At 47.5% G+C, this 71777-nt stretch overlaps 1 protein-coding gene and 1 pseudogene across 2 annotated transcripts; both read right to left on the reverse strand.

Annotated features, from left to right (window-relative positions):
• Positions 1-5666: 5666 nt before the first annotated feature.
• ARPC2 (actin related protein 2/3 complex subunit 2) lies at positions 5667-38969 on the reverse strand. Of its 2 annotated transcripts, XM_075530205.1 has the most exons (11): positions 38849-38969; positions 38552-38633; positions 30257-30291; positions 28667-28779; positions 20658-20703; positions 17655-17841; positions 16974-17067; positions 10092-10218; positions 8387-8487; positions 8008-8108; positions 5667-6123 (listed from the first exon to the last, which is right to left on the reverse strand). In XM_075530205.1, the coding sequence occupies exons 2-11, from the start codon at positions 38623-38625 to the stop codon at positions 6099-6101; spliced, it is 903 nt and encodes a 300-aa protein (XP_075386320.1). In that variant the 5' UTR covers positions 38626-38633; positions 38849-38969; the 3' UTR covers positions 5667-6098. The 2 variants fall into 2 exon arrangements, with proteins under 2 accessions (XP_075386320.1, XP_075386321.1); XM_075530206.1 differs by lacking the exon at positions 38849-38969 and having other exon boundaries at positions 38552-38767.
• A 4212-nt stretch (positions 38970-43181) lies between these two features.
• On the reverse strand, positions 43182-43739 carry LOC142423848 (NHP2-like protein 1 pseudogene; annotated as a pseudogene).
• Between the last annotated feature and the right edge of the window lie 28038 nt (positions 43740-71777).

Below are 71777 nucleotides of genomic sequence, written 5' to 3' on the forward strand. Positions count from 1 at the left end.
CAGAGGTACTGTGGCAGAAAGGCCTGGCATCTACTTCTGAAGAGTCCCCGCCACTGAAAGCCCCAAAGAACAGAGTTCTCCTTGGACACACAGAGGGTCACCAGGAGCTGGGAGTCACTCGACAGCAACAACCTTTGTTCTGCTTGTTTTTTTAGTTTGGGTTTTGTGGTGAGGTTGAATGAGTTAAGACAGCGTAAGGATAGGATCAGACTTTGGTATTGGATGAACCCCAAACCAAACTCACTGCCATTGAGTTGATGCCGACTCATAATGACCCTTACCCCTCGGGGTTTCCCAGACTGTAACTCTATGGGAGTCGAAAGCTTCATCTTCCTCCCTTGGAGTGGCTGGTGGTTTCAAACTGCTGACCTTGGGGTTAGCAGCCCTATTAGCAGCCCAACACCATGAGAAGCACTCAGTAAAAGTCAGTGATGATCATTCACATTGCGAGATGGACCGGCCTTTTCTGTCAGGCCCCTTCCTTCTGGGCACATGTGCCCTCCGAGAGAACTCTGGAGAAAGGCAGGGAGCCAGGGAAAAGCATGGGAGAGGGATGCTCCCGATCCACAGGGAGCTGGAGGGCAGGGCTGCAGGTGATAGGGAGCCAAGAGCTATGGCGCCCCCATCTCCACCTTATATCTCTCAGTCTTGGTGGCCTGGGCAGCAGGTAGGAAAGGAAGAGCTGACATGGGAGGAGACAGGCTGCTGACATGTGTGGAAGCTGGAGGTGAGCCCCTGGATGTCCTCACTGGGGAGCACATGCAAGCGGAGGAAGGGGACTTGTGTGCTGGCTGGGGGGAGCTGGGCCTGAAGGGACGGAGGCATGAGACTGGCTCTGCCGTCCCTGCAGTCGTCAGGAGGCCCCAGGAGACTGGAAAGCGGGACGCAGCCAGAGTAAACCCATCCTCCAGGGAGCGGGTGGGTGGGGCGAGCCCTGGCCACTCCAGGGACCCTTAGACCCACGCAATCTGGTCAGACCGAAGTCAGAGGCTCTGGGAGAGTTCAGGTCAAGGTCTGGACAGAAGTGGGCGTGGGGTCCCGTGGAGCGTGGGCTGCCGGGAATAAACAGACCTCGTTCTGTTCCCAGCCCAGGGCCTCTCCCCTGTAAGGATTCAGGATGTCTGTCTTTCTTCTGGGCTGCGCTGTTTAAACAGTGTGTGGGATGACACACGGCGCGGAGGGGGACAACTGAGACAGTGGAGCTGGAAATCTTGCCCCTTTCCCCCCCAGCCCAGCCTTGCTCCTTCCAGATCAGATAAGCCCGTCTCTCTCTGCTTCCCAGCATGCCCCAGCCTTCTTCCCGTCATCTGTGGGCAGGGTGTGGGACAGCAGTTTCCAGAGGCCCTAGATTCGGCATGCAAGTCCCTTCAGCCCCCACCTTGGACCCCAAGCTGGAGGCTCCGGCCTGTATCTAGGCGCCCAATCAAGGCTCTGGCAAGGAAGCTTCCTTTACCTCCTCCATTCTCTTAAAGGTGTGCCTTAACGTCAGGCACTGGGTGTGACAGGTGAGGGCTGGGTGTATGAATCCTGAAAGCGGGGGTCAGAGGGACAGGGGGCTTCCTGTGCCTGGTGGACCTCCTCGTGGTCACTGCAGTGCTTCGCTTTCTAAAGGCAAGCAGACAAGCCTTTAGGGCTTCTGGGGATGCGGCTGAGACTGGCCAGGATCCTGGCTTCAGGAAGAATAAACTCTGATCTATCTTGTTAGGTCTAAACAGCCAGTCTCCAGACCTGGGCGGGCAGGCTGGCTGGCTGGCTGGCTGGCTGATTGGGTCACAAACCCCCAAACCAAACGCACTGCCCTGGAGGCAGTTTTGACTCAGTGCTCGTACAGAGCAGGGTAGAACTGCCCCTGTGTTTCTGAGACTGTAATGCTTCGCCGGAGTAGAAAGTCTTTCTCTTCCGGAGTGGTTGGTAGGTTTTGAACTACTGACCCTGTAGTTGGCAGTTCAACAAATATGCAGGATGCCACCAGGGAGCCTTGGACATACAGCCATCTTTAGCTATCTAAAATGATAGGGGCAGGATGGATTGAACCCCCCAATCTGCACATTAAAGACCCAGGCTGGGTGTTAACTCTGTGGAGTCTGGAGCCTGATGGGGGTGGGGGTGGGGTGACTAGGTCATCTGACTTGCTCTCAGAGATAGAAGCTTGAGCTCCCCACACGACTTCTGACCCAGCAGCTAGGACATTTCCTTCCCCTGGTTTTAAGGCCCCTCCTGCCCTGACCCCACACCACACCCTTCCTTCCCACTGTAATCTTTCCTCCTTTCCTCCCAAGCTCCTACTCCTTGGCTGGCCTGCGTGTCACCATATCAAGGCACGGAGACCCCAACCCTGCTGCAGTAAGGCCATGCTGGAGTATCACTTAAGGATGACCTGGAAGCCCCCAAGATTGACTAGTGACATGATGCTTGGTTTCGCTGGACTTGCTTTTCCTGCTACTTCAAATCTCCTCGTAGAGGAAAGGAACTGAGGTTTATGAAGTGCTAACACACGCCTGCCGCTATTCGTAAGGCTGCCAACTCTTGTGAAGGGGAGATGGTCAGGTCCGCCTTTCTGGTTTGCAAACCTGTCCACTGTGGGTGATTCCGCTGGCTTCTGAAATGCGGGTGGCTTCCAGCCTCCCAGGCACACACCAGCGACCTCTAGGATGAACTGGCATGAGTGGTGGGAGTCACGTTGAAGACTAACATGCACCTGACCCAAGCCTGGTATTTCCCATTGCCTCACATGCGTGTGAAAATTGGATAGGGAGTAACTGAAGTCTGAATTGTGGTCTTGGCAAAGAATGCCGAACGCTGAGAATGAACACGTCTGTCTTGGAAGTACAGCCAGGGTGCTCCTTAGCAGTGAGTGTGAAGGGCAAGACTTCATCCTATGCACTCGGGACACCAGATGAGAGAAGGGACCAGTCGCTGGAGGGCATCGTGCGTGGTCAAATAGAGGGCCAGCCAAGAAGCTGAAGAGCCTTAAAGAGCTGGCTTGGTAGTGGCCACAACTGTGGGGCCAGGCATATGGCCTGCTAGAGTGACACTGCCCCATGGGGATTTCCGTGCTGCACACGGGAGAGCTCGGAGCCAGGACCGACCGGACTCGGAGGCCCCGAACGAGGCCTCGGTGTGGCCAGCACTGTCTGCGCTTTCCCTTTTGTGAGGTAGACTGAACATCTGTTGTTAGTTACGGAACCTGGACTCAACCCAGGCTTGTCTCTTGAGTTCGATGCCTCCACAGCCCAGAACCCAGGACAACCGCACTTCTCATGCGGGACAGCCCTTCCCCGCCCCTGACCTGGCCCGGGCAGGTGACCAGTTACAGGGATTCAAACTGCATCACTTTAATCCCCAGCTCACACTCAGTGTTGTTCACCCTAACCACCAAAGGGCCTCCTCCCGTTATCATCCTGTGGGGGCTGGCGGCCACCGGGCCTGTGTGTACACACAGGGCAAGGCGGCCTCTCAGGGCAGATCTCCCGTTATGGGCATCCTGGAAACAAGTCAAGAGGAGGGAGTGTGTCTGGAGAGGGGCTTTCACCAGCATTGGTTTGAAGTTTCTTTTAAATACTTCCTAAGGATTTAGTACACTAACAAAAATGTAATGTTTTTCTCCCCTGTGTTTTCTAAGCTAGCTTGATTTTGCTATCTATAGGCGTCGTGGCTCGGCATTGGACTTTGGTCAGCAAGGTCAGCGGTCTGAAACCGTGACTCGGCTATTCCCGTAGAGCTGTCTTGGAAACCCAGGGGCAGTCCTACCCGGTCATGTGGGGTCACTTGAGCCGGCACCAGCTCAATGGCAGGGAGTTGTTTTTAATAGTACTTTTCAAAAATCTGAATCCCATGATCGGTTAGGGAGCACAATGGCATTCCAAGCCCTGAGCAGTTCGGACCTGAAGTCAGCAAGAAAACCAAAGCCCATTCTGGCCCCGCTCATTCTCGGAACAGGCATGGGGTGCAGGATGAACACACTGTGCTGCCATCTTTTGAGATACCTAGTTCAGGCTTTCCTCCACCACTGGAACAGGTCATCTGACACCCAGAGCTCAGAAAGCCACCATGGAGGCCCCCAAAGACCTCCCGCCACAGGGTGGTGAGGGGCGGGGGCAAAGTCAGTCTCCCTCAGGGCCAGCATTCCCACGGCAGTTTTGAAAGGATGGATGGACATGTAACTATCTTCAGGCTACTTTACCACATAACAAACTCATTTTATATAAACGATACTTGTATTTACAGGTATCCCACCTTGACTCAAAGGCCACACCACAGCCACCTTAGGAGAACTGCGTGAAGGAGACATTAAGGTGTGCTGGGAAAGCCGAGTTCTACAGCATCATCAGATGAATGAAATGAAGGCCAGGCGACGTCTGACCATGGATTTTGAACTCCTTGATGGTGAGACACCTCCCCAAACCTGCAAGTTTACAATCCAGCCAAGATGTGCGCATGTTATTGAAACACACTCCAAGAAGTCAGCAATGGCTGTGGGAGGAAGAGGCTCTCTGAGCAAGTGCAGGTTTGGTCTCGGAAAGCCTCGACAGGGCTCCTGGGAGTGAGAACTGACCTGGGGGCAGCAGGTCTGGTGTTTCCCGTCGGTCCCTGACTAGGGATGACTACTTGATGGACTTAGGCTATCAATCTGTTAGAAACTACAGGTGTTACGTGAAGCTATATGTTGGTCAAGTGCAGAAAATACACAGCACATGCATAGCCCAGTGTGTGTAAACTTGGGGGAGTTTGAACGAGGGGCCGTGTCAAGGCCAAGGTCCTGGTTGTGGTCTTACACTAGTTATGCAACATGTCACCCCCAAGGGAAATGGGGGTGGGGGTGGTTACACAGGCTGGTCCTATGATCTCTTTGGCACGTGAATGGTTAGCTGTGAAGAGTGTAGAAAATACTATAGTCAAGCAATTTCACAATTCATTAAACGGGCCTCCGTCTGACTTGAAACCCACGGCCTCAGACAGATTAATTCAAAGGGCAAGCCTGCAAGAGGGCAGAGACCATCAGAATGGCCCCCAGAAAACTGGAAGCTGCCCCGGGCTCTTCTGAAAAAGGGAAGTCTGGCCAGTTAGTTTCACAAGATACACAGTTCAACACCCACCAGGCTCACAGGCCATGGGCCACATTTCAGGAAAGCCCAAACCCAAACCAAACGAAGTGCCATCGAGTTGATTTTGAGCCAGAGACCTATGGGGCAGAACGGCCCTTGTGAGTTTCCAAACTTATAGCTCTCCATGGGAGTAGAACACCTCATCTTTCTCCCGAGGACAGGCTGGAGGTCTCACACGGCGGCACTGACCTTCTGGTTAGCGGCCCGACGTACAGCTCACTGAGCCAGCAGGGCTGTTTAAGGAAGGAAGGAGCAACTCTCAGAAAACACTCAGGATCGCCTGGCACTGTCTAGGGAGCCTCTGTCACATAGGATTCGTCAAGCGGTCACCAGACGTAAGTGACAAGCAGTCTGTTCGCATGTTCAAGTTTAACACCGGCGAGAGCTCAAGAGCAAGACACTCTCTCCCGCCAGGGGGTGCTGAGGCTCGAGCCCCGAGGGCTCCTGGACCCAACGTTTCTAGCCCAGCTTGGCCAGTTCAGGGGCAGAGCAGGCTGCGTCCCCTCCTCTCGCCGCCGTTCTCCTTTGGCCTCATCTCCAGAAACCCACCCGATTCTCAAGAACGATAGAAAGATTTTCTTTATTAATGACCCCAAACCGTCTTTCTTTAGATACAGGAGTTTTGAACTCAAATACTTAAAAGAGAAAACAAGTTAAGATTGCGTTATCCTGCAACTCCTTATCAGTAACATATTGCAAAGCGAAACAGCTTGGAAAAGAAAGGGAGGAGGCGTTGAGGAGGGGGCCGAAGGAGAGAGATAAAGAAAAGGAATTAAGTTGATCAAGTGGAATTATTCTTTTGTTGTTGTTGTTTTGAATTCTCGGGAAATATGGAGTCCTTGCAAGCACAGCTCGTTTCTGCAGATTATTTTCCAGAAGTGTACAAAAGGGAACGCAGAGAGACTCCCTCAAGGACCTGACGGTACGCCGGAGAAGCTACAACGGTCCAGTAGCAAGTGGTCCAGCTCCAGCCGCGTCCACCTCCTGGGCGAGCTAGCGGGATGAAAACGTCTTCCCCCTTCAAGAAGAGAGAGCAGATGTAAAGGCTCGATCCAGGCGGACATCTGCACCCCCAACCCTGGGACCAGGAACTCTTCCGGCAGATCATGTGGGGGCTCTAGGGCAGGTATAGAGCCCCCAAGTCTCAGAATTTGGGGGCAGAATGCTTAACACCCATTTCAGACTGGGCCCCAGCCAAGTCAGGATCCCCCACACCACTAGCCTTTAGGCTGACTGTCGGCAGGGCAGTGGGCGGGTAGCACACTGACTGCGTCACACATACAGACCTGCCCCACCTAACAAACGGGCTGCGGCAGCAGGCACATCAGGCCGGAGAGCAGTGTTACACCCTGGGCTGGAAGGACTGCCTCACTCCAGGTTCCTGGTCAGAGGGCCTGCTCTACCCACTGCTTCCAGACAAAGGCAGCTATAGGAACAAACTGCAGCCAAAGGGCAGAGGTCACAACTGGCACCCAAGGGCATTTGGTAAAGCAGCCTGGAAGGTGGAACTGAGAACTATGAGAAGTAAGAGCAAAAACATGGGCTCTCCGTGGTTTCTGGCCCCAATGTCTCACCTGCCCGCAAACCCTTCTTTAAGTATCCTCCCCCGAGACAGAATGCTCCCTCCTTTCACCAGGGTCAGGGGGCCACAGACAGTAGTCTCTGCCCAGGTGGCATCCTGGCCCCTCCTGCCTGCAGCTAGCCACTTCCCACCCGGCCTCCACTAGGTCAGTGTCTGGTGTTCTGAGTAGACACAGAAGCCTGCCCCGTCCGGGGTTGCTAGTTTCAAGGACTCATCCTTTCTTAGGAGAGGGATTAACCTGCTTCCATTACAACTGCTCTTACTTTGCAGCCCCCCAAGACCGCCTGCTGGCAGGGCCCCTGGGAGGGGGTGGAGCCCAGAGGAGGTGAGGCTGGCAAGCCTGTGACCTATTCTGCTTTGGACCAGTTGTCCAGGCCACGCTGTCCTGCTACCACTGAATTGCCTGAAAGAGGCACAAGACTGGCCATCTCACCCCTGAGGTTACCAGAGTGGTGCCGGGCTCGAGCAGAGCCCCAGTGAAAGGCCATATGGGCACCTCCAGGATGGAGAGAATAGTCCAGGGGGAGCAGGTGGGAGTCATAGCAGGGGAGAAGCAACAACCAGGATGCGATCTCGCTGCCGCTGTACTGGAAGCAGAGGCTCCACTTAGAGGCCGAGCCATTTCTCAGGGACAGCAGGCAGAGGGCAGGAGCAGAGCAAGGCCACCCTTGGTGCTTGTTTCCTAATGGACGGACAGGCTCTCGACCCTCTGCACGAGTAAGCCAAGGGTAAATCCCGCCCCTTGAGGGCGGCTCTCCCCTCACGCAGGTGGCAGCAGATGGCCTCCCACGTCAGGGAAGAGGCTTAATGGACTCCCCTATCAACCGGCACTAACGACGGCTGATGCACACCTGTGACCGTCTCTCGAGAAGGAGGGCGGGGGCCCCAGATCTGGCACCGAGCACAGGAACCACAGCGTAGGCCTTCGGTCACACTAGCCTCTCCTGATATAGCTACCCCGCTCGTCTGAGAAGCAGACCAGGCAAAGAACGCTGGTGGTTTCGGGACTATTTATTTAACAAAAGGCCCTTAAACAAATGATTCCCTTTCTCCAGGAAGACTTGAGAAGGATGGGAGTGACCTCTGTGAGTGACTCAGGCTCAGACCGAACCCTCCTATCTCCTGTCCTCCTGGCTCACAAGCAAGCGGAGACAAGGACTTCGGGCCTGGCCCGCTCAGCAATGGGACTCCCAGTCCCATTTTCAGCCTGCTCCGAGCTCCAGCCGAGCCTGGCTGGCCGGCCTCCGGGCCAGGCCACCGGAGCTCCTTGGCGTGGCAGCATGCTCAGGAGGGGTCTTGCTGCGGCCCCGCCCTACTCACGTGATTGTTTTCATTTCCTTCTTCTCGGCATCTGGGCGCGCCCGGTTCAGCACCTTGAGGAAGTCTGATGTTTTCGCCCGCATGCGCGTGTGAATGTAGGCCTGTGAACAAGCAGCAGACACTGAGGCAGGCATGCTGGAGGGGCGGCTCGGCTCTGCTCTCCTCTCCTGAGAAGCTAGGGGCTAGTCGGGTAGACTTGGGGCCTACTGCCAGGGGCAGGGATTCGGGAAGCAGAGCCTTAGCCATTTCTCTGGGACGGGAGAGAAGCCTCCAGAAACAGCCACCTCAAGCCCGTGTCCAAAGCTAGACTACAGGAAGGGCTCTTTGGGAGGGGAGGAATGGCGCCCAGGAAGGCGCTGAGCTCTGGGGCGACTCTCACCTTGGAGCACTTGATGTGGTAGTGCAGGTAGTCCCGGAACGTGTGGATCAGGTTGATGGTGTTGTCTCGGGCACTGGTGTTGGTGTGGCGCGGGAACAGCACTGGAGAGCAAGCAAGGGCACAGAGAACCCTTCAGTGGGCTGCGACTCCCAGCGGGGTGGGCAGTCGGCTTTAGGACAACGCGGCTCACATGTGGGGCGGCTAACAGCAAGGCTGGTGACCAGTGCTCCTTGGGAGAAAATGAGGTTTTCTACTCCCAGAAAGAGCGAGTCTTGGAAAAGTCAGAGGGGCAGTTCTGCCCTGTCCTATAAGGTCACTCTGAGTAGGAATCGAGTGGACGGCACTGAGTTTGTTCTGGCGTAAGGACAGCCCACTGGCTCCCCTGCGCACAGGCATCCTGCAGGCTTCCTCCTTGTGACGAGGAAGGCAGAAGTGAGGTGATCTGAGGGCCCAAGGGCAGCCTGCTGGGCACAGGGCTGCTGAGGGGCAGGGCTCATCCTGGGACTGGGCTCTGAGACATGACTGAAATCCTTGCCAGACGGCCATCCATCTAGTTCTGCTTCAGCATCAAAGTCCCCTGGCAAGGGCTATTGGGATGGGCTGTGGAGAAAACCATTTCTCTTAAGGAAGCAGGAACAGGACCAGGCTTATTGGTTTGATGAAGGCTGGTGGCACCTTGGAGACCAGGACCCCCAGTTCCTCTTTAACGCGCCTGTGACTCAAATTTCAACCAGCCAGACTGGGTTAGAAGATGTCTGATGGAGAGGCCTAAGGCCTTCCTGAGGACAATTGGCCCACCGAGTGCCCAGGGCAGCTCATGCTCAGAAGGCAGGAAGGAACAGGTAGGAAGAAGGAGTGGAAATGGTAAACACAGGGAGGAAGTGGGACAGAGTGCATGGTGGGAACTGCAATCACTGCCACAGATCCAAGCATGTATGAACTCAAATGCAAGAGCACTTTGCTCGGCAAACTTGCACCCACATCACTGCAAATTGTGAGGGCTAGAGGGAGGAGCTGCTCTGGCTGGGGGCTAGGAAAAGCTGGAAGACTGAGTGTGACCCCTCCCTGCTGACCAGCCCCTCCTACCCTTCTCCACCTACCCACCTCATTGGCCTAGCAACTCAAACTCCGGCCAAATCCAAAGGAATGTCCCTGTGTCAATCCTCACTGGCCGGAAAAGACATGACCACCAGGAGGCTCACAGACTCTGTGACATCCTGATGGGACCTGGACCGTCAATCACTGAGGGCACGCCTCCAGTTCTAGGACACGCCTCACGGGGACAGGAACAACAGACAGGGAAAAGTAAGTATTTTAAAGACAACAAAGAACCAAAAATCAACTCACGGGATCACCACCGGTGAACAGTTCTGAGGTGAGTGAAACACAGGTGAAAGCAGCCGGCTCAGGCTGCCGTGATCAAAGGCAATGAAGACGTGTCGGTGGGAGCTCAGAATTAAACACGGGCGACAACAACGGGCTCATTGTGGTGATCTGGCTAGAACCCCTGACTAGACACCGAAATCACCCTGCTCCTCCCTCAGTGTTTAGGAAGAAATGAAGGAAAAAGAAAGGGCGGACGGAAACAAAGGCTGCACACAAACAGTACCGGGCTTGCCCTGTAATCAAGGTCCAGGAGACCCCGAGACGGTGTGTTAAGACAACAGCTTTCAGTGTGAACCCAGTGGCGACGCAGGCCACGTACCAAAGGTGATGTAGCCAATGTTGTCGCCCACAGCGGCATCCGTGTCTTTCAGCTCCAGCGGCGGCTCCCTGTGGCTGAAGAGGACCTGTGGGGCTGTGTGGCTGGCTCTGCGGCCTTCTTTGAATTCCTTCCAGGACGAAGCGGAAACAAGCAGGAGAGAATAAGGTGTCAAATTAGTGGGCAGCATCGTATGCTACGCGGTGTGACCTTTGTAACCCCTGGGCCAGCAGATGGCTGAAAGGAGACCTCACTGAGCCGGGACCATTTCAAGGGCTGCGTGCTACGTGTGTGTCAGCACATTTCCGATTCAAAAAGGAGAGGTGAAGGACTCTTTAGACTGCCGAGCCCTTTCCTCTCACTTGGGATCAACAGAGGTGATAACTTCCATCTGAAAATCCACGTGGTGAAAATGAACCTCACATCGGAAGCACTTGGAGAAGCGAGGAGGAGTCAACTTAAATGACAGTTAGAAAAAGATGACCGCTCACTCTGTGAGTTACTGTGACAAGAGGTCATTATGCTTTTCAGGAAATCTTCGTAATTTCAGGTGAAGGGAAGCCACGCTGGCAGAGGAAACTTTCCAGCCTCTCACATTGAAGGGATGGGTCCATTTTAGCATGGTCAAGGCTTCACAGTGCTGCTTGAAGTCTTCCCTACTTTACATATAAAGCAAAGCCTTACAACCCCCCCACCCTCCAAATCTTGGTCTGCTACAAGCTACAACTTTCCAGGGGATTCTGGTGCAGAACCATGGCCCCCATTCCCTGATGTGTGAGCGTGCGCTTCATGCCTAACAGGCAGCCAGCCTGCTTTTGTCCCACAAACATGCTAGCTCGGGGTGGAGTCACTGCCAGGGCAGAGCTCTGCTCCAAGGCGCAAAGCAACAGCCTCCAATCCTGCTCTGGCCCGATTTTCAAGGTTCACGCCAGCACTCAAACACTGGACTACTCAGTCAGCATTAAGCCTCAGTTCTCCTACTCGGAGAGCATCGTGAGAACTTGTCGACTTTTGAGAAGTGCTAACAACTGCACACTGAGTTCTTACAAAAGCTAACCAACAAAGCCTCCAATGATCTGATCCAGTTTTCATTTCCACTCCTTGAGTTTCACGAACACTGAGCTTTCTCCTGGCCCAGCGTCTTCACAGAGGCATTTAGACCACATTACTATTGGGAGTCATCAGAACTCTAGACCAAACGGAAGCCCTTCCTGGGGCAGAAGCTCTCAGAGCCAAACTGCTGTAGTGATCAGAAAGACGTTGAGATTGGGTGACCTGAGAACTACTGGAAGCCTGATGTTCAATGCTGGCTACTGGCTGCCTCTGGAGCTGCCACTCTGCCTTGAGCTATCTATCCCTCCATCAAAGTACGGAGGAAGGTCTGAAGAGTGTAAACCAACTCATTCCTCTGGGTCCTCACCTCCACACCACCTGCTCTTCCAAAGGCGGCACATTCCTATGTAGAGACAACAATGTACTGCCCCGCTCTCTCAACCCAGCCCACAGAACCAGAACTAGACTTTCCAGCAAGGCCAGTAAAACCAGATGATTCAGATCCATGGGTGGGTCTCTTCCCACATGATGGCAGAAGGATGGAAACAAGAACTTCCCGAGGTCCCTAATAAGGTATTCTCCTTACACAACTGCTCTCTGCGGAATGTTCAACTGATGCTCACATAGTCTCTCTTCTGGGACACCATTTCTTATAGCTGGGGGCAGCAGGTGGGCTTTCACGTCCTTTTTATACACCTCAACCGAGACATCCTTTGCAGGAAGGAGGACTATACAATCAATCCTGCAACCAAGAAGGGCAACACTAGGGAAGGTCTAATGACTCGCTAGGCCCCTGCCTGTTTTACCGGACGACCTGGCTTCCGAGGCTGGAAGGGTTTGGCTTTTAATGGCTGAGGATGCTCAGTTACCCTAAGATGGGTTTGTTTGGCTCCCTCTGAAATACATTTTGTACCCAGCAGGAAAAACATCTGAAGAGGCCAGGAGGGAGACAGGGCGATTCAAAATGGAATTCCTACATAAGGGTTCCCTAGCTGTCTTCTTGGAAAACAGCGTTCATTCTGCAAGGACGTCAGGAAGTCTTCTAAATCTTACTGGGTTTTATCCTTCAGTCTTACCAAATCAACACTATCTCTCAAACGTCTCCTCAGGCCCCTTCTGAAAACACAACCTATGAAACACAAGGTTCTGTGCGGGACTTTGGCGTTCCGTGCACCTCAACATCCATGTCAGCACTGCTACCATCTACCTGCCACACGCCAGGGCAGAGGCACACCGCGATGATCACACGTGTGCATTTCCCTGCCAACAGGGTCCAGTCAGTCAGATTCTCAAGGGGTTGGTGATCCAAGAGTTAAAAGTTCCTTTAGAATTTTTTTTTGGGGGAGGGGGCAGGGGAGGTGGTGGTGGTGGTGGTGAGGAAAGTTTGAGGAAAGAAGTCAGTCTAGTTTCCTCTCTGTTAATTTTGAAGTAAAAAAGGAGAGATGGGGGGGAAAAGAGTCTAGTAGGAAAATACAATTCTTCAGACAGAGATTTACCCTCTCCCCTCAATTGTGTATGCTTGGTATTAGTGAGAAAGAGGGAGGGGGAGCTAGGCAATGCGAATACGGGCAGACAGCATTCACAACATATACACCAGCAGACCAGTCATTATTTTTCCAAGTGTCAAGTAGGAAATGCATACAGAATACAGTTTTGTAGTAAGGATCACTAAGAAGAGACTCTGGCTAACCAGATCAGTAACAAATGCGTCATTACCTTCACCGGCCCGCAGGTGACAACTTGTACATAAAGCACACCGTGCAGATCAAACTCCGTGCTGGACGGTTTTCTGTGTAGCCAAGCTCAAGCAACACAAAGCACAAGGAGTGCTTGCTGTCTCCCAGCACAGCTGGCCACGTGGATTTGCCCCGCCTATGGCTGGCTAGTGCTTTCTTGAGTTTGTGAAGCGTCTCTAAGGCGCAATTTCCCAATACATGTAAAGCGTGTGTGTTTACAACCAGGGGCGCTACCTGTAACCCTGGGGTGGCTCATTAACACGGCATCAGTTCTGTACATGGAAAAGCATACATTTACAACAACTGGTCAGGAATACAGGAGACCCGATGGCATAGTGGTTGCACCTTGGGCTGCTAACTACAAGGTCAGCAGTTTGAAACGGCCAGCTGCTCAGCAGGAGAAAGGTGAGTCTTTCTACTCATGTAAAGAGTGAGTCTTGGAAACCCACACGTGCAGTTCTTCTCTGTCCTAGAGGGTCAATGCGTCAGTTGGCCTGCCAGAGGGAAAGCCCATGAGTCCAGCTCTGATCGGGCGTGGGTTTGCAGGCTGGCACGGGGAAGGGCACCTGGGCTACAGCAAGCCGAGGGGTGGCCACGCAGAGCTCCACACAGCAGCACCTTTCTGTGCTAGGCTCGCAGGGCTTCTATGCTAGACATGTGTCACAGCTAGCCCAGGCCAAACCTCAGAGGGGTTTCCTGTAGCAAATTCAGCAAAGTCGGTCCAGTGCTGTATGGTCCTCCACAGGAAGTCATGCACTGCCGAGTCTGCAGAGGACGGCAGGGCAGAAGGCTTCCAGAGCTCGGCCCTTTTCCTAGTGCTGGACCCCACAGCGCAGGCTCTAGCTGAAGGAAGGCTAGTGTAAAGACTGAGGGGCTTTGCTGTCTTTCAGACAAGCGCCTTGTACTTTGAGGCCTAGAGTTTAAATTCAGATGCTAAAAAATACAAAATCTAAGGAACAAATTCCCAGTAAGTTCTCTGAGATAAGATCTGTTTCAAGTATAAATCAGTTGTCTCCTGAGACAGAATGGAACAGGACTGGTGAAAAAAAACCCAGCCAAATCTAAATATATATCTCATAGCTTTTAAAATTAGCCAGTCAGTCTGAATTTAGCACAGCTTCTGAGCTACTGCATTTAATGCCTGTCAGATCTGCATAAAACACAGAATGTTTGTCTAGAGGCCGAGTCAGTGGACACAAGAGGCGGAGGCTCTTGTAAAAAACTGTACTCCACAACATTCACCTTGTAAAGTTCCTGTACGGAGACACCAAACTACAGTTTACGACTGACTCGCCCAAACAGAAAGGCAGGAGAAAGGGCTCAAATCGGGGCATCACTAGCCACGTGGAAGACGACACCTGAGGGGACCGTAGTTTATGGAAACACCGCACTGTCTTCTCACTCCATTTTCCCACACACTTTCTGAGGCCCCTGAAAAGTACACTGCTAGATTAAGCACAGATGCCTTCCAGCTTGTCTTGGCAAAAAATATCCTGTCTCAGAACTCTTAAATCTCACCATCGTGCCAACGAACAGAAGGGACAGGCCCGTTTCTTTCTGTGAGCACGCAAGCAGCGTGCTCCATCTTGAAGAAGGACCTATCTCAGAAGAAACTAGTGTGGACACCACTTGACCAATGAGCTCTCAGGGCCTGGAGCCAACAACTGCCCGGCTGACAAGATGACGAAGCTCCACGGGGCTGTTAACGGCCGGGTTCAGTCGTACCCAGAACCTAATTACATAATGTTCTGTTAAATCCATTACTGTTCTTATTAATAAGCTTCCTCTGAGAGATGCATCCGAGGGTGACCTCTACCACTAAAGAATCTTCTAGTCTCTTCATTCTGGAAAGATCTTAGGGCTAAACAAAGTCAAGTGGAGACCATGAACTGAGGGAAATGAAGCAGGTGAGAAACCTGACCGGAGCTTTGGACCAAAGACACCGGGCAGGAAAGCTACGTAATATGCACACACGGGAAGGGTCATAGTATAGAAAATGCATACAGTGAAAAACTACGTAAAGATTAGAACTCTTTTGGGGGATAAAAATAAACTCAGTAACTTGTTACATGTCAAGTCTGATCAGGATTCTCATTTGCGGCACCAAGGTGACCAGTTTGAACAGAGCCCCGAATCAGGAGAGTAACATGGGCTTAGCTAAAATTAAAGAACAAAACATCACACAGGGGATGCTTGGATGGAGGGATGGTGAAATTCCTGATGCTAATGATGAGTTTAGGGGACAACGCCCCCCCTCATCCCCCACCAAATCGGTAATTTACTAATGGGTAACTTGTTTTTAAAAAAATCATTTTATTGGGGACTTGTACAACTCTTATCACCATCCATCCATTGTGTCAAGCACATTTGTACATTGGTTGCCATCATCATTTTCAAAACATGTGCTTTGTACTTGAACCCTTGGTATCAGCTCATCCTCCCCTCTCCGCTCCCCCCTGGGTAACTTGTTTTAAGAAGGGATAAGAAAGGTGGGGTAGAAAGGGGGAACCGATACAAGTATCTACATATAACCTTCTCCCTGGGGGACAGACAACAGAAAAGTGGGTGAAGGGAGATGTCAGACAGTGTAAGACATGAAAAAAATTATTTTTTATAAATTATCAAGGGTTCATGACAGAGGGAGGGTGGGGAAGGAGGGGAAAAAGAGGAGCTGACATCAATGGCTCAAGTAAAAAGCAAATGTTTTGTGAATGATGAGGGCAACAAATGTATAAATGTGCTCGACACAATGGGTGTATGTATGGATTGTGATGAGTTGTATAAGCCCCCAATAAAATGATTTTTAAAAAAGGGGGGATAAGATTTTTTTTTTTTGAGGGGACGAGATGCCAGGAGAAAGCAGCTTTATTTTCAGGGTCAGGCTGGGGAGTGGCCGGGCCCCGGGCAACTAAAGATTTTTTTTAAAAGATGTTAACGAAGAAGCCTTCAGGGGCACAACCTTCTCCTATCTTTGGGAGGCAAAAATTAACCTTGTCTCTGCCCTAACTGAAGACGGCCAACACCATAGACATCTCAGTGGGTTCTGCTGACATTCTGCGTGAGAAATTAAAGTTAAGCAACCTTTCTACTTGATGGGGTACTCAATCTGTGGTACTCAGTGGTAGACAGCAAGAGCTTTCAACAGACATTTTAAATAGGATCCTGAAGCATTTCCGTGAAGGACTGTACCAGGAAATGAAGCATCTTTACCCCTAATGCTAAGCACATCACAGCAATGGCTGATGAGTGGTGGAAGTGGTCCAGTCACGAGCAGAGGCCATGGCAACAGCGCTTTGGGATGCTCAAGGGCTTTTGCCCGCTGACTCCTCAGAGGGCCAGACAATGTGAACATCTGATTATGGCTGTTGAGCAATTTTTAATAAAAACGCTCAGGAAAGCTTCACCCGAGTCCTCCCCCTCAGCTCATTCTCCTCAGGCAATTTTGCGTGAGTTTTGGGTGGGAGTCGATAGTCTTTAGGACGTTACAGTTTTGACTTTGGCTCCTGACTTCTTCGTGTTTCCTAACCTTGGTGCAGCTGGTAACAAGGTGGCAGTGCAAACGCACCAGCTGGTCTTAGGTGAGAGAGACGAGGCGGATGGCTCCCAGAAAGGTTTACAGCCTTGGGAACCCGTTAAGGGCCCCTGAGCTGGAGTCAACTCACTGAAATGGGCAGCAATCGTCACTTCAGAATCTTTAAAAAGGCGCCCTTTGAACTTCAGTAATGCTAAAGACAGCATCGGCATGGCTACCCCCAGAACCTGCAGTTCTTTAGGAAGCAGCAAATGGTGGTCTCCTCATTTGCAAGTGCCCCGACTTGATGGCATTGATGGTGTGAGAAATAAGTTTATGACTTTTATTTCTAACTTTTCATTCCATTTTTACATCAAGCCCTGCTGTTCCAGCCCTCCTCTGGTCTTGTCTTGCCAGGGCAGAACAAGCACGGAGAACAACGAAAACCTCCCAGTGAGTCCGTGGGAGCCGTTGAACAGCATCGCCAACACACTCCAGTCTCAACTGAGAGCGGTTATGGGCTTCCTGCAAAGGACCCAACACCATGCCACGGCCCCCCGCCCTCCACCAGAGCGCCTTCCATACCTGCATAAACACCTTCCCAATGACTACATCGTCGTCGTCTTTAAACACTGTGCTGAAGACTACCGTGACTCTGTCTTTTTTGGATTCAACATACCTGAAGGGAACAAACCCACGAGAGTCAGTCTAGAGCAGCTTGGGTTGTTACGAAGTAGCAGGCTAACGGCGCAAATCAGCAAAACAAGGCATGCCAGGGAGAGTAGGCACTTGGGGCCAAGAAAAAGGCGGACAAGTGCATGCCTAAGAGGGGACAGAAGTGGAAATGACCCAAAGTGGATGCTATGGACATGGAATCTTGAGTTAGGGTTCTCAGGTCTCTGCTTCACATCTCTTAGGAGGCTTCGGTATGAAGATAACCTCTGAGTTACAACAATGGAACCAAGGACCACCCTCTGGCTCCCAGTGGTTTGCTCAGATGACCTCTTGGAGAGGGCTCAGAGTAGTGGAGAGTACTGGATTCTCGTCACCCTTTTGCCAAGTCTCTATCTGGAGCCTAAGAGAACTTGCCTAACTTTCGCTTACTTTTTCTTCATTGTCTACATCCCAACTTAAGGCATTTTATGAGAATAATGCTTCAGTGGGACTAACACAATCCAGAAAGGGGGTCTGACCTGGCCATGTCCCCCCAGCAGCCATCTGATGAGAGCCAGTCCAGCAGGCTCCAGGCCCAGCTCAGCTACTCACATGGTCTCATCGTCCCTGTAATGGATAACTGCCCGGTTCTCGCCTTCCTTGCCCTCTTCTTGGAATTGGAAGTATTTCTCAAAGACAGAGGCAAAACAATTCCGTTTCAACATGCCAGCCTGATGCACGATGGAATCCTTGGAAGCGGGCAGATTTTCAAGGTCATATAGCAAAGAGACATTGTATCCTGGAGGGGAACAAAACAAAAGCAAAACAAAAGCCTGAAGCTATACTTACAATCTCCATAAACAGAGATCGAATTAGCAATGCTAAGGAAAACAAATAGGACGAGCCGCAGCGGGTGGGTGTGGGGGCAGGGTTTCTTTCTGTTGGCCAAGGGGTTGCTAGGACCTGCAAGGCCTCTGCAGCACTGCACAGCCACCACAGCAGAAATCGGAATCAATCACAAAGATGACGGATTAAAGCCGGGAATGGAAGGAAGTCATAATCTGGGAAATTTGATTAGCAATCTAGTGTCCTCAAGATAATTGGGAGGGGGAGATTTAAGAGGACTTCAAAATGTTCCTGGAAAAATCTTTCAATTCCATCTCTCACCAACCCCATCCGTGAAGCCTTCCCTGTCCTGTTGGAGGCGGTGACATTTCATGTGTTCAGTGTTGGCGCGGTCAGCAGTGGTGTGGTCAGTAGTTGGGAGCTTTGACAACAGGGCACAGCAAGGCTCTAAGTTGTGAAGGTCCGACTTCCAGACAGCTAGCTCCCTGATCTATTTGCCCCCGCCTGGGAGGGCCAGTACCAAGTCCTACTCACAAGCACCTTCTCTGGCTGTTCGTGAGGCTTCAATTCCGAAAAGGGCTGCTAAATATGAGCCGCCCACCCCTGCTCTGACTTCCTCACAGATACGACCTTGAGATGCTCTTAGGACGGGTTCTCGCTCATTAGCCTGGAAACTGCCTACCCCTTGACAGGCCATCAAACAAGGTGCCTGTGCGGCAAGAGGAGGCAAGGTTTAGAGGGGGTGCTGGGGGGGGGGGTGCTAAAAAATTCCACTACCTCTTAATGCCATTTTCTCACTAACTTTTTGAAGTCCCAATGGCTTTCATTTGTATACCGTGATCAGGTTCGACCATAACACCCTACCATTGGTTCTCTTTTGACTCATTTTAATTTGTTCTAGGTTTTATTTTCTGTTTTCTTTTCTATCGAGGCTCTTCTCCGTCTCATTTTGGTATTTATTATTTTTGGGGTAGGGCATGCTCTTCTGTATGAAATGCAGGGTGGTAGGTACAGAGGCAGTGACTGGATTAATAGCACCTTAGGCTTACGGCAGGGGAGGCTGTGGAGCGAGCTATAAATAACGAGAAGGAAGAAAACGTTCTAAAGTGGACTGTGGTCATGACTGCACAACTCTCTGTATAATCTGCTGCAACTACTGAACTGTACGATATGGGACTCATGTTTCAATAAAACGGTTAAAATGAAAATAAAAATACTAAAGGACAGACTCGCGCTTCTCAAATACAGGATAGGAAACTATAGACCTGCCAAATCGGTGACTTTAGGCAATGGCCTCACTGCCATGATGGCGGGCATCCTCTGTTAAAAGAGGGAGGGGGTGAGGGACTGCTGGGAGAACTTAAGAAAGTACTCTGTTTACAAGTGCCGGGGGCATAATGGGTCATCGATTCCTAAGCCTCTACACGGTGCTCCTGTTTTCATTTCCCTCAGAGCCTTCTGGAGGTCTGTGTCTTCGGTGGGAGCTAGCTCTTATAGGGCATGGACTATCTAACTCTGTTCTAGATAGTACTGAGCACATTCTTGGCACTCCAATATTAAATAATACCAATCACCACTCCATTCTGGGCACCTGAAAACCAGAGAAGTAAATAGACTACAACGAGATAAGATTAAACAGGAAATATTTAAGAGCTGAGGTCTGCTGTTTTAAAAAGAAGCCAAGTAAAACAAACGGGATAAAACCACAGCAAAAGCCAGACTATAAACCAGGCTTAAGGACGCGAGGAGGGCTTACGGTCTCTTCTGACAGATTTGGGGATGTGAGCTGTGACAAGCATGCCCGAAAGAGTTTCTATAGCATTCTTCTGTTCTAGATCTGATTCTGACATTGAGAATCATAAAAATAAAATAATAATTAAAAAAACCTCTGGTCTCTCTTAAAGCAGCCTCTGTTATTTGTCCTCTGGCTTCTATGTCTGTGACACATTTGGTCACTGAATATGGAGGATCAACGTATTTTAGTGCTGTTAAAGCTACCACTCAAACATACTCCCCACAGCACGTTCAAGGGCATTTTTCTTTAACAGACACTGTTTCCCGAGGAGTCTGGTCAGTGCCTGCCCGGGGCAGCATGCCAGACCAGCCTGGGGATCTGCTTTTGGAAGAACCCGCAGTGACACCCTTACAAAGTCCAGCTCCGCTCTAACACGTCTGGGGTCAGCAAGAGACAGAATCCATTTTCCAGCAATGACTTCTGTTGCTGGTGATTCTCGAAGCAAAAAGATCCCCATTCTGGGGTCTGATGAAAGGCCTGAGATTTTGGGACCTACCACTTCACAGGGATAAAAAGCTTCCTTTTGTCCCCCACTTATAAGTGTTTAAACTATACAACATAGTTGATTTAGCTAAAGGGGGACCATGCCATCTTTCCACAGTCCTCTCCCCTCTAAATCTAAATGTGCAGTGTAAAGAGGGGCGATTGGGGGCTGGGACTCAGTGTTTGTGCATACTTCTAAAAAGGCACTTTAACTAATTCAATACTGTCCCGGCCCCTCCGCTGAAAGAGTTATTTTACCCTATCGAATAACTTAAAACTGGACAGAAGGAAATCCCTTATAAGCTATTGTTAGGAAAGGAGCTGAAGTGGGAACTTGATGCACGCAGAAATATTTGTTAAAATGAATAATACCAAGTACGGGGGGGGGGGAGATGGAGACACACACACACACACACACACACACACACACACACCCATCCCACCCCACCCTTTCCATCTCATTCCACGGAGCTGATCATATGATAACATACCTGATTCTGGATTTACCAAGAAACTTCCGTACACCCTCTTTAGTAGCTAGAACACAGAAGAACAGTATGTTAATGCAAAGGCCCAGCCTGCCCGTGAGCATTACACAGTGTGGTGTGTGCACGCTATTCTGCCCCAGGTTTTCTGTGGTGGGTGACTGTGGAGTACTCTGAAGGGAGATGGGTTCATCTGACTATGACCAGGCAAGCCCCTCCAAAAGGCTGGTGGAAGGCCTGCCTTCCTGTAACAAGGCTGCATTATTTTAAAAAATCATTTTTTTCATTATTGGGGGGCTCTTAATAAAGCTAGACAATCCATACATCAATTGTATTAAGCACACTTGTACATATGTTGCCATCAACATTTCCTACTTAAGCCCTTGATATCTGCTCCTTTTTTCCCCCTCCCCACCCCCACCTACATGAATCCTTGTCCAATGTTATTATTTCGTGTCTTACACAGTCCGTTTGTTGTCTCCCTTCACCCGCATTACTGTTACTTGTTCCGCTGGGGGGTGGACTATATATTCAACCTTGTGATGGTAGCCCCTTCCCCCCCAAATCATCTCATTATCATCTCTACTCCCGCTACTGTTTCAGACGGTTTTATCTGTCCTGAATTCCATGAGAGCTCTTATCTGTACCAATGTGAGTACTCCAGTCTAACCGGATTTGCAAGGTAGAACTGGGTCATGGTTGTGGGGGGGGAGGAAGCATTCAGGAACTAGAGAAATGATGTGTTTCTTCGGTGCTGCACCTGGGTTTGTTTAATGGTCCCTTCCTTGTAACCTTTCTTGGGGGGAGGTGAGCAATGTCCAATTGTGTACAGATAGCCTTGGGTCTCCACTCCAACCCCCCTTATTCAAATTGATATAATAGTTTGTTTTGGGTCTTTTGATACCTGGCACCTGGTCCCACTGACACCTCATAGGCGTCACCATTAAGCCTCATCAACACCTGCTCTAGATTCTCTCTTCTCCTCCAAAAAAGGAGGACAGGGGGTGCTGCTCGGAAAGCACTGGGCTTCGAACTGCAAGGTTGGTGGTTCAAACCCGGCAATCTCATGTGGGAGAGACAGGAGGCTGTCTGCTCCCGTCAAGACTTGCAGCCTTGGAAACCCTACACAAGGTCCCTCTGAGCTCCTTTGTTTGGTATTCGCTACATCTGTTTCCAAGAGGGCAGAAAGCAGAGGCTGTCAAACTCGAGAGAGAAGTCACAGCCAGACTATGATATTCAGTTAGCCCTCTATCTCATACACTTCAGACTCACCTCACTCCTAACCAGCTGTTATGGCAAAGACAATAGGAAACTGGACACCACACCCCAAACCTACTGCCATCTAATTGGTTTCATCGCAGATAGGGGTTTTGGGCCTGTAAACCCTTATAGAGAAGACTACAGTTTCATCTTTCTCCTGTGGAGCGGCTGGTGGGCTTGAACTGTCAGCTACAAATACAGTGTGATCCACTAAAGGTTGTGTATCCTTGATTACCGCCCTCACTCCTTTAAAAGCAATACTGTTGGCCTGGCTATTCTACAGATTTTTTATGTAAATGACAAAAACTAGAGTCCCCTCCCTGCCCCCCAATTTTGTCTTTGCCAGATTGAATGATCCACAGGGCAGAATCTGTTCCTAGGCTGACAGGTTCAAAAAACAAGCTACTTTTATTTGGATGAAATAGTTTGGACTTAACTGGTACATAGGAGCATTAGCAGTGGGAAGGTAGCTATGTGGAAAGAAAACAAGCTTAAAGAAAACAAAAACGAAAGAAAGAAAACAAAGCTAGTATTAATAAAGCTAGCAACCCTTTCTTGCTCTGGAGCATTTGTCATGGCGTATCGTCGTCACCCTCACGGGTACCCGGAGGAGGAGGCCACGACTGCTCTGGGGCATCCAACTCCCAGCCCAAACTCACGCTAGTTCATTTATGACAGTCAAGTCAGCAAATTCAAAGTGAATCTCCCCACTGGCCCCACATGAACTTTTACTTAGTCCCATTCCACAGGCTTGTTTTTAAGGATTTAAAAAAGGATTTCATTAGTCACAGGCTGCCAGGAACGTCTGAGTGAGACCAGTGGTGGTGGTGGTGCACCCAGTACGACAGAGCAGAACTGCGTCAAAGGGCTCTCCCGATACCGCCATCCTCAGTCCGTACAGGAGAAGATGGCCAGAAACCACCAGTGGGTTCACATCACCCACTTTTCCGTGAGCAGCTGGGCTCAGAGCCAGGGGGCACCTTCCACTGAGTACCATTGCCTAAATGCTCCACGCACCCATTTGATCACCTCCATGGAGGTGCAAAGGGGCCAGGGGAGCTGGACTGCTCACTGCAAGGCCTTGGGCTCAAACTCACCAGCTGCTCTGTGGACAAAGATGAGGCTGACCGCTCCTACGGCCATTTACGAAGCCTCAGAAACCCCATCTACGGATGCAATCAACCAGATGGACGGGGCTTTCCATAGTTGTGCAAAATTCTCAACCTGCAAAACCTGGGTAACCAAATGGGCCTTAAAGCAGGAACCCAATGATCCCACTTCTTTAAACAAATAAATGCAAAGGCTAAGTCTGTGCCGGAAGTTCCTCCGTGGTGAGCACCCACCGGCCCACTAGGAGGTACCTTGTCCGGAAGAGGAACCGAAGGGAGGGGCTCAAGGGCATCCCGTTTGTTGGAGGCAGAGAGGCCCTTGAGGTATCCTACATACCACCTCTCTTAAAGCGTTTTTTTTTTTTTTTTGGGGGGGGAAAGTAATCAAAATATCCCACAAGAATGAAAACCCTTTCAATGACCAAGCATTTGGCTTTGAATTTTTCAGGAATGAAAGGCAGGTGAAGGGGGTGGGTGGGTGGGTGGGTATTAATGGGTTTCACCACTACAATGGTGTGGGACACATATGTTCCAAGTGAACTTGGGGGGGGGGGCAGTGAGGTGAGGCCAGTTTCTTCAGATGCATGCAGCTACAGTTCCCTGACGGGCGGAAGTGCCTACTACAACTGGGAGAACAGCTTCCCAAGAGACCCGAGAGGCTGCAACTGCTGGCTCACGGGTCCCAAACGACTTACCCTGCCTGCTGCCCAGAGCTATCATTCTGCTGGGGGCATTACTGGGGCTGGGAGGAAAAGCACAGTGCCTGATATTTCATTTAATTCCATGCCTACTAAGTGAATGCTCAGAAAACTCACAGGCCCCGAGAGCCAAATTTATACCACAGCCAACTCCAACTCCCTCTGTCACGAGTACTTTTAACCACGATTCACTTTGCAATTTGGGCTCCCTCGCCCACCATGACCCCAGGAGATGGTGGCGGCAACCTAGCCCTCACTGGCAGTCCCTTCCAGAGCAGTGGAGCTTCCGGCTTTAAAGAGCGCCTGTGACCAAGCAACAAGCTCCCTGCAGTTATCTCAGGCTGCTCAATGATTAACCGACCCAGGAAGCCATTGACGGTGTACTCTGCTCCAACACTCGAGTGGGTGGCGCTGCCGCTGTGACCCTTGCAGCTACCAGAATAGCAATGTGCTCACCAGTTCCCGTCTAAGAAAAGCCCAGGCTGGGAAGGGGAAGTAAGACACTGAGTGCACAATTTCCTTTCCTTCCCAAGGGGAATTATTATTACACCTACAGTGTGTGTGTGTGAGAGAGAGAGAGAGAGAGAGAGAGAGAGAGAGAGAGAGAACAAAGAATGAAGAGATCATTTTCTTTTGGCTGGTCAAATGCTTAACAATTGTTTTCAGGAAGTGACTTCCGGGTGAACTGAAAAGCAGGGCCGGTAAGCAGAGCCCCTTGCTTTGTCTGGTCCGAGAAGAGCCTGGCTTCCATAGACAGGCGCATCCCTCATACACTGTCCAAGGACGTGTTCTTCCTGAAGTTTCTTTTTAAAAATCATTTTATTGGGGCTCGTACAACTCTTATCACAATCCATACATACATCTGTTGTGTCAAGCACATTTGTTGCCCTCATCATTCTCAAAACATTTGCTTTCTACTTGAGCCCTTGGTATCAGCTCATTTCTTCTCCCTCCCCACTTCCCCACGAACCCTTGATAATTTATAAATTATTATTTTGTCATATCTTACACTGTCTGATGTCTCCCTTTTCCCACTTTTTTTCCTGTCGTCTGGTCCCCAGGGAGGTTGTAAGTACCTCCTTGTAACCGGTTCCACCTTTCTACCCCACCTTCCTTCCACCCTCCTGGTATTGCCACTCCCACCACTGGTCCTGAAGGGATCGTCTGTCTTGGATTCTCTATGTTTACAGGTCCTATCTGTATCAGTGTTCATGCTCTGGATGCTCTGGTCTAGCCAGATTTGTAAGGTAGAAGTAGGATCATATGTGTGTGTGTGTGTGTGTGTGTGTGTGTGTGTGTGAGAGAGAGAGAGAGAGAGAGAGAGAGAGAGAGAGAGAAGCATTTAAGAGTTAGAGGAAAGTTGTATGTTTCATCGTTGCTACACTGCCCCGACTGGCTTGTTTCCTTCCCGCTACCTTTCTGAAAGGGGATGTCCAGGCCCCCTCCAAATATTAAGAACCCTGATTTCAAATTCTTCTCTTGAACTTTTGTCAGGAGGACTATCAACTGCACTTGAAAGTGTTAGCAAGGAGAGTCACTACCTGTGGCTCTTAGGCTTCTGTGGTTAAAATATCAATGTTAGTTTAATGCCAGAGCGCAGTGAGCCACGGATGAGCCAGGCCTTTCATCACACAGACTTCTAACTTGAAAGCGACCACTCTTGCTCCGAAAGAAATGTGCCACAGAAAGAGCTGCAGCATCCAGGAGAACCCAGCTAGTTGAAACGAAGCTATTTGAAAACTGATTCAGGAACTGAGTCATACTTCCTGCTCTGAGACCCAACCACAACGGGCACACATTGGTGTAGAAGCGTTTTCTTTCTTCCATAAATGGCTTTCCCCAGAGCAAATATAGTTCAACAGGAACCAAACCTGCTAATTAAGCTATCCAAAGAAGCCAGTGAATGAGGCAAAGTGTTGCAGAGTGTCTGGCCATCCTTCTGTAAAACCGAGAAAGGCTGAGGAGGTCTTAAAGAGGTCACATCTGAACATGAAATTAAAATTAAAAAATTTAAAGAGTAAATTTGTGCCTTCACTTCAGAAACGATACATCTGCCGTTATGATGTTACCGAAATGGAAGAGAATCCCTTTCATTCTTACAATAGCTCTTTTTTGTACCAACTGTAGACAAGTATTACTGGCTCCTTTTCTGGAGGGCCAGGCTGTTTTCTCCCAGCTGCCTGTCAGTGTGCTGCACTAAGGCGGCTGCTGTGAGGCTGGAAACTCTGTCACTGACATTCCACACACCAGAAGGGTGACCATGGGAGACGGGTTTTAGTGGAGCTTACAGACTAAGAAAAAGGATCTGGTACTCTAGTTCTGGAAGAAAAAAAAAAGATGGATTGGCTGCCAAAATCCTTATGAACAGCAGGGCAACACTGTCAGAAATACTGCTGTAAGATGAGCTGCCTCCTCCAAGAAGAGTCGACTTAAGGGGAATGCTTGAAGAGCTGAGACGGGCTGGTACTGCACATTTGCACCCGATAATCACATCGACTGGGAAGGACCAGCATCGCATCAGTAAGAGAGCATCTTCAGATGGATGTTGACGTACAATATTGTAGTGACAGGCTAACATCCACATACCTCAAGTAGTCCCAGTGGTATTGTGGGTTAGAGTTGGGCTGCTAACTGCAAAGTCAGTGGTTCAAACCCACCAGTCCTTTCGTAGGAGAAAGAGGATGGGCCTCTCTGCCAGCTCCTGCAGAGAGGGACAGTCTCAGGGACAGTCTCAGAAACCCTATGTAGGGTCAATGTGAGTCAGACTACACTTGATGTTGGTGGGTTTGCTTTTTCCAGCAAAGGAAGACCGGTTAATCCAACCACACCAAGGGGAATTAAAAATGTTCATGGGAAAATTCAATTAAAAGTTAATGGAACTTGCCCACACTCGTAAGGCTAAAGATGAAAAAAGGTGAAGATTTTACCAACTTCTTTAGTCTGAAATTGATCACACGTAATCGAGACGCACTGGTAATTCTTGACAATTGGAACAGGAACGGTGGAAACAAGGAAGAATGATTAGTAGCTTAAGAACATGGCTGCGGTGCCGGCGACTGCGTGACACAGGCTTCCAACAGAAACTACGACTACCCGTGTGGACCTCACCAGATGAAGTCTGCTGAGCTCAAAATAAACTACATCTGTGAAAAGCGGTCATGGCCAAATCTCCTTACCACCAGTCAGCATTAAGGCCAGGGGTCAGCTGAGGAAAACCTTCAGTTGTTCATTTTCAAGTTCAAGTTGGAGCTGAAGAAGACTACAAGTCCACAGGAGCCAACACAAGACCCTGGGTATATCCCACCCGAATTTAGAGGCCACCTTCACAAGAACACGAAGGACCCCAGGATCAGGCTGAGTTGTCGGATGATGCCAAAACATCACACAGGAAGAAAGCAAAGGTCATTAGAATGACTGCAAAGAAGATCAAAATGGATTGAAGAGGCGGCTCAGGCTCTGGGTGGAAAAAGGGTGGAGAGAGCTGAACAGAAGCTGTGTCCGTGTGGCTCCTGGAGACGAGGGATCTCACTGCCTGTGCAGAGACCTGGAGTTAGTCACTTTTCTCAAGCTGAACGATTTGAAGGGAAAGCCAACCCTCGGGTCTGAAGAACTCAACGGATAAAGCAGAGGCCACAAAGGCATCACAAGTCAATGGAAAGAATACACAGTCACCAACCACCTCAGGAGGCAGTACATGATCAAGAGTTGGAAGAAGTCCAGGCTGCATTGAAGGCATTGGCAAAACAAAACACAAGGCTCCTGGAACTCATGGAATTCCAATGGCGATGTCTCTCAAGAAAGAGGTAAGGCATGAAGTGCTCACGTGTCTGTGACCAAGGAAACACAGAGACAGCTACACAGCCACCCGACTGGCAGAGAGCGACACACTGGCCCACTCCAGAGAGGTGACCCAACAGTGTGGGATTTACCAAATACTGTCACACAGGTAAAGTTCTGTTGAAGCTAACTCAACAATGGACACATCAGTATACTGACGGCGCACTGCCAGAAATTCAAGCCAGAGTCCAAAGTGGACGGGGAGCAAGAAACGGCACTGCTAGTGTCAAACGGACGTTGGCTGAAAGCAGAAACCAACAAAAACATGTTTACGATCTCTTTGGGTTTTACTGAGTCTACTAAGACAAGTGACTATGGATTATAACAAACGATGGGAATTCCAGAGTATTTAACTATACCCATGCTGAACCTGTACACAGACCATAAAGTAGTCATTTGAACAGAACGAGGGTCTATTGTGTGGTTTAACATGTAGGAACAGTGTTGGCCAAATACTTGACAGACCACTGATTGTCAGAAGAATGAAGAGGTCTGTCTTGGAAGAAATATAGCCAGAATGCTCCTTCAAAGCGAGGATGGCAAGACATGGGCTCATATTCCAGTCCCTGAAGGACATCATGCTTAGTAAAGTAGAGGGTCGGGAAGACCCTCAATGGGATGGACTGATACAGTAGCTGCAATAATAGCCTCAAATATACACTTGGCAGGAAGGTGCCGGACTGGGCGGTATTTCACTCTATTGTACAAAGGAGTTGTCACAAGCCAAAACTGACTAGCTGGTATCTAAGAACAACGGGTTGTTTTTAAGTTTCCTTGGCTTAGAAAATCCTTGCTGTGAATATAATTTTTTTTAAAGGCAAAGGTTAAAAAAAAGGTATCCCCCTTCAAGATTTCAATAAAATTATTATGCCTGAAGAACACACCTTTATTTTTCCAGAGTAAAAAACAGGCCAAGAGCCAAAACTGTTTCTGCGAAATGCCCTTTCCGGCATTAAAGGAAATGGAGTGACGAGTCTCTGGCCAGAGGGGCAGGCCACCAGACACCAGCGCCTCCACCGGATTCTGCACCGTGGCTCTTCCCTGAATGGCAGGGTCCCGGTGAAAGGAGAGGGGCTCAAGAGTGTCTGAAGGAAAACGAGGGGGAACTTACCTCATCAGCACCATGTGCCTGAAGTTCCTTGTAGAATTTCAAAGAAATACTGACCATCACTTTCGTTTTGTCTCCATTGGGATTTGAAATATGATAGAGGACCCCATCGAAATCTGCGGACAAAAGAAGGGAGACTGCTCAAGCCGGGAATGGTGACCAACACCGCCAAGCACTAAGCCCCCTCCCCCCGGGTTGCAGGCCACAGGAAGGAGCCCTTCTGGTACAAAAGCATCTCAGGAGAATGGGGCGCATTTGACTCTCTTGCGTGTGCTCTTTTCTTAAACCAGAAAGCTATCCTTATGGTGGCCCAAGAATTGAAAGACCTTTTTGACAGCTTACTATTGGGGGAAAAATAAATCAACAACCAACAAGAGCAACAACTTTAATGGTGATACAGGTTAAACATGCACAGACAAAGGTAGAAGGAACAAAACCATATGCTCATCTGGCAGCTTTAACAAAAACCAACAAGTGCCAATCGGTTTTGTTTGGGTGAAGTCCTCTTCTCTCCAAAATTTATATAGTTTCCTCCATAAACACCTCAAAGGGGGACCAATCACAACGATCTACCTATACCCTCCTCCCAGAAGGATGGACAACAGAAAAGTGGGTGAAGGGAGACACCGGTCAATCTTAAGGCATGAAACAATAATAATTTATAAATTATCAAGGGTTCATGAGGGAAGGAGGGCAGGGTGGTGGGGGTGGGGGAAGAGGTAGGGGGGAAAATGTGGAGCTGATACCAAGGGCTCAAGTAGTAAGAGAATGTTTTGAAAATGATGATGGCAACAAATGTACAAATGTGCTTGACACAATGGATGTATGTGTGGATTGTGATAAGAGTTGTTTGAGCCCCTAATAAAATAATTTAAAAAACAAACAAAAGAAACCCTCAGACTGTATCACGAGAGGATAAAGACCAGAAGGGCTTTTGCTTTCAGGGTCCCAACAAGGCCCGCACGCTGTATTCGATTTTCTGTCAGATTCTCTCCCAGTCGATAGGCCTCCCCTCTCACAGCTTCTATCTTCCCGCAGAGGACTTGGAGAGTGAGGCTCTGAGCCCCACTGCTTCAGGGAGTGTCACAGTTGGAGAGCTAGCCCTCCCGATTGATTAGCAGGCAGAGGGAAGAGAGCCAGTGCCTGGTCTCCAAGTCACAGCACTTCAAAGCTGCAGCCTGGCCTATACGAGAGTATATACGGCACACATCACTACACATAACTCTTTACAAGAAACCCCAAACGGAAACAAGGCTGTCTGAAATCTAGCGTTCGTTCTCATGTTTCCTCACGGCCCTATGGTCAGGCAAAGAGACTCTACCTCAGTAGCTGGTTAGTAACTTAGCATTTCCAAACCACAAACTTTAGTTTGGATTGAAAAAAACCAGCAGGTAACTAACTCTACAAAGTTCTCTTAACTCCAGCGCCAGTCACGAATGAGCGGGATCCCTGACGCCATCAGCTGGGCTAGGCCCCTCAACAAGGCAAGCCAGTGATGGTGCCCAATGGCCCTCACTTACGTGAGGAACAGTTACCTTGTCTATTTTTAAGGCCCATGGCTTCTCTTAAAGGCATTGAGATAAAGGCACTTACCTGCAAAGGTCACTTCTACTGCGTCGGGTTTGTTTCTGCAAAAAAAGACAAAGTCCTCAGGTAAGTTCGCTTTATTGCTGAGAGCATTCAAGGGCACTTGGAATACTCCTGAGGTTAACTCAGGATCGGCCCATGCTGTCTAAATTGGAAGCTGATTAGCTCACTGCCGACTCAAGCACATAATTCATTTTCCTGGGCACCTGAACCCGTGGACTGGTTTAAAGAAGGGACGGGAAAAGAAGCAAGCAGGGCCTGGCAGTGGTTTTGTCTGTGGCTCCAATCTCTTGCCAGCAGTGGAGAGCACACCTCCACCTGGAATGCTCTGCGAACACAACATACTTTGGGTTTGTGTATGTGAACCATCAAATGCCATCTTGGGGTCAGTGCCTCCCCCAGAGGGTAGTGGTGCCAGGGGATTACACAGAGCAGGAAAGCTGTTAAGAAAAATGTAAACTGGATTCAATTTGCTTAGAAGTGAAAGGATGGGTTCCTGCCATAAGACATGGCAGCAAGCTCTACTTTCAAGTTTTGGACAATCTGCCCAACCCCTAAGACCCCTGCACATCACTCAAGTTCCCTTTCAACTGCTCTCCTTCCTGAAGACCCCTGGCTGGCTCTGGCCCAGCTGGGGTTGCTTTAAAGTGGGGCATAGAACAACACCGAGGAGAAAAGTCAAGACATGCTTTCCTTTCCCACGGTACCGTTTTGAATGAGGGTCATGTTTTGGAGCAAATGAACCCCTTTCCACCTGTTTTCTCAGGTCTGCACCTATGAGATGGGAGGATACAACCTCCCTGCTACTTCACAGAGCTACTGAAGATAAAACAAGGGAACAGTATCCTGGAAGGCAATGGGCACCCAATACTTTCAGTTAACTCCCAGCTTAGCTGGTACGCGAGCTTCCATTAAACGCTGCCAAGTTCAGACCTAGAGGCCATGACACACGTCCCACCACACACAACAACAGCCACATGCCTCTGCCGCCTTCTCAAACCCAATGGCGGGAAACAGAAGCACTTTAGCTACGAACAAGCGGCCCAACACCACTTGGTTTTATGGCAGACAATATACACATACATTCACATGTATTCTTGCCCAACCTGCTTCCGTCCTCACAATCAAGAACACCTTTTGACACCGTCTCTGCTCCCACAGCTGTAAGACCCCCCGAGGCTGAGGGTCCCCCAGGGTGGCTGGGAAGTAACGGAACACATGCACGGCTATGACTCTTAAGCAGCGGACGCAGAGGCCAAGCATCACTCTTCAAGGAAGCTGGCTTTATTAAGCATATGTTGGTCCTACTAAACAATCTCCCTGGGTGACTCACACATACAGTTCCACGCCGCTTCTTCGAAGCTATCCAGCTGTGACTTAGGCAGTGTTTTGAGTGTCTCTAAGAATGGAAGCAATAAGTGGGTTTACGGGGAGGCAGTGAGCGCAGAATACACTGGACAGACGGAATGGAAAAGTCAAATTGCAAAGCGGCTATCAAAAGGTGTAAATATTGGTTTCTCCCCATCTGGAGGAAAGAAGTAGGATGAAAATCACAAGCCACATGCAACAATTAGTCCAATGGATGGACAGGCCAGCAAAACATCAGTCACCACACTCTGAGGTCAGCACTCGATGGTGCCACTACTGACTGTCCTGCAAAGGACCCCAAGAGAAGGTTCTGGACAGAGCAGGAGAAAAACGTGGCACAGATCTCAAGGTCAGTGGGACCCCAAGTATGGCTCGGAGTCATCCTTCCTGCGTGGAAGGGGACTCATTCCAGTCGGTGTTAGAGTAAGCTACCCTCTGCCATCCAAAGGGCAGCACTGCTCAAGGACAGAGGGTTGGTTGGGGACAGGAAACACTGGGAGGAAGTGGGATAAGTGATGGTCCACCGAGGTGGTTAAAATGGATGAATTCATACACAATGTGCATACATACACTGTAGGATGAAAACGAATGATCTGTTCTGTAAATTTTCAGTTAAAAAAGAGAAAAAAATTAAATTGCTTTGTCATTTCCAAACTGTGGCCAGGCTAAAAACTATTCCTCACCTCTAGAGCCCAACCACTGAGAAGAAGCCAACATATCCATCTGCGGCCCACCTGAGAGAAAAGACTGAGGGGCAACTCAACAGGAGGGAGCACGGAGACACATTCTCCTGGGGAAGTCTGGCTGAGCGAAGAGTCAGGGCAGAGGCTAAAAAGGCTCTAGCCCCCAGTTTAGTATGTACGTTAAGCCAGTAGGTGCTAACTGCAGCAATGCAAGGGCCGAAGCCCCTCCCTGCCCCACTTCGTCACCAGATCTGAAACTACACATAACCTTAGGCCCCGAACCTAAGCTGCAAACATGCCTCGAGTCCCTAGAATATGGCATTTCTCTAGGCTAAAGTTCCCGGAGTACAGTTTCCCAATGGGAGAAGTCCCGGAGATCGATACTAAGTGGCCTGCTACCTTTGGAATATTTGTCCAAAACCTACCATTAATATTTTAGTTTACTGTTTATGGCTGTACCGTAGGCTGGAGAGGGGGGAGGAAACTGCTGAGGAGCGTATTCGGCTGAAGGAGCGACTTTAGTAGTGCCCTGGGAATTCGAGGTCCAGGAACTCTGTGCCTCATCAAGGACCCGGGTACTAAGCTACCGCGCCTGCAATCTTCCACCACGGATGGCCTCTCAACTCCAAGACCAAGTGTTTGCTAGGGACTTCTGTGATTTAAAATCACATGCAGGGGAGTTAAGACTGGTCTGGTGGGAAGTGTACCACGGAGACCCAAGAGATCCGGGGTTGGCTTAATTTACCATTCTATCATCAGCTAACGCTGCAGATGCTGGGATGACTTTAATCGGAGGGAAAACAAAATAAAATGAAACGAAACAACAACAAACAAGTTTCTCCAACTTTAGAGTTGGCTATTCAACTACTACTCAAATGTCGCCGGGCTTCCAGTTCCTCTTTTGCGAAATGGAGTGTAAAACCCCTACTGTGCAAGGTTGGTGGGAAGACAAAGTAAGATAGGAGGGAACCCCAAAAGCTTGTGGAAAACTGCATGAGATGAACTTTTCCCACAGAGTTTCTGAAGCCCCCTTGCATATGGAGTTTCCGAACCAGCATTTTTCAAGTAAGTCACATATGCACTGAGCCCACACCATTAGCCTTTAGGTAGCAGTATGACTTATCTCAGTGTGTCACACAAATGTCACCATGTTCTGAGCGCGCCTCATCACGCAGGTGGTCAGGGATGACCAGTACAGCACACCCAGCACAGAGGAAACCAGCCCAGCCCGCGGCCCCGGGGGCCATTCTGACTCATGCGACTCTAGGCAGGGTTTCCGAGACTGCCTTCGTGCAGCAGACCACCTCACCTTCCTCCAGAGAGCAGCCAGAAGCCCAACGACTAACCCACAGCACTCCGGGGCTCCTTTCACATAGTCGCTTCTCATAAATAAGGCACCTTGGGGTGCAATAGTTAAGTGATGAACCTTGAACCACAAGCTAGAACTTAACTGTGGTTCAGACCCACCTGGGGATCTGCTTCTTCCAAAACGACAGCCCAGCCAACGCTACAGGGGCAGTTCTCCTCTGATACATGGGGTGGGTCCTTGTGAGTCAGAGTGAACTTGATGGTACCTATCAAGCCAATAAAGGTTTACGCCCTCAAGTGCCAGGGAACACCAATGTTCTCATTCTTGACTGGGAGTTACTGCACACTTTGAGACAAAATAAAACCCCTGTAAAGGGTCTGACACAGGGCCTGGTACACAGAAGTTGAGGAATAAACTTGTTTCGCTCCTTTGAGATGGCGCTGGAGGCAGCCACACTTTGAAGCGGTGGCTGGGAGAGGTCTGGGTCTGGGTAACGGCCAGCAGCAGGGGCTGGGTTAGCAGTAGTCCAAGGAGGAACAGAAGTTCCTCGTAGTTGCCAGATTGCTGTATTGTCTAGGTCACCAGAACGGGTGGCTTCTTAAGAGTTATGGTCTGAACAGACCTGATGCCTCAGGTCTTCAGATGCATTTAGTTTATTCAGAGGGGTTTCAAGAGCTATTCTTAAAATCGTGGAGAAAAAAACAGCCTTCTGCCCTTTACTTCCGAGGAAGCTTCTGGAAGGTCATTTACCAGTCAATACTGAGGGGCCTGACGACTGCACTAGTACGTATCTTTTCTCATTAAGGACTTCAGAGTTTTCACTTCCGAATACATCCGAGGATCCAATTCCCTCTTTAGGTTATTCCACCCATGAGTGGGACTAGAGAAATTACTGAATTCTTCTCACTCTATAAATTTCAGATCAATCTCCTTTAGAGCCTTCACAAGGCCCTCATCTCCCTTCCTGAGCAATGTATACAAAAAGGACCTCCATCATCTAACAGGTAGTCAGTCCACTCTCTTCTAAGCTGTATCTCAAATTATGGAGGCCAAGGAGAAAAAGCAGATTCACACAACGCCAGGAAAGCAACAGGCTCCGGAAGAAACCAAGACCCACTCTCACTGGCTTCATTCACTCCTTCAGGAAGATAGGTGCTGAGCTGCGCGCGTGCACACACACACAGCGCCCACGAAGATGACGGCATTGACAGCCCCTGCCCTGAAGGAGCTGGCGGTCATCTCAGCAATGGCATCGTCCTCTATGGGTCGTAGCAAGGCCAAAGGGCAGGCAGCAGTGTGAAACGCTACGGATCCCTAAAAGGATCAACCCAGACCTCAGTAAGCCGGCCACTTACTTTTAAACACTGGGGGAACATGTCCTAGTTCCAAATCACTTCCAACCAGACTGTCTCTCTGAGGACATGTGCAGTATTTTTGGGAACAAGAACAGGGTATCAGCAAGATTTAATTTATTCCTTGCTCAAATTTCTCCTCCCACAGTCCTCGCCCACCCCAACTGGCACTGCTGGCTTACTGAGCTTCACTCCCCCTCACCGAGCCTCAGCTCCCCACAATCTGCATGGGGGGGGTGGGGGGGTGGCAAGGAGCCAGCATGCACTTCAAATCAACAGTAATTTTCATCTGACAGCATTTCCTCAAAATTGAACTCTAGCCTTTGAGTTACACGGACAGGCTGTGGCTGAAAATGTTCTCAAGGGTGGTGTACAGTCACAAAAGACTTCGATTCATTTGCCTTCTTCCTTCGGCTTTCATGGGGGCTGGGTTATGAAATCTTAAGGAGAAAGCCTTACTGTGGCTGAGACCTAAGCAGGGGTTACTTACCAGTCTGAATATCCCACCCCTCCACTGGTCACATCCTGGGAAGGCAATTTCCCAGGAACGATCAGCTTGCAAGGCTATAGGGATCACAGCAACAAACCATTTCCCCAGTTGTATGGCAGGAAAAAAAGGGCGATTTGTTTGGAACCCATCTCACACATTGCCTGAACTGGCTCCAAATTAAAAGGATCTCCCGCTCAAATGCACTCACTTAAAAGGTTAGGTGACAGAACGCCTCTACCAGAAGGAAATCAAGACTTTTAGGAGGATGTCACAAGCACCGAGAGAGCTGAGCAGGAGAAGCTAAGGGACAGCATTAAAAGAAAAGAACAAAGTCAACCTCAGAAGGAAAACAAACACAACTGCATTCTTCTGCATGTACCACAAGTCTCTTCATGAGCCGGTGTCGGGCTACAGCGACAGCAACTTTAGAAGAGTGCTGCTGTCCACCCAACAGCCAGAATTCCATGCAACCTGGGCATCTCCTCCACCTGCACTGCCCAGGACAGCAGCCACACATGGCAGCCGAGCCCTAGACAGTTAGTGTGCCTGAAGGGGAACTCCATTTTCAACTCATTACATTCCAATTCATTCTTATTCAGATTTAAAGAGCCACATGTGGCTGTCATACTGGACGGTGCAGAGCTGGAAAAGCCATTCTGGAAAGGACTATCCTGAACCATACTTTCCCTACTGGATCTGCTGAGCTAAAGTCTACATACTGCAGGGTGGAGCTGACCTCTCCCAGCAGGCACTGGCCAGTGCCTCTCAAAGGCAGCCTTTCTCTTCCACGCCACTTTCTTGAATGCCTCTCTCTAGCTCCCATTCCAATACATCGTACCCCCTGGTTTCAATGTAACGTCGCCAATAGGAACTCTGCCCGGTGTTGGTAAAAACCAAAGTCAAGCTCATTCCTGCAGGAGCTGCCGACCTTCCCTTTAAGCAGCCCAACACGAAACCACCACGCCACTAGTGCGCCATAAATATTTATGATCACCACACTAGTCATCCCTGCTGAAAGTTCTGGTGTAGGCATGTGCGGGGACAAATATGTAACTGTTTAGCCGCAGCCTCACTTGACTGGCACGCCTGGAAACGGACACCTGGATCTAAAGCTGGCTTTTTTCTGCTGGGCCCGAGTAGTCGCAATTCCAGAAAAGGCCAGCCTTAACAGGCCTAGTCTCAGTGCCTCTTTCCAAATTATTTCCCAAGTGCTTTTCAGCACAGCATGTTTGTGCCCACCCTTTGAAACTCACAAAGGGGAAGATAGGCCAGAAGGCAAGTCAAAGCTCACCCCCACCTCCCCAGACGAAACATCGGTACAATGCCATCATCATTTACCAAAGGTTCTGGGAGTTCTAAGGGATGCCGCCTTCCTGATCTGAGGGCATGCTTTTAATAAACGCTCCTGAAACAGCTGCACTGCCTGGATAGGGAGTAGGATTTAGATGTATTTAAATGATCAACACATAAACAGATGTGCACGAGCACTCCTACAGATGAGACAGGCCTCTACTTGGAAACACATCTCTAATTCTCCAGTGGATCTGGTTAGAACCACTTCAGCCTCATTCTTTGCTAGTCTGGGCTTGAAACTGCACTCAGCTCAGTTGTGAAAATGCAGAAGTGAGCTCAACTTCCTCCTAAGCGCTACACCGCTTAAAAGTACCCAGTAACCTTTCAAAAAGACCCTGGGCTGATTCACTTGAATTATTGTAAATGCAAAGGAAATGGTGGGAGAAACTGAAGCGAAGCAGCAAGCAAGCCTGAAATATAAGCAACTACAAGTTGCTGGCAGGAAACAGCACTATTTTCTGCATGTCACACTTTACAGATAAAATCTGTGGGCTCATAATAAGAAAGACAGAACACACAAAATATTCAATTTAAGGCTTGGGTTGAAAAGCTCTCTCTTTAACTGCCTCCAAGCCACAAGTGCATTACGCTCACTTAGGATTTCCCCCCCACCAATTCTCTCCCATCTATGGATCACCAAGCATTTACTTTCCTATGACTACTTCCCACGTTGCCTGGAGTTCCTCACCCAAAACCCAGATGTGAAGCCCCATGCTCACAAATGAGGAAATGAGGCAAAGAGACTGGCCACAGGCCACCAGAAAGTAGAAGGTTAAGGCCAAGTCCTTGGCCTCTCAAGTTTTAAATATTGTATTAGAAAAGCACATTAAGTTCTGGGAGAGGGGCCTGCTTGTCTTCAACCGATGCTTGGGTTAATTGAGAAGACTGCCTCGGCAAAGTTCCCGTTCTCGAACAAGGCTCTTAGAGAACTTTCCAGAGCCTGGAGGTCCTGAAGTGTGTCCCTGGATGGGCCCAGGTGTTTTGTACAGGAATTGAGAAGCCAGACAACTGGCTAGAGGGTTTGGGAAGGGTGCATTAGAATCTCAGGAGACAGATAAGGACAGGGTGTGGATGGCTGGACTGTGAGCTTTGCTTGAGAAAAAGATGGGACCCAAAAGGCCAATTTCTTCTCACAGTCGGGGTGGGGGAGGAAACCATAAGAGATCACGTTTTCCGGGTTGCAAGCCACGGTCTGACTGGGGAGACAGAAGCGGTGGGAAGGAAGCCCATGCTTCCAGTCTTCCCTCTTGCTCTTTCGGGAAGGAGGTGGGGTGGGGAGAAAGAACTCCGATGGGGATCCAGGCCTGCATCTTCGGTCCTTTCTCCAGGCCGGGGAATCTCTGAAAACTCCTTCCAAACCCAATCCCGGATGGACTTCTCTTGGGGTTCAGAACAATACCGGGGGCGTCAGAGGGATGGGATCCCCTCTTCGCTCCGGAGGGCAAAGAGGTCCTCCAGCGAGTCCAGGCCCCGGCTGCCCTCCGGCCCCACAGGTCTCCCTTTGGCCCGCGCACTCCGGTCCACTCACTGCTTCCGCATCCCTCAGAGCCTCGCCCCACGCATCTCTGCCCCTCACCCCACCGCGCCCAGGCGCCTCCACGTCTCCCCCGCCAGGATGGCCCCCACACCCGCCAGACCCCCCCACCTCTCTCATCCAGGTGTGGAGACCCTGAACGAGGCCCAGAAGACCGGCGGGGGTCAGCTCTGCCCCCGCGGCCACCCTCCCGGCCCCCGGCGCGCGCTCACCCGGCGGCCGCGTTCTCGAACTTGAGCGCGAGCGTCTCTTCGATGATGCGGTTGTTCACCTCCAGCAGGATCATGGCGGCGGCTGCCCCGGGCAGGGGAAGGAGAAACGAGGGCGGGTGAGGGTGGGCAAGGCAGGGAAGGACGGAGGGAGCGGCCCGGCTGCCCCTGGAGGAGGGGGGCTGGGTGGGGTAGTAGGTAGGGGAAAGGGGAGAGGGACCGGGACGGGGGGACGGGGCAGACACGCGCGCTGGCCCACGCACGCAACTCACAGTGGAGACACCCAGCCACCCAACCGACCTGGCCCCCGAAGCCTGAACCCGCCTGCCGAGCCGCCGCCGCCGCCTCACCGACAAACCCGGTCCCCGCCCAGCCCCCGGCTCTAGCCGGCCACTTCCGCTCTCACACCCACTTCCGCTCGCCGCCCGGACGCGCGGCCCCGCGGCGCCATTTCCGCTCCGACCCCGCGTGCACGCGCACGCCGGCACGCCGAAGGGACGGAGGCTGCGCTTGAGCATGCGTGGTTCGCTCACGCCGCCCTTCCGCACCCTTTCACTTTCCAGCCTGTTGGCGTGTGGAGTCCGCCGGCTTCCCGGCTGTCATTCCTTGCGGCCTGGCTCGCATTCCAACGCGTCCCCCCCGACTTGACCCTGAGGTCCAACTGCACCCTTCCGGGTCTTGTCACTTTAGAGACCCACAAGAAGAGTCTTGTCTTCTCGCCTGCCTCTTCGCTCTCTGGGCCTCTTCTTGGTGCCCCTTCCTCACCCCACGTTGACGTCTGACCACCTGCCCACGTATTTCTCAAAAATATTTAGTAGGCTCTCGCTTTGTGCAGAGGATCCAGTGGTGGAAAAAAGGACGCGGTTCTGCCCTCATGAAAACTCGTAGGCTGATCAAGGAAACCGGCAACACTGAGTAGAAGTTTCTGTTGTGAAAGCAGGGAGTTTTGTGTGAAGGAATAGAGCAACTTAGCTCGAGCAGAGGAATTTTTCACACTTTAAGTGCAGAACCCCCACCCCCATTACCCGGGAACTTACAAGAAAAAGATTCTGATTGGTTGAAATTGACAACTTGCTTAAGACACCAGATAAATCCCAGTCTGTGAGCATGGTCTTGCTAATAATCAGTTCGAGTCTGTTAAAGTCTTAATATGTATGGTAAGGATATTTTATTTTGGGGGCCAGCCGGAGGGAATGTCCTTCCTGGGAGTGTGCTGTGGGAAGCAGCGGGAGAAGGGATGCCTGGGGATTTGCTGAGGTCTTCTGGCTCAGTGAAAATGGAGCTCAATCTGTAGCCTCGCCGGCAGCCTCTTCTTATGCCCAACAGCTTGATTTTTAAAAACTTCACGTGACAAACCACACTCAGAACGAGGAGTCACTGAGGTGCAAGGCCAACTTAGACGGGCCTCCTCCAAGTTCCCGACAAGCCGCCCTCAGGTGTTGGCCTGAACATTATTTTCTTTGCCTTAGAAACTACCACACTAGGACCTCTACCTCCTCCACATGCAGAATTGGAATTTTCCCTTGTGCTGCGTCTGCATCTACTGCCAGAGTGACTTATTTTGCATTTTTACCTCAGGGACACTAACAAGCTTCTACAAAAAGCCCAAATCAATCACTGCTTTGGAATGCTGCGGCATTGATCCCACTCACCTGCCAGTTTTTAGTACTGATAGGTCGCTTGCCTTTTGCTGTGATGCTGAACGATATGTCGCCAGTTCTTCAATACCAGGAGGGTCACCACAGTGAACAGGTTTCAGTGGTGCTTCTGGATGATGAACAGACTGCAATAGGGAATAGGCTGTCAATTTCTGAGGGATTAGCCTCTGAAATCCTTATGAATACCAGTGCATTGTCAGATATAGTGCCTTTTGTGTTTTAAGACCCTCAAAATATGATGTGGGAAGAGCTCCCTCCACAAAGCATAGTCAAGTGAAATGAGGTGGAAAGAGTAAAACTTTGGGGACCTTCATTCTGTGGTAGTCACCTAATCTGGTATCAATGTAAGGATTAAGAGTGTAGGGGTGGAGTCTAGGCTGTCACTCTGGAGGTAGCCAATGAGACTTCTGTGGGCATGGCCTCCTGAGAATTCTGGGAAATCTGGGAATTCCTTCTTGGAGGCAGGAGACACTATCTCTCTGCGTTCATTCCCTTGGAGACTCTACTGACAAGGCTGACTTCCCTTGAGGCATCCCGGATGAGATGCCACATGGACCTACCCTGATGCAGCCCTGGGAACTGGAATGGCCATGTGGAGACCCCTGCCAGCACCGAGACGCTTCTGTTACCAAAGACTTTCTACCCACTGGCTTGTGATTGTCTACAATACACAAACATATTGCATGTGTTTCATGAGTCAGAAGAGGACTTTATTGATTGCTGTCGGACATATGGGCTAATATCAGACTTGCGATGTTGGACTGGACTGGGTTGGGATGTTTTCTCAATGTTCAGTTCCTCTTGTATATAAACCTCTCCCTTATATATATGTGTGTGTTTATGAATTTGTTTCTCTAGACTCACACAAGCACAACTAAAAAATGGAAGAAACACCTGCAAACATCCACTAATAGAATGTGGAAGTACAAAGTGTGAATGTAGAAAAGGTGGACATCATAAAAAATGAAACAATACATTAAGATCAATAACCTAGGCACTCGTGAGCTGAAATGGACTGGTTTAGGCCATTTTGAAGCAAAGAAACAATCATATGGTTTACTGTGACAAGATGTTAAATTCAGGAGGAATGATGTCACACTTATCATCAAAGTGAACATTCCAAGATCTACCTTGAAGTACAATGCTGTCTGTGATAGGATAAGATCTACACACCTACAAGGAAGATCAGTTAATACAACTATTATTAAAATGTACTCACCTACCACTGAAGGCCGTGATGGTGACATTGGTGAATCCTACCAACTTCTTCAGTCTGAAATCAAATCAAGATGCATTGCCATTACTGTTGATTAGAATGGAAAAGTTAGAAACAAAGAGGACAGTAGTTGGGAAGAAACAGTCCTTGGGAAATATGGTCTTGGGGATGGAAATGAAGTGGACGATCACATGACAGAAATTTGCAATGCCTTCTTCATTGGGAATACTCTTTCACCCCCCTTCAACAACATAAATGTCAACTATATACACATTGGCTCTGCTAGGTGGGATGCACAGAAATGAAATGACTACATTTGTGGGAGGGAGAAAGTTGGGGCTTTTTACTTTGGTAAAGAGTTACAGTCTTGCAAACTCACAGGGGCGGTTCTACCCTCCTATAGAGTCACAATGAATGGACATCAACTTGATGACAATGAGTTTACATTTGTGAGAAGAGACACTGGAGAAGCTCAATATCATCAATGAAAATATGGCCAGAGACCGACTGTGGAGCAGATCAATCAATTGCTCATATGCAAATTCAGGTTGAAGGTGAAAAAAATGAAAATAAGTCCAGAGATTCAAAATATGACCTGAGTATATCCTACCTGAATTTAAAGACCATCTGAGGAACATACTTGACACATCGAACCCTAATGATACTGTGTTAGGGTTGACTAGAGAAACAAATTCAGAGACAAATGTGTGTAAGAAAGAGCTTTATATAAAAGAGCAATTTTATATTGAGAAAACATTCCAGTCCAGTCCAGTTCAAGTCCATACGTCCGATATTAGCCCATACGTCCAATACCAGTCGATAAATTCCTCTTCAGACTCACACAACCATGAAATGACGTTGAATGCAGGAAGATTATAGGCTAGTGGGTGGAAAGTGTTGTGGATACAGTGGCAGTGGAAGCATCTCAACGCTAGCAGGGGTCTCCACATGGCTTCTCCAGCTCCAGGGTTCTAGCGTAGCTCCGTATGTCTTGTCAGCAGAAATGTCTCACAGGGAGTGAGTGTGTGTCCCGTCTCCAGTGAGCTATTTATCTCCTTAGTGCTTTCAAATGAGGTTATCAAACTCGAACCTGATTGACAAGCTAGATGCCACCCATTCACTCTTTTTTTTTTTTTACACCGGAATGTGAGTAAATCCTTTTATTAGAATGTTCTCAAGAATGGATTGGCTCACATGAGCACTGTCCCTTTTGGGGGGAGAGGACATGGCTGCCAGGCATGGTGGCAGCAGCAGCACTGGGGCTCTCAGCATCTGCACAAAATGTCCACTGAAGGAACCCACACTCAGGTTCCTGGGATTCGGCTGCCTTGGGCTGTCTGTCCCAAGTCTCCCTCGCCCAGGCTGCCTCTGAACCAAGCTTGCAGGACCTCTCTAGCACGGTTGCCGCCCTGCCCCACTCATGGTCAGGGGCACACTGGTAGCTGAAGATGCCCAACAGGCTCACCAAACACAAGTCCCTCCCTTCCCCCCAAGTGACTCAGCCCCTAGAAAGCAAAGGAAGGCTAGCAATCCTTCACACGTATGTAAGGTTCTGTGTGCAGGGCACACAGGGTGCCTAGTGGCTGCTTGGAGCGGGCCCAAGCTCGAGCCAGAGCTGACTCGGTTCTACAAGGTTGCTCCTGGCCGATCCCTGCCTCTGAAAGTAGCCCACGTACTGCTTTCCTCTATGCACTAGCTCTGGGTCCAAAGGGAACAGGAGGAGATGGCACAGAGGAGGAGGGAGAGAAAGGGCAATGAAACAATAAAAAAATTCGGAAACCAGGACAATATTTTACAATGATGAGGGAACGGCCGAGAAGACCACACACGAGCCCAGAGCATCTCCGACCCCCGCCCTGGACAGGGGCCTAGACGAGCAGCCTCTCAATGGACTGCTGGACGGACTGTATCTGCTGCTTTAGCTGCGAGCCCTCCTTGATGGTGACGGAGCAGGCGATGACAGGCCTGGACACGCCACAGGCCCGGCCCAGGGCCTGCTTGGAGCGCACAAACACATAGGGCACATTCTTGTCCTCACACAGCATCGGGAGGTGCAGGATGATCTCCAGCGGCTCGGCATCCGCGGCCATCACGATGAATTCCGAGATGCCTCTGTTGAGGGTTTTGGTAGCCTCATTGGCTCCTTTGCGAAGCTGCTTGTAGTTACAGGACTGCTGAACAAGGTCCAACAGCTTCTTGGTGAGGTGGGCATCTGCGAGGGGATAGGCTTTCGGATTTACATCTGCCTCAGTCATGGCTGCGGTTCCGTGGTCTCGCCACTCCGGGAGGAGCGCAGCCGAAGTTGGTGCACGAGCGGTGCCTGCCACCCATTCACTCTTAATAGTCTCAAGTTGACACTAGATCATGTAAGTACCACAGACATTGATGAGGTAGAGATGATGTCAAGAACATCAGACATGAAGAAAACAAATGGTCATTAAATAGGAAACAAAGAAAAGATTAAAGTGGATGTCACAAGAGACCCTGAAACTTGTTGGTGAATGTACAGTCGCTAAAGCAAAATGGTGAAGTAAAAGAGCTGACTCGAACGTTCTCAAAGGGCAGTTGGAGGATACGAAGTCAGAAAGAAAGAACACATTAGGCACATCTCAAGCTGGAAGCACTGAAGGAAATTTCAAGTCTTGAGTTGAAATATTGAAGGATTCCATGGGTGAAATATTGAATGACACAAGAAGCATCAAAAAATGGCTGTAGAGGGAAAATCCTAACCAGTCAGCTTCAGTAAAAATTGCAGTTTTTGAACTCTTTGAGGGCAGTTCTAGGCAGTGCTGCAGGGTCGCTAAGAGTTGGGATTCACTCCAGAGCAGGGGAGTGATAGGAAGGAGGATACCAGAGCTTATCGGGGTAACATTTTCTTTTAAAAGAGGAAACAGCTAGAAACCCTTCAGGCTAAGAGGGGGAAACTCAGACATTTTTGCATTGCTGACTTGGCCTTTCCCTGCGTGTTCCTGGAAATGGCGTCCTCAAATCCAATGGGAATGGAAAAGAATTGCTTCAAAAGCGAGTTGGACAGTCGTAGCTTCATCATCACACTGTGACAGAGGAACTTAATGGAGAGCATCAAGTGAGCAAAGCGTTCTCACCCCACCGGGAGTCAAACTGAAGAAGCCCGAGGACAAGAAACAAATTCAGCTTCCTCAAACAAGGGAACAAGCCAAAGCATGCCATAGTACAAAAAAAAAACCCCAAAAACATCCTTTGCCAACTATTTTGCCTCAGGTTCATGAGGCACATAGGGATACTTTGTGGAAACGGTGCCAGCCAGTCAATTTGATTGCCGATAGGCAGAAAGTGGACGTTTATCTAAGGCTCCAGCGGCGGTGTGTTTACCCTGACCCAAAACAGGACGTTCCTGACACGCCACAGGAAGCCAAGGGACAGTCAAAATCCAGGAAATGCACGATCAAGAAATTAAGGCTTGAGGATAAGGAGAGAGGAGGGATTTCAGAGACAGAAGTCATCAACTTGTTGAAGTGGCCTCTCCAGCTCAGCAGGCCACACTGGTGTCCCGGGCTAAGATTTCCTCCAAAGGACATCAGTCTAAGGCTGTGAGCTCACATCACCTTCACACTTCAATTGAGACTTTTTTTTTTTTGCCATCAGCCTTTGCCAAAATCTTCCCTGCAGAAACTGAGGGCTGGGTTCGCCCGCAGTTCCACGCTGGTCAAGCCTGGGTGGCGAGTACTCCCAGGAAGATTTTCTCTCTTTTCCTCTTACCTGCTTACCTTTTCCCCACCTCTGGACGTAGAAGAAAATATGTTGGGTCCTGAGTGTGTTAAGAGGAATGAGGCACTAATGCCAAGAATTGACCACATTGAGGAAGGGGAAGTAGCCTGATGTGAACACACCAATATGGATGGGCAATATGTGAATAAGTGACCAGTGATAGAATGCTTGTGCCTTGGTGCCTTAACTGATGTGGATTTTTAGTGACTGCTGTACTCTGATTGACCTGTCCATAGGGCTTGACTACAGACAGGAATTTCTGCACTTAGGGCGAAGGTCTGGCAAAACGTGACTGCCGTTTCTGTTCATGAGTTGGAAAAAGAAGAGACTTTCCCATTAATTCCAATTAAAGATGTTCCTCTGAACATGGAGCTCCATGAAAGCATGTGCTATGTCCCTAAAAATAAAAATAAAATAAAAATAATTAAAGCAATATAGAGTCACTGTACCCGAAAGACTGGTCAACATGAAAACCATACTTTCAAGAAGTAGTAGATGAATAAGAATGGATGGTATTGAAGGAAGAAGTCCAACCCACACCGAAGGCATTAGTGGAAAACAAGGCTCCAGGAATTGATAAAATACCCACGAAAATGTTTCCGCAAGCTGATAAAGCACTGGATGCACTCACTCATCGATGCCAAGAAATTTAGAAAACAGCTACTCGGCCACCTGACTGGAGGACATTCATATTTGTGCCCATTCCAAAGAAAAGCAACCCAATAGAATGCAGGAATTGTCGAACAACATAATATGACATGCAAGTAAAATACTGCTGAAAATAACACAGAGATGGTTGCAGCAGCACACTGACAGGGAACTGGTAGAAATTCAAGCTAGGTTTAGAGGAGGATGTGTCACAAAAGATATCCTTGCTGATGTCAGATGGATCTTAGCTGAGAGCAGAGAACACCAGAAAGATGTGTTTTATTGACCAGGTAAACGCAGTTATTCCACTGTGTGACTCGGAGCAACCTGTGGATCATGTTGCAAAGGAAGGGAATGCCAGGACACTCATTGTGTTCATGTGGAAGCTGTGCACACACCACGAGTTAGTCTTTCAAGCCAAAGCAAACTCACTGCCATCGAGTCAATTCCTATTCACAGTGACTCTGGTGGCACAGTGGGTTCCATGTTGGACTTGCTAACTACAAACTCAGCATTTCAAAAATACCAGCTGCTCCTTGGGAGACAGATGGGACTTTCGACTCCTGTGAAAATTTACAGCCTTGGAAATACACAAGGGCAGCTCGACTCTGTCTTGTGGAGTTGCTAAGAGTCTTTCAAACAGACTAAGAATACACTGCGTGGTTTAAAATCAGGAAAGGTGTTTGTTGGGGTTGTCTCATTTCACGTCCTTATTCAATCTGTAGCCTCAGAAAGTCACTTGAGAAGCTGGACTACATGAGGAAGACTGTGACATCAGGAGGGAAGGAAGGCTTATTAATAACGGTGGCATGCAGACGACACAGCCTTGCTTGGTGAAAATGAGGAGGGCGGGAAGCACTTGCTGTTGCAAACCAAAAGCCTTCCGTTTTCAGTATGGTTTGCGAGTCAGAGTAAAGGAAACAAAAATTCCTCACAACCAAATCAAGAGATTATGATAGATGGAGAAAAGAATGAAGTTGTTAAGGATTTCATTTTGCATTGACACACAATCCATGCTTACTCATGAAAGCAGCTCTCAAGCAGTCAAATAGCATATCGTGTGAGCCGTCTGCTGCACCAGACCTCTTCATAGGGTTGAGGAAGAAGGACATCACTTTGAGAAGGAAAGAGTGCCTGGTCCAAGCCAGGGAATTTTCAATCACCTCCCATGCCTGGGAAAGTTGGACAATAAATAAGACTACACAGGAATCCATGCATTTGTTGCATTAAGATACGTATTATCCTGGCAACGCTGCGACGGCCAGTCTGTTATATTCTGCTTATGTTTGTTTATATTCAGGTGTATCTCAGAGGCGCGTTGCCATTGGGGCTCACCCTCTTGAAACTGTGTAATTTTTTGCTTTATTGTTTGGTAAATGAAACCCAGGGATGTTGAGCCTACAGGGAAAGAAACTATAAGAGAGGTTTGGGGGAAGAGGGCTATAAACAGGCAAAGGAGTGTGTTGGTCTGGGCACATTAGAGAAACAAATCCACAGAAACTCATATGTATAGGAGAAACTCATATGTATAAGAGAGAGCTTATATAAAGGGTAAGTGCACATCCCAACCCAGTGCCACCCCAGCCCAAAAGTCCAACATTAGCCCATACGTCCAACACCAATCCACAAAGTCCTCCTCCATCTGACAAAACACACACAGTGATTCCGACTGCAGGAGGAAAGCCGAATCAATGAGCATGTAAGCATCTCAGTGCTGGCAGGGGTCTCCACACAGCTGCTCCAGCACCCAGGGCTGCATCAGGGTAAGTCCATGTGGCTTCTCCTCGGGAATGTCTTGCAGGCAGTGAGCCTTGCCAGCTGAAGCAGGGAACTGGCTAGTTCTCAGGTCTCAGAAAGCAAGAGACCTGAGAACTAGAAAGGCGAGGCTCACCGAGCCATTTATCTCTCTTCCTTTCAATTAACCCCATATGTGTTTATCGGCCAGGTTGGCACAATAAACTTTAACTATCTCAGGGAGATAAGATGGAGGTAATGTCATGAAGTCCAGGAAGGAAATGTATGTTTTGGAAACATGTATGATTATGTAAGAATTCCACAATTATATTTGACATGATTGAATTCTGGAAGGATATGACATATGTATTGGCTTCCAAGTTATAGCAAATTAAAAGAAAGAAAGAAAGGAGGCATAGATCCAGGAATGGGTTTTGGCATCACACTAATTCCAGGCTCCAATTTAAGAACAATTAGTTTTTATATCATGACATTGCTACATAGATATCTTCATGAAATGATCACTGAAGATAGGGGTACTACAGCAAAGTGTGAAGAAAGCAGCTGGTGCTCAGCTATCAATAGGAATCGTGTCTGGGGTCTTAAAGGCTTGTATTCATATAAGCAGCCATCTAAGCGAGGAATCAACTAAGTCCACATGGAAGAAGCACATCAACTTGTGTGATCCAAAGATGACAATTACAAAACTTGAATATGGTAAGGAGAAAGGCATCGGAGCAAAAATTATGAACCCTCAATTTGTGGAGGGCAATGGGGGATGGTGAGAGCCCACAATCCATCTGCAGAGTATCTGGTCAGACTGAGCCACTGGTAGATCCCTTCTCACCACAGGCAAGAGTCTCCATCAGCCTTACTATCAGGCAGAGATTGTAATCTTGACTATGCTGGATTGAACTCAAAACTTGGTCAGTCAACCATCCTGTAGACTCGACCTGGATTTGTTCTGGGTTCAAGTATCTCTTACTGGTTCCATGACAGAAATTTCTTCCCTGGCCTTTTGATTATTGTTGGTGGTCTTTTCCTTTTTATGCATTATTAGTATTTCTGTCTGTATACTATTATGTTTTTACCCTTAATGAAATTTTGTTTTCTATCTGGTCTCCCAGCTGTGAAGTACAGGAGGAGTGGATGCATAATGATAATAACAGATACAGGGGATATAGGGAATACAGGGGTGTGTGTGTGGAGATAGAGTGGGAAAGGGGATGTCGGGAGTAACTAATGAAGATGGGAGGGGGCAGGGAGCACTGGAACGGATTGTGATCACCTTTAACTCATCTTCAAGGCGATTTGACTACGAGGGAGGGGAATACTAAAAAGTTGATGGGGGGTGATTGTACAATTCTCTGTGATATGATTGAGTGATTGAATTATTGAATAATATAAAACTGGAAAAAACCAAGATCGTTTTGATCTATTTAAATTTCTAGTTTTGAATATTTTCCCTTTTCTTTTTGATTGAGGGTTTACTTTGTTTTTCTTGTTAGTTTAGTTTGCTTGTTTTTAAGTATTTTTCTTGATATGCGATCCAGAATATGTAAATCTATAGAGATAGTAACTGTATTAATGGCTCCTTGGGGGGATTGGGGATGGCAAGGGAGATGGAGGGGAAATGAGGAGCTAATAACGATGAGCACAAGAATGAAGAAAATATTCTGAAACGTATTGTGATGTTGATTGTACAACTCTTCTGCCTGTGATTGCACTGTTGAATAGTATATTATGCAAATAGCATGCCAATAAAGTTTTTTTTGGGAAAAAAAAGAATCTATGCATTTGAATTATGGACTTGGGAAAGAATATTGAAAGTACTATTGACTGCCCGAAGAACAAACAAACCTGTTTGGAAGAAGTAAGGCCAGAAGTTTCCATAGAATCGAGGATGAGGAGACATCATCTCATGTACTCTGGAGGTGTGGTCAGGAGAGACCAGCCCCTGGAAAAGGACATCATGCTCGATAAAGCAGAGGGTCAGAGAGCACGCACACTGCTACAGATAAGAGCCTGAAACACAGGAAATCCAGGCTAGATAAACCCCTCAGGGCCAACAATGAGAGTAGAGATACCAGGAGGATTAGTGGAAGGTGTGGGGGAGAAAGGGGGAATCAATCACATGGATCGATCTATAACCCCCTCCCAGGGGGACGAATATCGGAAAAGTGGGTGAGGGGCTACGGAGGATGATGTAAGATATGAAAATAATAATCTATAACTTATCAAGTGTTCATGAAGGAGGGTGGGAGGGGGAGAGTTGGGGAAGAACTGGGGAACTGATATCAGGGGCTCAAGTGGGAAGAGAATGCTTTGAAAATGATGATGGTGGCATATGTGCAAAAGTGCTTGACACATTGGAGGAATGTATAGATTATGATAAGAGATGGAAAGCCACCAATAAAAGCAAGGGGAAAAAAAGAATGATGTATGTTTTGAAAACAAAATGTTAATATTAACTTTGTTACCAAGGCACAGAGTAAAGAATTGATGTATTATGCATTTCTAAGTAAAAAGAAATAGGGAGTCAGTGAATATGCATTTCTAAGTAAAAAGAAATAGGGAGTCAGTGAAAAAGAGAAAGGCCCGTAAGAAGACGGGCCAACACAGTGTCTGCAACAACGGACTCAAACATAACAATCGTTGCCACAATGGCACCGGACTGCACAGGGTTGCACTGGTTTTTAGGGCTGATGTGAGTAGGAGCTCGCCACTTGTCTGTCAGTTGGTCATCCTGTGGTGACATGTGTCGCTGTGGGGCCGGAAGCTATGTCACTGATAGTTCCAATACCAGCAGGATCACCCAGAACAGGGTTCAGTAGCGCTCACAGACTAATAACATACTACCAAGAAGGAATAGGCTGTCCATTTCAGAGGGAGTAGCCATGGAAAACCTTAGGAATAGCATCAAAACAGATACTACAAGCCTCATGAATAGTAGTAGGACACTGTCAGAGATCGTGAGGTCAAAAGACACTCAAAATATGTCCAAGGAGGAACTGCTGTCGCAAAGTAGAGTGGATAGTATGACAGGGATGCAGTGACCATATGACAGGGATGAAGTGACCGTATGACAGGGATGCAGTGACTGTATGACAGGGATGAAGTGACCGTATGACAGGGATGCAGTGACTGTATGACAGGGATGAAGTGACCGTATGACAGGGATGAAGTGGCCGCATGACACGGGTGAAGTGACCGCATGACAGGGATGAAGTGACCGCATGACAGGGATGAAGTGACCGCATGACAGGGATGCAGTGACCGTATGACAGGGATGCAGTGACCTTATGACAGGGATGCAGTGACCATATGACAGGGATGAAGTGACCGCATGACAGAGATGAAGTGACCGTATGACAGGGATGACGTGACCGTATGACAGGGATGCAGTGACCACATGACAGGGATGCAGTGACCGTATGACAGGGATGAAGTGACCGCATGACAGGGATGAAGTGACCGTATGACAGGGATGCAGTGACCGTATGACTGGGATATAGTGACCGCATGACAGGGATGAAGTGACCGCATGACAGAGATGAAGTGACCGTATGACAGGGATGAAGTGACCGTATGACAGGGATGCAGTGATCGTATGACAGGGATGAAGTGACTGCATGACAGGGATGAAGTGACCGTATGACAGGGATGCAGTGACCGTATGACTGGGATATAGTGACCGCATGACTGGGATGCAGTGACCATATAACAGAGATGTAGTGACCGTGTGACTGACAGGGATGCAGTGACCATATGACAAGGATGCAGCCAAGCCTTTGTGAGTGAAGCCTTCTGCACCTCATGTACCAATTGGACAAAACTCAAACTGAGAAGAAAGAACTGTAATGATCTATTAATAAATGGAACTTGGAATGTATGAAGTATGAGTTAGAAGTTATAAAAATGAATTGGAAGTATAAAAATTAATTTGAAGTTATAGAAAATTTTTTGGAACATAAAAAGATTGATATGAAACTGACTGGCATTGGCCATATTGAATCAGGCATTTCTGTGATAGGATACTTTCTATCCACCTACAAAGAAATCCAGTCAATTAAATTATTATTCAAATTTATTCACTAACCACTAAAACTAGTTGTGGTAAACTAACACTGAGGGAAATATCACCAGGACTATACTCCCTAACTAAAAACAGAGGGAGTCTGGAAAGCCAACATTCCACGAGAAGACATCACTTTGGTAAGTTAGAAACCAAGTCCAAGTACATTATCCTGCTTTAAATATCATTCCCACAGATTCTCCCCTAACGGCTATGCTGCCTTAAAGTGAGCAGATGGGTGATTCTGTCTCCCTATAGAAGCAGACATAGCTTGTTATCACCTCCCGCCTTGGCACCCATTCCCCCAATGCAGGTATTGGGTTTCCTCACCTGTGAGTTCAGGGACTTAACTCTGGTTACCACCCACCTTGTGACATATGTAACTCCTGAATAGGCATGTCTTATGGCTACCTGTAAATGTACCGAGACAGTAAAGACTCCCTGTCTCTTCTCCCACCTTTACATGGGCCACCAAGAGGAGCGGAGCTGAGCATGCTACCATAAAATGTGTCTGACTCCTTTATTTTATCTTCTCTCCTATGACTTTACTATAATCTTTACATGTGATAGCTGTACAATTGCACATACGGATCCCTTGGTTGTTAAAGGCTGGTTTACTCTACAGTTAGTGACACAGAAATTCAAGAATGTTACCAGTATCTTCAGTCTGAAATTAATCAAACACGCAATTAAGATGCAGTAATCATTATTGGGAATTGGAATGCAAAAGTTGGAAACAAAAAGGAAGGAGCAGGAGTTGAAATTAAGGTCCTGGAATAACACTGAGTACAAGCATGAAGAAAATTTTCTAGAATTGAATATGGTGACAATTTTTTAACTCTTCTTGATATTGAATTATTGAATTGGATGACATGTGGATAAAGTGCTAACAAAACTGTTAAAGAAAAGAAAAGAAAACAAGCTGTCGATGATAGAAATGAACCTGGAGGTCAAATGAAATGATAGAATTACTCAAGACCAATGACTTCCTCTTTGCAAATATATTTATTTTTGAACAATAAAAAAAGGAGCCCTGGTGGTGCAGTGGTTTAGCGTTGGTACATGGTCGGCAGTTTGAAACCACCAGAAGCTAGGTTTCTGCTCTTGTCCCCAGTTATGGTCTCAGAAACATCCTTATGAGTAAGCATTGACTCAGTGGCAGTTTGTTTATCCACATGGACTCTCCAGATGGAATGCACAGAAGTCAAATCAGCTACCCCTGTGCGGAGAGACGAAGGAGAAACTCAATATCACCAGCTAGCAGGAGGCCAGGGACCGACTGGAACAGACCATCAGTTGCTCATATATCAGTTCAGGTTTAAGCTGACAACGAAAACAACTGCACGAGAGCCAGAATCCAGCCTTGAATCTATCCCACCTGAATTCCAACAGCATCTCAAGAACAGATTGGACAGATCTGACACATTAAACAGAAGACCTAATGAGCGGTGGGAGGACATCAAGAACATCATACAGGAAGACAGCAAAAAAAAAAAAAAGGACAAGAAATAAAGAAAGATCAAAATAGATGTTAGAAGAGACTCTGAAACTTGCTCATAATTATAGAGTAAGAATTGAAAAATCATGAAGTCAAACAGCTGAATAGAAAATTTCATAGGGCAGCCCAAGAAGACAAAGGAAAGTATTATAATGAAATGTGCAAAAGACTGAGTTAGAAAACCAAAAAGGCAAAAATACATACAGCATATCTGAAATGGAAAGAAAGGGAAAACATCAAGCCTCAAGTTGTACTAGTGGTAGATTCTATGGGCAGAATATTGAATGATGTAGCAAGCATCAAAAGACGGTGCAAAGAATGCCCAGAGTCATGTACCAGAAAGAACTAGCCGACAGTCAACAATTATAAGAGGTAGCATATGGTCACGAACCAATGATACTGAAGGAAGAAGTCCAACCTGCACTGAAGGTATTAGTGAAAAACAAATCTACAGGTATGGATGGAATACCAACTGAAATGTTTCAGAAAGCTGAAGAAGTCTTGGAAGCCCCCACTTACCTATGCCAAGAAATTTGGAAAACAGCTATTTGGCCAACCAACTGGAAAAGATCCATATTTGGGTCCATTTCATAGAAAGGTGACCCAAGAGAAGGCATAAATCATAGAACAAGAGCATTGATTTCACAAGCAAATCAAATTTTGCTGAATATCATTCCACAACAGTTGCAGCACTACCTTTGACAGGGAGCTTCCAGAATTCAGGCTGGTTTCAGAAGAAGACACGGAACAAGGGATATCATGGCCAATGTCACATTGATCTTGGCTGAAAGCTGAGCGTATCAGAAAGATATCTATTTGTATATATTATACAGGCATTCGACTCTGTTGACCATAACAAAGTGTGGACAGCTTTGAGAAGAATGGGAATTCTAGAACACTTCATGGAGCTCACGTGGAACCTACTCGTGGATCAGAAGGCAGTTGTGCAAACAGAACAAGGGAATACGTCATAATCCAGAAAGATGTGCCTCAGGGTTGTATCCTCTCACCATACATATTCAATCTGTATTCTGAGCAAATAATCAGAGAGACTGGATTGCATGAAGAAGAATGAGGCACCAGGATTGGAGGAACAGCCTGTGATGTGCAGATGCTACAACCTTGCTTGCTGAAAGTGAGGAGCACTTGAAGCACTTGACGAAGCCCAAGGATTTCAGTCTTCAGCATGGATTACATCTCAATAGAAAGAAAACAAAAACCCTCATAACTGGACCAGTATATAGCATGGTACTAAACGGAGAAAAGATTGGAGTCATCAAGGACTTTGTCCTGCTTGGATCCACAATCAATTCTCCTGGAAGTAGTAGTCAAGAAACCAAATGACATGCTGCATTTGGTTTATCTGCTCTAACGACGTTACTCTGAAGACCAAGATGCCCTGACCCAAGCCATGGCATTTTTTATCTTATATGCTGTGAAAGTTGGACATGGACTAAAGAAGATGAAGAAGAGTAGATGCATTTGAACTATGGATGGGGGAGGAGGGGGGATATTGAATGTACCATGGCCATTCAAATCTGTCTTGGAAGAAGTACGGTCAGGTGTTTTGGAAGCAAGGATGGAGAGACTTTGTCTCAAGTACTTTGAACATGTCCAAAGAGACCAGTTACTGGAGAAGGACATCATATTTGAGAAAGTCGAGGGGCAGCGAAAAAGAGGAAGACCTTCAATAAAGCGGATGGACACAGTGGCTTCAACAAAGGCTCAAACGTAACTGCGAGGAAGAGGCAGGACGAGCAGCTTTGTGTTCTGTTGAGCACAGAGTCACTCTGTGTTTGAGCGATTGGACGGCACCTAACAACGACAGCAAGTAATAAAAGCTGCCTGCTACGGATCTAATGGTAAACGCATTGTCAATGGAATAGAACTGAGAGTCCCCCAGATAAACCCACACATCTCTAGTCAATTGATTTTCCCCCACCAAGGGTTCTCCATCCATCCAGTGGGGGGAGAAAAAAGTAGCTTCAATAAATGATGCTGGAAAACTGTATTTTCACATGAAGAAAAATGAAACCGAATCACGACGTTTTAGTGATCTAACGCTACCACAACCACAAGAAATAATAACACAAACGGATGGCTTTAACAGACCCATTTATTCTGTCACAATTTGTTGTTGTTAGGTGTCATTGAGTCTGCTTTGGCCCTTCGTGGCCCTGTGCACAGCAGAAGGAAACACTTACCGGTCCTGCGCCAACCTCACAGTTCCTATGCCCGAGCCCATTGACGCAGCCACGTGTCACTCCATCTTCTCAAGGGCCTTCCTCTTCTTCACTGCTCCCCCGCCCCCACCCCTGTTACTATCATAATGTCCTTCTCTAGCGATATTTTTCTCTTGACAATATGTCAAGATATTTCTCTCCTGACTTCATGCAAGATGAAGTCTTGCCATCCTTGCCTCTAAGGAGCACTTTGGCCTCACTTTTTCCAATCCAGATCTGTTTCTCCTTTTAGCAGTTCATGGCATCTTCAATATTCTCCAGCACCACAATTCAAAAGCATTGATTCTTCTTTGGTCTTCCTTATTCAATGTCCAACTTTCATATGCATATGGTACAATGGAGAGTACCATGGCTTGCTTGGGTCAGGCGCACCTTAGTCCTCAAAGAAACATCATTGCTCTTCAATACTGTAAAGAGGTCTTGTGCAGCAGATTGATTTAATGCACTACGTCTTTTGATCTCTTGACTGCTGTTTCCATGAGCATTGATTGTGGCTCCAAGCAAGTGAAACTCCTTGACCATTTCAACCTTTTCTTCATTTATCATGATGTTACTGAATGGTCCAGTTATGAGGAATGGCTTTCTTTACATAGAATTGTAATCCATTTTGAAGGCTACAGTCTTTCATCTTCATCAGCAGATGCTTTAATTCCTCTTCACGTTCAGCAAGCAAGGTCATGTCATCTGCATACCACAGATATAAGTGTTCCTCCAATCGTGGCGCCCCACTCTTACTATAATCAAGCTTCTCTGAGGATTTGCTTATCATACAGCTTGAGCAAGTATGGTGAGATACAACCCTGATGTACACTTTTTCTGTTTGCATAATTGCCTCTTGATCCATGTAGAGGTCCCGAATGAGCACAATGAAGTGTTCTAGAATTCACATTTTTCTCAAAGTTGTCCACAGTTTACATTATTTGCCCACACTGCCTTTGCACAGTCAGTGAAACACAAGTAAACATCTTTCTGCTATTCTCTGGTTTGAGTCCAGAATCATCGGACACCAGAAAGGATGTCTCTTGTTCCACGACCTCTTCTGAATCTAGCCTGAATTTCTGGAAACTCCCTGTCAATGTCCTGTTGCAATTATTATTGGATGACCTTCAGCACAATTTTACTTGTGTGTTCTATCAATGATATTGTTCTACAGTTTGAGCATTCTGTTGGGTCACCTTTCTTTGGAATGGGCACAACTATGGATCTCTTCCAGTCAGTTGGCTAGGTAAACTGTCTTCCAAATTTCCTGGCTAGACAAGCGAGTGCCTCCAGTGCTTCTGCAGCTTTCTGAAACATTTCAGTGGGTGTTCCGTCCATTCCTGGAGCCTTGTTTTTGACTAGTGCATCCAGTGCAGATTGAATGTCTTCCTTCAGCACCATTGGTTCTTGCTCATATGCTACCTCCTAAAATGGTGGATGTGGACTAGTTCTTTTTGGTACAGTGACTCTGTGTAGTCTTTCCATCTTGATCGTTCCTGAATCATTCAGTATTTTGCCAGGAGAATCTTTTAAAATAAAAATTCAAGGCTTGGGATTTTTCTTGAATTCCTTCAGTTTCAGATATGCCAAGTGTGTTCTCTTTCAGTTTTCTAACTCCAGGTCCTTGAAAATTTAGTTATGATATTTGTCTCTGTCTGCTTGAGCTGCCCTGTGAAATGTTCTATTCAGCTCTTTGACTTCATTTCTTCTTCCCCTTGCTTTAGCTACTGTGCAAGAACAGTGTGATGAGTGCAGTCAGTCAATCACAAAAGGACAAATAATGTATGAGGCCACTATTATATAAAGTTAAAAAGAAGAAAAATAAGAAATGGCTTCCAGGGATGGGAGCAAAGAGGGGAAGTCATGGGTGAGAGCAGTGGTTCTCAACCTTCCTACTGCCGCGACTCTTCCATACAGTTCTGTCAGGGGAAGCCAGGCCTAACACATCATTACGGGTCTGGTAGGTGCAATTGTACAGCGATAGTAAGTAAAGATATAGAGAGCATGAGAGATAGAAGAGAAATATTGAAGTAAATGGAGTCAGACACAATTCATGGTAGCATGCTTACCTCAGTCCCGCTTGGTGGTCCATGTGGAGGGAGAGAGAGATATTTAATGCTAGCTCAGGCTTTTATATTCTCTGGGAACATGCAAGCCCCCTAATTACAGGTGAGGACCCACATCATAGGAAGGGGCTCTGCTATAGGTTATAGAGCAATGAGAGAGGGTATACATGTGACAAGATGGGCGGATCCTAGATCCTTGGTCATCCTTGGGCGGGTTTGACCTCTCTGGGGTCTCCTACAAGGAAACAGACAACTACTATCCTTATCAGAAGGGAGTGGACCCTACTTGTGGGATAAACAGTGGTGTCTGCTTGCTCTAGATGGCTGATAGCTCTTAGGGAGACTAACCCCTGATCTGCTCCTGATGACCTCCAAGTGTATAGTCAGCCGCAAGCGGCTAAGTTTGGCATATATTTGGGGGAGACAGCTTGGGAGAAATCCTTCTGTTTCCCACACAGTTCCTCATGTTGTGGTGAATACCCAACCATAAAATTATTTTTGTTGCTACATCTTCACTCTAATTTTGCTACTATTATGAATCCCTTGTGAAACGGTAGTTTGACCCCCTAAAGGAGGTGCGACCCACAGGTTGAGAACCGCTGGGCCAGAGGTTAGACAGTATTACCTGGGTGATGGCGAAGGCAGGGGAACAACAAAGGGGAAGTTAGGCAAAGGTTATTGAGGCACGGGAAGACATGGGGAGATTTGCAAGAGTTAGAGGCAACAGAGAGAAATACTGTTGCACAGACAACCCTAAGAGAGTGGTAATTTATGAGTAGATGAATGGAAAGACATGTAGGCTGAACAGATATGGGAGAGAGAGTGGACATATACCCATAAGTACATATACAGGTGGACAGAGGATGTTTGTACATGAGTGTTTACCTTTGCTGCAAATACATCAATGGATGTGGTGCACCTGGGGGCTAGGTTATCCATACTTTTTAGACGTAACAAAATACAGAATGAGTGACTGGACCATGGGTGTGACTATAGACCATCAGGACTGGAGTCTCAGCAGACAATTGGCACAACATAGTTCACAAAGACAATGTTCCACATTCTGCATTGATGAGTAGCTTCCCTATCCAGTTGAAAGAAGAGTGATGGAAACCGACACAACATGGATTAATGGGCCAGGCAACATCAGTGTCCATAACCCTGAGATCAGAAGAACTAGATGGTGCCTGGCTATCACTACCACTCCTCTGAAAGGGATCACATTAGAATGTCCTGGATAGAGTAAGAGAAAAACGTGGAACAAAAACCTCAAAATCTAAAAAGAGATCAGGTTTCTTGGTCAGATAGAGACTGGTGGGACCCCAAGACTACAGCCCTTGCTTACCCTTTGGGTCTGGAACTGAATTCACCTCCATGTTGAAAAACCAACTATTTCATATCAAAAGGGCAACATTGACCCAAAGACGAAGTTCAGAGGGCTAAGAAAGAGGAAATACAGGGAGGAAGTGAGATATGTATGCCGTGATACACCAAGGGGATAGAAATAGATTCTGAGTTGAAAAACGTGCGTATAAATTGTTGGTTGTAAATCATCAAGTGATCTGCTCTTTAGACCTTCACCTAAATCACAGCTGGTTTTCGTTCTTATTTTCTTCTTATTATTATTTTAGAAATCATTTTATTGGGGACTCTTATAGCTCTTATTTTTTTAAATTTTAACAATTTATTAGGGGCTCATACAATTCTTATCACACTTCATACATATACATACATCAATTGTATAAAGCACATCTGTACAGTCTTTGCCCTAATCATTTTTTTCTCCTCTTTTCTTTTTTTACATTTTATTAGGGACTCATACAACTCCTATCACCATCCATACATATACATACATCAATTGTATAAAGCACATCCATACATTCCCTGCCCCAATCATTCTCAAGGCATTCGCTCTCCACTTAAGCCCCTTGCATCAGGTCCTCTTTTTTTTCCCCCCTCCCTTCCCTTTCCCCCCTCCCTCATGTGCCCTTGGTAATTTATACCTCGTTATTTTGTCATATCTTGCCCTATCCGGAGTCTCCCTTCCCCCCTTCTCTGCTGTCCCTCTCCCAGGGAAGAGGTCACATGTGGATCCTTGTAATCAGTTCCCCTTTTCCAACCCACTCACCCTCCACTCTCCCAGCATCGTCCCTCACACCCTTGGTCCTGAAGGTATCATCCACCCTGGATTCCCTGTACCTCCAGCCCTCATATGTACCAGTGTACAGCCTCTGTCCTATCCAGGCCTGCAAGGTAGAATTCGGATCATGGTAGTTGGGGGGAGGAAGCATCCAGGACCTGGGGGAAAGCTGTGTTCTTCATCGGTACTACCTCGCACCCTAATTAACCCATCTCCTCTCCTAAACCCCTCTGTGAGGAGATCTCCATTGGCCGACACTTGGGCCTTGGGTCTCCACTCTGCACTTCCCCCTTCATTTAATATGGTATATATATACATATACACATATGTACACATATATACACACACTTATATCGTTGTTGTTGTTTTTGCATGATGCCTTATACCTGGTCCCTTGGCACCTCGTGATCGCACTGGCCGGTGTGCTTCTTCCATGTGGGCTTTGTTGCTTCTGAGCTAGATGGCCGCTTGTTCACCTTCAAGCCTTTAAGACCCCAGACACTATCTCTTTTGATAGCCGGGCACCATCAGCTTTCTTCACCACATTTGCTTATGCACCCATTTGTCTTCAGCGATCCTATCATGGAGGTGTGCAGTCAATGATATGATTTTTTTGTTCTTTGATGCCTGGTAACTGATCCCTTTGGGACCACTCGATCACACAGGCTGGTGTGTTCTTCCATGTGGACTTTGTTGCTTCTGAGCTAGATGGCCGCTTGTTTATCTTCAAGCCTTTAAGACCCCAGTCACTATCTCTTTTGATAGCCGGCACCATCAGCTTTCTTCACCACATTTACTTGTTCACCCACTTTGGCTCCAGCCGTTGTGTCAGGAGAGTGAGCATCATAGAGTTCCAATTTAATAAAAGAAGGTATTCATGCATTGAGGGAGTGTTTGAGTAGAGGCCCAAGGTCCTTCCGCCACCTTAATACTTGATCTATAAATATAGACACATAGATCTATTTCCCCATCCTCCTATATATATTTGCATGTACAAGTCTTTGTCTAGACCTCCATGAATGCCCTTTGACTCCTAGCTCTTTCCTCCATCTCCCTTGACTTTCCTCCTGCCCTACTACCATGCTTCATCGCCACCTGGGCTAGAGTATACCTCTTCTCTAAGCAACCTTACCCTTGATCATTTCCCACCAGGCCTGCCACTCCCCCTTCTCTACCATTTGGGGTCCCATGTTTTTCCCTTGTCCCTGGGTTTGTTAACACCACTTCCTTACCCCCCCTACCCCCCCACCCCAAGTCCCCCCGGAACTGTTGGTCCCGTTGTTTTTCCTCCAGATAGTTCATCCAGCCTGTTTTATTCAGACAGACCTGTGGAGTCACTAACATGCACGAAAACAAGACAGAGGAAAACAAAGCAACAGTATACAACCAGACAACAAAACAACAAAAACAAACCACTGACAAAGAACAGAACTAAACAGTTCACAAGAGAAAAGCTTGTAGTTAATTCAGGGATCGTTTGCTGGCCCTTAGGAGCGTTTTCCAGTCCAGTCTGTTGGGGCACCACGCCCTGGCCCCGAAGTCCACTTTCAGCATTCCCTGGGGACCTTGCCACTCCATTCCCTTGCTGTTCCGCTGCACTCCCCCAGTGATTTGCCTCGGTGTGGTGGGTCTTATAGCTCTTATAACAATCCATCCATCCATTATGTCAAGCACATTTGTACATATGTTGCCATCATCATTTTCAAAGCATTTTCTTTCTACTTGAACCCTTGGTGTCAGCTCCTTTCTTTTCTTCTTTTTATTTCCAAAGGGCTTTGGACATTTTGATTTTGGACTTTCTGGCTCTGAATCTTCAATAAATTCTTCGGGAGACAAAGGAAGTTCAGGCAGATAGTTTCCAGAAGGTGAGAGCTGCAGAGGAGGACACTGATGGTTGGCTGCCAGCAGGGAGCAGAGGGAGCTGCAGTGGAGTGGTGCAGAGCCCTGGCTTTTCAATTCTTTATTTATCTTAGTTAATTCAGAAATGGAATTCTGCAATTCTTTTTTTTCCCTGCTCAATTTAGAAGCACACTTCTTAGTTTTATTTTGTTGATGTCATTTAGACACTTCAAAATGCTAATCAGAACACAAGTGCCACCGAAACTTTAAACATGGGGTCCTTCTTTGTTCTAACGGATAGTGCAGGAAAGACATGCGGTATACACTCGTGGATCAGCCAAGGTTTTTTTTTTTTTTGCATTTTATTAGGGACTCATACAACTCTTATCACAATCCATACCTACATCAATTGTATAAAGCACATCTGTACATTCTTTGCCCTAATCATTTTTCAAAGCATCTGCTCTCCACTTAAGCCCTTTGCATCAAGTCCTCTTTTTCCCCCTCCCTCCCCGCTCCCCACTCCCTCTTGAGCCCTTGATAATTTATAAATTATTATTTTGTCATATCTTTCCCTGTCTGTAAGCCAAGTTTTTCAGAACATTTTAAATGCAGTTTTTGTGGTAAAATTAGGTGCCTCGGGCTTATTCTCGAGTGTGTACAGTAACTTAGAAAGATCAAAGGTCTCTCAAAGAGACCACTTATTCAAACTTCTTTGGGTTAAATCACACCAAGCAGACAGAACTAAGCAGGTTGTAGGACTGAAATGCTTATTTGTATCATGATTGGGTGTTTCTGGAAGAGGCTCAGTATTATTCTTCAGTTTGGCATTTCTCATATTGTAATTATCACCAAGAAAGAAGAGCTGGGAGCAGAGTTTGTTCTTTGGATCCAGGGTCCCTGTGCTGCGAGCTTCTGTCTCAGACTGGGTTTTCTAGAAAAACAAAAACCAGTAAAATCTATAGGAGGGACCTCGAAACTTTATTGAAAATATAATGAAAAGGGAGAGGAATTTTTCCATGAACCTTTTGAAGATCCCTCAAATGCCTATAGCGGATGTGTGCGTGCACACACACACACACACACACACACACACGTTTCAAAGAAATGGCTCACACAGTTGAAGAGATGGGCAAGTCCCAACCCAAGAATCAGGTGTCAGACGAGGCCTTCTCTGACTCACACAGTTGTAGAGGCTGGTGAATCCAGATTGGCAGGTCAGACAGCAGGCTGCTGCTTTACAGGCTGCAGAGGCTAATGGCCTCTAAGATTGGCAGGCAATATAGCAGGCTACTGGCTCAAGTTCCATGAATAGGAGATGTGTTAGGCCGTGTTGACTAGAGAAACAAATCCAGGGAAACTCATATGTATAAGAAAGAGCTTTACATCAAAGAGTAATTATGTATTGAGAAAACACCCCATCCCAGTCCAGATCAAGCCATAAGTCTGATATTATCCCATAGGTCCAATACTAGTCCATAAATCCCTCTTCAGATTCACACAGCACATGCAATGATGCAGAATGCAGGAAGATCACAGGCCGGTGGGTGCAAAGTTTTGTGGATCCAGTGGTGGTGGAAGCATCTCTAGGGCCCTTACAGGTCTCAGTGTGGCTCAAGGGGGCTTGTCAACAGGAAAATGAAAGCAGAGAGAGAAGGAGGCCCCCAAAGAGTCTTTTATCTCAGTCGCCCTCCAATTAAGCTGTGACCTGAGTGACAGGTTAAACCCCACCCCTTAACTCTTCATACTTCAAGTTGACATGAGATTATGTAACTACCACAGGAGGTCAGATGATGAGAGCTGGATGCAGGATCTAGAGTTATCAGAAAGCTGGAGAGCTTTGCCAAGATGCCCATACCGATGTGATACAGGCCACGCTCTTGAGGAAACTCCCTTTACATGGGATCGGGGCTGAGCTCTGAGTAAGGATGATGCATCCCACAGTGATCCCCTGGTATCAGATTAGGAATGATTACATCTGACTACATCATGGGAGATGATGTATCACATCATTACATAGTTGCCAAACCAGAGACTCATGGCCCAGCCAAGTTGACACACCTTAACCATCACAACATCCTAGACCCATGGGAAGACTGATGATAAGACAGAGGGATCCCTCAAGGGTGTTTGGTATGCAGATGAGCAAAGGGGAACAAGCTGTTTTCCTCCTGAGCCCACAGAGAAACAATATCCTTCTTTGGAGCTGGAATTTTGAATTCTGACGTCTACCTCCTAAATAGCCTGGCTTGGGGCATTTTGAATCGGAAATCATATGGTTTGCTATGTTGGGGATGACATGTTGAAGAGGAATGGCATCACATGCCTCCTTATGAGGCACATTTCAAGATCCATCCTGAAGTACAATGCTATCAGTGATAATATTCATACATCTTTAAGGAAGACTGGATCATTGGATTATTGTTATTCAAATCTACACACCAATCACTAAAGCCAATGATGAAGAAATTGAAGATTTTTACCGACTTCTGCAGTCTAACCTGGATCAAACATGTCATCCAGATTCATTGATACTGATTGGGGGTTGGAAAGCAAAAGTTGGAAACAAAGACGCATCAGTAGTTGGAAAACATGACTTTGAAGACAGAAATGATGTCAGCGATTGCACGATCGAAGTTTGAAAAGCTAATGACTTATTCATCACAATGTGCTTTTATCCCCCAGCTCACAAATGCTGACTATACCCGTAGACCCTAATCGACGAAGTACACAGGAATCAGATCAATGGCATCAACAGAGGAAAGAGAACCGAGAAGCTTAGTATCTGCCAGACAGGGTTTTCCATAGTGGGTGATACTGCTTCCTGGGGGGAACTGGAATTATCCATGGGGGCTGACGAAGCAGATACCTGCCTACACTTTCTTCTGGATTATGGACTATACTTCAAACGTTTTTAATTGCCAAGAGAGCACTGTACAGATTTTTTTTTAATCTGAAAAGGGCACAATCAACCAAACAAGACTGGGAAACAATGTGCCATATCAAAGTCAGGGAAAGACTGTGGCACATCAATTGCTTATATACGAGTTCAAGTTGAAGCTGAAGGAGATTAAAGTCCATGAGAAGCGAAATATGACTCCGAGTCTCTCCCCATCTGAATTCAGAGACCTTGTTGACAGCATATCGACATATTGAATACTAATGATAGAAGACAAGGTGAGTTGTGGGATGACAAAAAGGAAACAGCACACGAAGAAGGAAAAGGGCCACGTCACAAAGATCAGAGAGAAAGGAAAAGTCACAATAGATGCCAGAAGAGACTCTGAAATGTACTTTTGAACTGCTGACCTTGCGTACTGCAGCCCAACTCATAACCACTATGCCACCAGGGCTCCTTGAAATGTAGTTTTGAGCAGAGAGAAGATAACGCAAAGGGAAGAGGTTATGAGGTAAAAGATCTCACGAGGAGATTTCAAAGGGTAGCCTGAGCAGAGCGGGTGAAGCGCTGCCGTGGGATGCGGAAAGGGCTAGGGATCCAAATGCTTGCTGTTTCTCAAGACGGAAGATACGAAGAAAAAATAATCAAGCCTCAAGTCGCACGACTGGAATCTCTGGTCAAAATATCGAATGGCACAGAGAGCATAGAAAGAAGATGGACAAAAAGATGGAAAGACAACTGGTAGACATGAGCTTGTTTCAGGAGGTGGTTTATGGTCAAGAGCTGGTGGCACTACAGAAAGAAGCTCAAACTGCACTGAAGATATTGGTGCAAAGCAAGGTTCTGGGAATTTGACGGACTACTGCTTGATACCTGTGTTAGTCTGGGCAGACAAGGGAAACAAATCCAGTGAGACTCATATGTGTATTAGAAAGAGCTTTGTATACAAGAACAACTGGATATTGAGAAACCATCCCAGCCCAGTCCAGATCAAGTCCATAAGTCTGATATTAGCTCATATGTCTAATATCAATCTATAAAGTCCTCTTCTGACTCACAAAACACATGCAATGATGCCAAATGCAAGACAATCCCAGGCCAGTGGGTGGAAAGTCTTGTGGATCCAGTGGTGGTGTAAGCATCTCAGCACTGGCAGTTTCTCCAGCTCAGGGCACTAGTGTAGCTCCATGTGTCTTCTCCACAGGGATGTCTCACAGGGAGTGAGCTGAGAGAGAGAGAGAGAGAGAGAGAGAGAGAGAGAGAGAGAGAGAGAGAGAGAGAGAGAGAGAGAGAGATCTTCCACCTCCAAAGAGGAATACTGGAGTTCCCAGAATCTGCAGAGAAGGCCATACCTACACAGAGGCCTCATTGGCTATGACCTGATTGACAGGCTAGACTCCACCCTTTACTCTTAATCCTCTCAAATTGACCAACGATTATATAACGACCACACTACCTATCTCCCAGCAGACCCTGCAGCACTGGAGATACTCACCTGCCTGTGCCCCCAAAATGTAGAAAACAGTTACTTGGCCAACTGACCGGAAGAGATCCAAATTTGCGCTCATTCACCGAGGGGCGATCCAACAGCATGTGGACTTTATGAGACAATATCATTAAAATCACACACAAGTAAAATTTTACTGACGATAATTAAAAAATGGCGGCAGCAGTTTGTGAATATGGAGCTTCCAGAAACCCAAGTCAGGTTCAGAAGAGGACATGGAATGAGGAATATCATTGCTGATAATAGATGGAATTTTAACTGAAAGTAGAGAGTTCCAGAAAGATGCCTACCTGGATTCTAGGGATGATGTAGAAGGGTTTGATTATGTAGATTATGAAGACCATGGAGAAAAATGGGAACGTCGGAACACTTCATCGTGCACGTGCAGAATTTGCACACAGACTAAGAGGCAGTTGCTTGAGCAGAACATGATTGTGTAGTCTGAAGTCAGGAAAGGTTGTATCCTCTCACCGTACATATTCAATAATACGTCGAGCAAATAGTCCCAGAAGCTGGCCTCTCCGAAGAAGAACGCAGCATGAGGTCTGGAGGAAGAGTCTTTAACATCATATGCAGATGATGACTTTGAAAGTAAAGAGGACTTGCAGCCCTTACTGATGAAGATGAAAGAGTACAACCCTCACTATGACCGCACCTCACAAAAGCAAGCATCCTCACAGCTGCTCTAACAAGCAACATCATGATAAATGGGGAAAACATCGGAGATGAAGGTGTGCTAAGAAGCAGCCACAGAAAACCTTACGCACGGTATGCAAACACTGTCAGGTCATGGATGGAGCAGAACCTTGTGAGGTGAGAAAGTGCCAGAGAATGGGCTCTGCGGGTCTGAACGCATCAAAATACGATTGAGGAGGAGCAGAGTTCTTGGAGTGGAGTCGGGGTAAGTCTGTGGGAGGGGAGCCGTGGGGATCTTCATTTGCTGAGGGGGCACGACGACCGAAGGGAAGGAGAAATAGCTGCCAACATCAATCACGCATGGAAACTTGAGATGTTCTGAGTGTGAATCTAGTAAAACTGGAAGTTGTCACGAATGCATAAAGATCGATACCCTAGGAGTTAGTGAGCTGAAATGGACGGGTATTGGCTATTTAGAACAAGAAAACCATACGGTTTACTAGGTCAGGAATGAAACAATCAAGGGGCAGGGGGTCGCAGTCCTCGTCTACAAGGACATCTCAAGGCCCATCTTGAAGTGCAATGTCGTCTGTGATAGGGTTGCATCTAGCTGCCTTCAGGGAAACCTAATCAATTTATGCACCATCCACGAAAGCTAGTATGAAGAAATTGAAGAAGTCTCCCAAAGTCTTCCGTCAGAAATGGATCAGGCATGTCCACTAGAGCCAAGATACGACCTTGCGTCTATCCCAAGAGCAGAGTTGACGTGTTGAACACTAATGACAGAGACCCGAGAAACTGTGGGAGGGCATATAGAACACCATTAAGTCAATAATCAGTGTTTGTTACAGATGTAAATATTGATCATGAAAGAGCCGAGAAATGCTCTGCAGGTTACTGGTTTCTCGCTGGCTGTTGTTAGGGTTAGACTAGCTGAAGTTCCTTGAGATGTGGTTTTCATTTGCTAGTTTCTTACTTAAAATAAAATTATTATATTGGGGACTCTTACAGCGCTCATCACAATCCATCCATCCATGCATCCATCCATCCATCCATTGTGTTCAAGCACGTTTGTATATGGGTTGCCATTATCATTTTCAAAACATTTTCTTTCTTACAGCATGACAATTTTCTGTTACAAAGCCAGCAAGGAGTCCCTCTTGCTCCAATGGGCTAAGAGGAAGTTTTATATAGCATGCTGTAATCAAGGGAGCGACACCTTTGCCATATAACCGAATCAAGGTAAGATCCATCACTCGGATCATTTCCTTCTGATCAGAAGCGAGTCCACAGAGTCCACCTGCCCTCACAAGGGGAGATACACAATCCAGGCTTAATTTGTTCTTCACTCTCTAGCCACTGCAAGTTTAGTTCCTGTACTCAGAGGTGCTTCATTAAAGGAACGAGTGACTAAAGTTTATGAGACACCCAAGTGTAAATGGTGAGGCAGCTACACCGCATGGAGGCCATTGGAGAGCTCAAGTTGGCACCCATTTAGGAAGTCAGTTGCATTTTAAAAACCTGGTTTGAATGAGGCCGAGGGAGGAGAGCAAAGGTCCTAGGACTTCTTTTCAGGAGTCTCAACACAGAGAGGTTAGCCTGGAGAGAAAACATTTTTGAGAAGGTGAGACAGGACTTGGAGGTAGGAAGCTATTTTTGGTAGTACAGTGGATTCAAGAATGGAGAGCACGAATTCATGATGGGGGGAGAGAAAGAGAGAGCAAGAGCGAGAGTGAGCGAACGAGAGAGAGAGAGAGAGAGAGAGAGAGAGAGAGAGAGAGAGAGAGGAGAGAATATTATGTGCTTGAGATCATACAGATTCTACCATTAAGGACATATAAAGATGTATATACACAGGCTCACAGCTATACATGTATACATAATGGTGTGTGTGTGTGTGTGTTTGTGTGTGTGTGTGTGCATTACGAGAGCGCAAGCAGCCTGAGGCAGGGGCTGGGGCCTGTAGGGCTGTGTGGGCCTTCTGATCAGAGGGAGGCCAGTGCCTCACTTCCAATTTCTAGTCTTGCTTCCCTACAGTGGTGGTTCTCAACCTGTGGGTCACGACCCTTTTAGGGGGTCAAATAGCCCTTTCACAGGGGTCACCTGATTTATAATAGTAGCAAGATGACAGTGATGAAGTAGTCACAAAAATCATTTTATGGTTGGGGGTCCCCACCACATGAGGAGCTGTGTGAAAGGGTCTCAGTATGAGGAAGGTTGAGAACCACTGCTCTAAAGCAAACGTTTTACTAGATGAGCTACCAGAGGTAGAATGTTTAAAGTCACCCCGTTTAGAGAATATGTTCTGGGATCCACTCTCTTGTCCTCTTCCCTCCTACTCCACCTCCCACCACAATCCGAGTTCAGCATTTCCTCTTTTCCCCTCCTTTCCTCTCCCCTTCTTCTCCTATTCTTTGCCCAAGGGAGAGACTTGAGCATTTGTCTTTGCTGACGTGTAGCCAGCAAGAGAGAAAAGGAGGTTGGAGGTCAAGGGAGGGTGATAGTTGAGAGAGTGAGTGAGTGAGAGAGTCGAATTTGAATTTTCTTTGTGCGCCATTAGTCCTGTGGACTGGCTCCTTCCCTGAGGCTCTGGCTTCCTTTACTCCGGGCAGGGAGAGACCGATAATTTTATCTTAGATGGTCCATCCAAAGCCTTTAAGATCCCAGACACTACAATGAAAGTAGAACGTAGAACATTATCTTTTTTCAAAAATCATTTTATTGGGGGCTCTTACAGCTCTTATCACAATCCATACATACACCCATTGTGTTGAGATTGTGTTGAGTGCATTTGTACAAATGTTGCCATTATCATTTTCAAAACATTTTCTTTCTACTGAGCCTTTGGTATCAGCTCCTCATTTTTCCCCTCCCTCCCCCACCTTCTCTCCCTCATGAACCTTTGATAATTTACAAATTATTATTTTTTTAATGCTTTACACTCACTGCTATCTCCCTTTACCCACTTTTCTGTGATTTGTCTCCTTGGAGTGGGGGTGCTATATGTCAATCATTGTGATTGGTTCCCCCTTTCTCCCCACCTTCCCTCTACCCTCCTGGTATCATTGCTCTCATGATTGGTCCTGAGGGGCGTATCTGTCCTGGATCCCCTGTGTTTCCAGCTCTTATCTGTACCTGTGTACATACTCTGGTCTAGCTTGATTTGTAAGGTTTCTCAAACTTTTCCTTTATGGTTTCTATCACTGACATCGTGATAAGAAAGCATTGTAAAGTCGGTGATGGCAGATGGAATTAGGTACAAATGCTGTACCTTATCATTTGATTTCCCTTTGATCCATTTTAAAGTTGTTGCAGGTTTTAATAATTTCTGCTTTCTTTTTGAATGAGGTTTTTCTATGTTTTGTTTAGTCATTGTTGTTGAGTTTTTTGTTTTGTTTGTTTGCTTCCTGTTTGTATTTCATATGGTTTTGTATATAAGAAGCCCAAGATAGGTAGATCTATAGAGACAGTGACCGGATTGATAATTGTCTAGGGGCATCACAGGGGATTATGGGGGGGGGGCGGGAGTTAAGGACAATGAATGTAAAAAGAAAGCATTCTGAAATTGATTGTGGTGATAATTGCACAAATCTTAAAAAAAATTTTTATTAGGGGCTCCTACAACTCTTATCACAATCCATAGATATACATACATCAATTGTATAAAGCACATCTGTACATTCTTTGCCCTAATCATTTTCAAAGCATTTGCTCTCCACTTAAGCCCTTTGCATCAGGTCCTCTTTTTTTACCCTCCCTCCCCGCTCCCCCCTCCCTCAAGAGCCTTTGATAATTTGTAGATTGTTATTTTGTCATATCTTGCCCCATCCAGAGTCTCCCTTCACCCCCTTCTCTGCTGTCCGTCTCCCAGGGAGGAGGTCACATGTAGATCCTTGTAATTGGTTCCCGCTTTCCAACCCACTCACCCTCTACTCTCCCAGTATCGCCCCTCACACCTCTGGTCCTGAAGGTATCATCCACCCTGGATTCCCTGCGCCTCCACCTCCCATATGCACCAGTGTACAACCTCTGCTCTATCCAGTCTTGCAAGGTAGAATTCGGATCATGGTAGTTGGGGGGAGGAAGCATCCAGGATCTGGGGGAAAGCTGTATTCTTCATCGGTACTACATCGTACCTTGACTGACTTATCTCCCCCCCTAAACTCCTCTGTGAGGGGATATCCAGTGGACGACACTTGGGCCTCGGGTCTCCACTCTGCACTTCCCCCTACATTCACTATGGTATATATATATATATATATGATGCCTTATACCTGGTCCCTTTGGCACCTCGTGATCGCACAGGCTGGTGTGCTTCTTCCATGTGGGTTTTGTTGCTTCTGAGCAAGATGGCCTCTTGTTTATCTTCAAGCCTTTAAGACCCCAGACACTATCTCTTTTGATAGCTGGGCACCATCAGCTTTCTTTGCCATATTTGCTTATGCACCTGTTTGTCCTCGGCGATCGTATCATGGAGGTGTGCAGCCAATGATATGATTTTTTGTTCTTTGATGCCTGATAACTGATCGGGACCATGTGATCACACAGGCTGGCGTGTTCTTCCATGTGGGCTTTGTTGCTTCTGAGCTAGATTGCTGCTTGTTTATCTTCAAGCCTTTAAGACCCCAGAGATTATCTCTTTTGATAGCTGGGCACCATCAGCTTTCTTCACCATATTTACTTGTTCACCCGCTTTGGTTTCAGCAGTTGTGTCGGGAGGGTGAGCATCGTAGAGTGCCAATTTAAAATGCATTGAGGGAGTGCTTGAGTAGAGGCCCAAGGTCCTTCTGCCACCTTAATACTAAACCTATAAACATAGACACATAGATCTATTTCCCCATCCTCATATATATATTTGCATGTACATGTCTTTGTCCAGACCTCTATAAATGCCCTTTGACTCCTAGCTCTTTCCTCCATGTCCCTTGACTTTCCTCCTGCCCTACTACCATGCTCCGTCCCCACCTGGGTTACAGCTATACCTCTTCTTTACATAACCTTACCCTTGATCATTCCCTACCAGGCCTGCCACTCTCCCCTCACCACCATTTTGGGTCCCATGTTGTTCCTTTGTCCCTGTGTTTGTTAACACCACTTCCTTAGCCCCCACCTCCCCTTATCCCAAGTCCCCCTGGAACTGTCGGTCCAGTTGTTTTTCCTCTAGATCATCCAGCCTGTCTTATTTAGACAGACCTGTGGAGACAATAACATGCACGAAGACAAGACAGAGGAAAACAAAGCAATAGTATACAACCAGACAACAAAACAACAACAACAAACCACTGACAAAGAACAAAACAAAACACATCAAGAAAGAAAAGCTTGTAGTTAGTTCAAGGATCGT

The sequence above is a fragment of the Tenrec ecaudatus genome, chromosome 13, assembly GCF_050624435.1.
Source record: "Tenrec ecaudatus isolate mTenEca1 chromosome 13, mTenEca1.hap1, whole genome shotgun sequence".
Classification (NCBI taxonomy): domain Eukaryota; kingdom Metazoa; phylum Chordata; class Mammalia; order Afrosoricida; family Tenrecidae; genus Tenrec; species Tenrec ecaudatus.

What these genes read in the sequence shown, in the direction of transcription:
- ARPC2 (XM_075530205.1), bottom strand. Translation starts at nt 38,625, where the DNA reads ATGATCCTGCTGGAGGTGAACAACCGCATCATCGAAGAGACGCTCGCG. An exon ending in AGTAGAAGTGACCTTTGCAG is followed by an intron (nt 28,780 to 30,256) that starts GTAAGTGCCTTT and finishes TTTTGTCCGCAG; the next exon opens with ATTTCGATGGGGTCCTCTAT. An exon ending in AGGCACATGGTGCTGATGAG is followed by an intron (nt 20,704 to 28,666) that starts GTAAGTTCCCCC and finishes TCTGTGTTCTAG; the next exon opens with CTACTAAAGAGGGTGTACGG.